Source organism: Protopterus annectens, chromosome 9.part0 (assembly GCF_019279795.1).
Source record: "Protopterus annectens isolate FY-2018-M chromosome 9.part0, PAN1.0, whole genome shotgun sequence".
NCBI lineage: Eukaryota > Metazoa > Chordata > Ceratodontiformes > Protopteridae > Protopterus > Protopterus annectens.
The window spans coordinates 988,339,117-988,411,205 of record NC_056743.1 but is presented as its reverse complement, the minus strand read 5'-3'; positions in this window follow the sequence as shown (position 1 = coordinate 988,411,205).

Below are 72,089 nucleotides of genomic sequence, written 5' to 3'. Positions count from 1 at the left end.
TAGTCTCTGTGTTTCTACATAAGGGAATCCAAGTATAACCACCTATTATAATCTTTGCCATTTTGTTTTGAAATTACTGAAGACAAAAGGTGGTACCGTATCACTGAACATATGAGTTATAACTTACTCTAAAACCAATGAAAAAAAGAAGAAATGGCACACCAAACTAACCAAGAATACACTGTAAAGTGCCAAAACTGTAGAAGAAACAGTCCGAAGCGTTGTCAAAGTCCTTATTCAATTCTCCACAGAAAACTCAATTTTAAACACATCACATGGATGCCATTAACCAAACTGCGTTTTCATGTGATGTGTTTAAAATTGAGTTTTCTGTGGAGAATTGAATAAAGCCTTTGACAATGCTTCAGACTGTTTCTTATACAGTTTTGGCGCTTTACAGTATAACTTACTCTAGTTATGAAGGTGGGATAGAAAAGGTTGTATTCGGTTTTAAAGGAAGAAGGTAATTAATTCATACAGTGCAGCATTTGTTACATGTTCAACGTGGAGAGTCTAAAAAAACATGGCTGCCTACTGAAAATGCAGATGTTTAGCTAACGAAAGAAAGCATACAACATAGGTGAATTTGCTTTGTATTCCAATATATTTCCCTACTGAGTTCCCTTAATTTACAGTCCCCTGTAATTGTCGTCCATATTTAATATGCCTTTAACCTGAATTATCATTGGCAGCACACCATTTCCTTTCCCTACTATGCATGTATAACATACAATGCAAGTAGTGATTCAAGAAAGTCTACAGCTCATTTATTATGCATATGGTGAAGGGATACACAGACAAACCAACTAGTAAAAGCTACAAGAAAAACCTAGCCAAGCTAGAATTGTCTCTGTGTGTACCTTAAACCTTCTGTAATAGAGACCTATGGGATATATGCAAATGATCCCTTAAGGACACCAAGTGTTTCAGCGATATATCTTCTGAATGTCCATGACTTTTTACTTTTTCCTTTTAAGTCTTTGTGGAGTCATTAAGGCCTATAAAACCAAACCCCACCTTTCTGATGAAATTAACGGTGCATTTTGGGCCAATTGGAACATCTTTAGGACAAACCAGGATATCTTGAATAAAGTGGGTATAACCCCAAGGTCTGTAAATAGTACAGGGGCTAATTTTAAAAAATTGCTCGAAAGTAAGATAGATCCAACACAGTCATCACTTTCAGGCACAAAACCCTGTGAAATGTGTAGTCAGTGTCCATATATTAAGAAGGAAAGAGACGTTGCCCTGAATAACAAATTGCATAGTCAAGTTATATTCCAGAAAGGTAATTGACAAATAGAGTGGTATATTTGGCTATATGTTCATCATGTTTACACTTTTATGTGGGTAAAATGGAACACCCCTTGAAGAATAGGATTTATGAACATCTTAATGATATCAAAAATAAAAAAACTTAACAATGCATTATATAAACATGCACAAGTTTGTCATAATTTTGATAAATTTATATTTGGTATAGTGGAGGTCATTAGATTACATCATAGAGAGGATAATTGGAAAAACAGGATAAAGAAAAAACAAATGGAATGGCAGTTTAGATTGGCTGCCATGTTCCCTCCAGGTTTAAATGACTCTATATCCATTGGACCTTTGTTATATAATAGAGCAAATGATATATAATGCATTTTATGCCATTATTTTAGTAGTATACACACTTAATGCTGTTGTAATGTTTTATGGATGGTGCATAAACTGTATTTTGAATGTTTTCATTTTTAATGTTGTTACTTTGGTTTTGTTGCTTTAAAAATTGGGTATTTCTTTATTCACATATTTCAGTCATGTGATTGCTACATTACTAATTGTTTGCAGTATTTAAATGTTTTAATTTAATAGTGAATGTATTCTGATGAAGTCTTATTTTGTTACGAGATGAAAGTGCTCAATATTTCGTTTGCTTTAATAAATATCAGCCCTGAAGTTGGTGGTGTGAGTTTCTGGAACCATTTTTACTTTGTTTGTTTGTTTGTTGGTGAACTATTTTTCCATTTTGTTGACTGCTTCAGTTGTTCTCGTTTTATCTAGTCGTTGGTCTTTTTTGGCAGGATGGATTCACTAGACGAATTGCCGTCTCTGTTCTCACCCAGGAGGGATGAGATTCACAAACTGCAATCGGAGATGGCTATAGTCAAAGGGGAATTATCAAGGTTGATTGACCTTCTAACTCAAGGGGAACCTACCTATGCTGCTGGTTGTGCGCAGACGTCATCACGCACCCTAAGGAAGGACGAGAAGGGCGCGAGTTTTGTCGAAATGGGACTGGGCAATAAAGATAGAAACGGACTTGTACGAGCCTCTCATGGATCCGGGGACAAAGTAGTTGAAGTGGATACGACTCGGGGTAGTCGAACGACGAATGGATCGGAGGTCGTATTTCAGGATTTAGGCGCCAAACCTAAGAGGGGAGTTCCAAAGAAAACTTACGCTATGGTGTCTAATGGAACCACCACAGGTACTGTTTTTAAGCGTGATGCTGTTAAGCACAATACAAAGAAAGACATTCATGAATATTTAATGAATGAAGTTGATTTTAATGCCAAATATTACAACAACAAATCTAAAATGAGTACCGGGTTACAAGGAATATTAAAAGACGAAATTATTGCTTTTGGTAACAAACTAAAGGCATTGAAATGTACTCAATTGGACAATACCTATTTAAAACAATGTTTAGATGTCAATATAGTCCCTATGGGGCTTAGGTTTTACAAAACTCCAATTGGAGTGGATATGAATGACGAAAATATAGAGGAATGTAACCAGATGTTTAATAATTTTGGTTTAAGTTTTATGAAGTTCATTATCTCATGTAATGATAAAAAAATATGTCAGCTATTAACTGAAGTAGAGGTTTTAAATGACAAAATTACCATGGACCTACTGTTTGAAGAATATGAATCTTTGTATAATAGCCAGTTTAACTGGGTTGAAAAAATTTTAGCTAAACAGTATGATAGGAAATGTAAGAAAATGTGTAGGGACAAGGAGCAATATGCTAGGAACGAGGCATATAAGTGGAATGATAGTAATAGGAAATACCCAAGTACTAATAGGAGAGGGGACAACTATAGGAAGAAATCCTTTTCTGAACACAATTACAGGGGAGGTCATGAACAAAACAACACACACTTTAATAGAAGTGTTGGATACCATCAAAAACGCAATACAGATTTTTTAGGAGAGACAGACAGAAAGAGGGAAACAGAGGAATGGAAGGACAAAAGATCTTACAAGTGGAGAGACGACAGGGGGGTGGACTTTTACACCAACAGGAAACAAGTGGGAAGAAACTTAGACAGAACATTTTAAAGCACAATGAAATACACTACAGTTTGGGTGAATATAACATTTTCAATTACACCCACTTGGTAATTAATGAAGGATGTTTTGAATTGTTTGCTAAAGGGATGAAGTTTATTCCAAGCAAACGTTTTAATTTAGTAGGAAACATTATAGATTTCAAAAAGTATGTAAGGAAATTAAATTTACAACTGCTGTTAGGTAACAAACCCCACAATCCAAGGGGTGAATTTAGTATTAGAAGTACGTACACTCCCCCCCTGAACAACTTATTAGCAACATACGAAAAATTAGTCATTGATGAGATGTACAGTTATTTCAATAAAAGTAGACAAAATAGGATAAAGTACAATCTCACTTATGAACAGTATAGGCTATTAGAAGAGTTAAAATCTGATAATAAGTTGAGGGTGATGAAACCAGATAAGGGTGGGGGTACTGTACTGTACGATTCAGTTGAATATATTAATAAAATGAACGTAATACTACTAAACTCAGGCAATTATGTCACTTCATCTATTAATGAAGTTAACGTAGGGTATCACAAAATTGATTTAATCTTAGAAGACCTACTAATAGAAGAAAGGATTGATGGGGATTTATACAAATATTTAAAAATGGAAAATCCCATCATAAGTACTATAGTAGGAATCCCTAAAGTCCATAAAAATTTAATGGACCCACCATTCCGACCAATTATTTCAGGAAATAGGTCAAAAACTTTTTTGTTTGGCAAGGTGGTGGACAAGTGGTTGAAACCATGTTACAATAGGGTTAACCACTTGTTAAAGGATTCATGGGATTTCCTAAGACGTCTAACCCCTGACTTGTGCAAGTCTGGTATACTGTTGGTTACCATCGACGTGGTGGACCTATTTTCAAGCATTCCTATTGAAGAAGGGATAAGTAGATTCAACAACAGTATGGATCTATACAGTTCCATTGACAATAATAAAAAAAACTTAGTATTAGAATTTATAGATATAGTACCGAAATATAACTTCTTATATTTCGAAGGGGAATATTACAAGCAGTGCAAAGGGGTAGCGATGGGGGCAGCATGTGCCCCCATCTTTGCCAATTTATTTCTTATTGACTGGGAGAATGAATATATATTAAACAGCGAATGGAGGAAATATATTGATTTATATACTAGGTTTCTGGACGATCTCTTTTTAATTTGGAATGGAGGTAAAACTAAATTAGGAGAATTCATTGAGTACCTTAACACCAGAAGTCAGTATTTAAAATTTACGGTGAATAAGGATGGGAATTCTATAGCTTATTTAGATGTTAACATTACTATTGAGAATAATAAACTGAGCTCCAAGATCTTTAGGAAAGAGACGTTCAGTAACTGCTATTTGCACTATAATAGCTGCCATTCATACAAACAGAAAAGAAGTATTATAAAAGGTCAATATATTAGAGCAGCTAGAATGACCTCTAATACCTCTGATTTAAGAAAAGAATTGGAATTTATAGGGAATATGTTTCTAACCAGGGGTTACCCAGAGAAAATGGTAGTAGAGTTAAGGGAATACATCCTTGAAAATAGGAATGAGAAATACCCTGCCATACTAGGTAAGAAAGAAGAAGGTGGTAAGAATGCGAATAATACCTTATTGGAAGTGAACACAACTAAATATACAAGAGCATGTATATTAGAATACAGTCCCAATGTAGGTGACATTAGGGCTATAATTGAAAGACATTGGAATATTTTTAGGGTGGATAAGAACATCTCAGACCTTATGGGCAATGGGCCAGTATTTGTATACAGTAATTCTAAAAATCTTAAGAGTGAATTTGAGAGCAAACATGCTAAGGTAAGAACTAATGACAACACTAGTGGTACATCAAAATGTGGAACATGCAATCAGTGCAAGTATGTAACTAATAGTAAAAGTATAGTCTTGCAGGATATTAATACTACACTCATAACATTTAAAAAGGGGAACTGTAGAACTTCACATATAGTATATTTGGCAATCTGCACACACTGTACATGTTTCTACGTAGGGAAGACAGATAGGTGTCTCCGTAAAAGGATTTATGACCATTATTATTGCATTAAAAAAGGAGATGATAAAAATGCATTAAGTAAACATCTTAAGAATATTAAGGATTGTGACAAATTTTTATTTGGCATATTAGAAATAGTGCATCCCAATGTCAGGGGTGGAAGTGTCAAGAAATTCTTAGGGGAGAGAGAAGTATGGTGGCAGATTAAGTTAAATGCGACTGTACTACCTGGAATAAATGAATATATCTCTATCAAGCCCATATTAGTAAACAATGATATATGAGATATGGGCATACCCAAAATAAACCAGTACACACTGGCGTTTTGTATGAACTTCCATACTATGTATGTTAATTGACTTTACAACTGTTGTACATATTCACATTCTTAACATATATCCTTTTACTTGCTGACAGTTTGTTCTTGACAAAAATACATATTATTTATTTGTAAATTTTAGAAAGTAGTACGCCCATGTATGTGTTAACAGTAAGCACAGTGCACTTTACTTTGTTTTACACAGATTGTTGCTTTAGCACATAGTAATATTGATGCATAGAGGTAGCGTTTTAAAGAGTTAACTCTCTCAAAGGGTTAAATTTTAACAATTAAGAATTAATTATACTGAAATGTTAATTGATACATCCTGTATAAATAGGCTGGGTTTTATTATGGAGAAATGTTCTGATGAAGTCTACTGGATGTAGATGAAAGCGCTCAACATCTTATTTGTTTTATTAGAGAATTAAAGTGTCTTTTATTCAGCTACCTCTTCGTTATTTTCATTTTGACTAGTGGACGTGTGGTGCAAACTTGGCGAGTATTTTTAATGAACATTGGCTGTGACATCCTGCCATCTTGAAGCAGTGTTGGTGAACTATTTTTCCATATTTGGCTATATGTTCATCATGTTTACACTTTTATGTGGGTAAAATGGAACACCCCTTGAAGAATAGGATTTATGAACATCTTAATGATATCAAAAATAAAAAAAACTTAACAATGCATTATATAAACATGCACAAGTTTGTCATAATTTTGATAAATTTATATTTGGTATAGTGGAGGTCATTAGATTACATCATAGAGAGGATAATTGGAAAAACAGGATAAAGAAAAAACAAACGGAATGGCAGTTTAGATTGGCTGCCATGTTCCCTCCAGGTTTAAATGACTCTATATCCATTGGACCTTTGTTATATAATAGAGCAAATGATATATAATGCATTTTATGCCATTATTTTAGTAGTATACACACTTAATGCTGTTGTAATGTTTTATGGATGGTGCATAAACTGTATTTTGAATGTTTTCATTTTTAATGTTGTTACTTTGGTTTTGTTGCTTTAAACATTGGGTATTTCTTTATTCACATATTTCAGTCATGTGATTGCTACATCACTAATTGTTTGCAGTATTTAAATGTTTTAATTTAATAGTGAATGTATTCTGATGAAGTCTATTTTGTTACGAGATGAAAGTGCTCAATATTTCGTTCGCTTTAATAAATATCAGCCCTGAAGTTGGTGGTGTGAGTTTCTGGAACCATTTTTACTTTGTTTCTTAGTTTTTTTTCTTGTAGTTTTTACTATATGGTAAAGGGTTTATATAACTATTTTGCCACCACACAGAATTGGTTTCTTTTAAGGTTTCATTACATTCTTTACTGGTGTTAATGTTGAAAAACATATCAGCATAGGAGGAAGCTTCCTTTTTTTGTTATGGCTCTAACAACTGGTGTTACATGGTTGTGGTCCTTTAATTTATGTGTTGAAACCAGCTCATTCATAACTATCTGCATATTTGCCTACCTGGATAATCTTTGGGGTGAATTGGATTGGTACTCTGAGCACAGAGTCCAATACCTCTGCTGTAGAATATTTTCAGATATATGGACTACCCTGTCATGTAGCAGTGCCTACTAATTACTCCAATCTTTGGTATGCATTTTTAATCTATAGCATATGATATTATATTTATAAATTATATTCACCATTTATAACTACGGTTATACAAAATGATATGAGAAGATATATAATGAATAAACTTTTTTAAAATGAATGTGTTTGCATGCAAACATATATGCAAATACATGTTCATAGGTTCATAGGTTCATAGGTTGGTGCTAGGCTATTGGCCCTAGGGCCTATACAAGCCTAGCCATAACAATTCCCTGGCTATTTCTTCCCACACTATTTACTTCCCTGGACCCCTGTCTAGCAGGGCAACTGACATGATCCCCGGGGTGAATTTCCTTTCTCCCATCCAATCATCAAGTTTCCTTTTGAAGAGAGCCAAAGAGGTACTCTGCTTGACATGTATGGGCAGTCTATTCCAGAGTCTGGGGAGTCTCTGGGTCAGGAACCTTTCCTCCAGCATGTTTTGTTTATTGTGATGACAAGGTTTAGATCCCTGGAGTGTGTGGTTCTGAGGGATTGGATTTCTTTAAGTGTAGCATGTCCAACAGCTCTGGGTTTGACATGGCATTGTATGTTAAGCAGAGATCGCCTCGGAGTAGACGATATGCGACAGAGTATAGCTGGAGTTTTTTAAGGCGGTCAGCATAGGGCATCTGCTTTAGGCTTGTGATTCTTTTAGTGAGGTATTTCTGCAGCCTTTCCAGTTGTTGCAGATGTCTTGAGAGGTACATACCAAATGGGGCGTTGTATTCTATAATGGGTCTAATGAGGGATGAGTACAGTGGAACAATGACCTCCTTTTTTCTGGATGAAAAGCCTTTAGTGATGAGGTGTGCCACATAGAATGATTTCCTGACTGTTGTGGCGATGTGGTTATTGAAGGTGAGACCACTGTCCACCTGTGCCCCTAAGTCTCTTATCTCACTTTCAGTGTTTAGTGTACTGCCACCTATATGATAATTCATGGGTACATGCTTTTTTTTTCCCAAAGGGGATAACTATACTTTTCTTGTCATTGAGCTTGAGCACATTGCTCTGCCACCAAGCATCTGTTTTTGTAAGGCACTGTTATAGAGTATCCACATCATTTGGGGATTCAATAATGGCTCACAGTTTGCAGTCATCTGCAAACTTTGTTAGCCAGAGTCCCTTAGTGTTGGCCTGTACTTCAGAGAAGTAGATGCCAAACAAGAGAGGTCCCAGGACTGAACCCTGGGGTACTCCAATTGTCACTTGTCTGGAGCTGGATTTGGAGCCAGCTACTTTTACAGTGTGGGTTCTGTCAGTAAACCAGTTAGCGACCTATCGAGTGATGTAGGGATTAATACCCAGCTTAGTAAGTTTATCTATGATTCCAGAGTGGGGGGTGGTGTCAAATGCCTTGGTGAGGTCCAGATAGGCTGTGTGGACTGCCTTACACTCATCCACAGCTCTGGAGACTGATTCAAAGAAGTTAGTAAGGTTCAGGAGAAAAGATCGGCCCTTCACAAACCAAACTGGGTGTGGTCCAGTGTTTTAAGGTTGTCAATGTCTTTGTTTATAAGTTCCATGATAATACATTACATGGCCTTGCAGATCAGGCTCGTCAGACTGATGGGGTGGTAGTTCCTAGGATCTAAGGTGGATCCCTCCTTGTGGAGTGGGATAACTGTAGCTGTGCACCACTCAGTGGGAATGAAGCCTGAGGTGAGGGTATGATTAAACATGACACTTAGTTGAGGTGCCATTTAATTTTGTAGTTCATGTAGTACACAGACCGGAATGTCATCGTTCCCATGGATGCCGTATTCTTAGCTTTGTAGAGTGCGTTTTTTACCTGTGTAGCCACTATTACCAGAATTTGGCAATCTTCCAGTATTGAGATGGGCCATTTAGGGGGTGAGAGGGTGGTGAAGTTGGCACTGAATAGATCTGCCAGGATATTGGCAATATCCTTGGGATCAGTATATTTAATGCCATTCTGTTGTAGCTCAGAGCAGATCTGAGCATTGCCATTTAGATTCTTGACATAGTTATTGAATGCCTTGTGGTTGTCTTTGGAATCTTTGGCAATTTTATTTTCATAACTAGCTTTCGAGGATTTTATGAGGGATCTCAGCTTCTTAATGAGGCTGGTAAGGGATTTTTTTACATCCTGCGATTTTCCTCTTTTCTGCAACAGTTTTTCCTTTTGTTGTAAAGTTTGTTTATGGCAGGGGACCACCAGATTGGCTTCCTTTTTTTGGAGGAGAGCATCTTGGTTCTGTTTGGGATGGCATGATTCATGCATGAGTTGATGTGCTCATACAGTGCCTTAGTGTAGGACTCAGCAGTCAAACTTTCAGTTCCCATCTGCATGGGTGTCATGAAGTTTGTAACTTCTGACTTGAGTAGCTTGAAGATGGCCTTGGAGAAGTTTTTTTTTATGGAGGTTTCCTTACTGGGAGGTAGGATGTGGATGTTAAGGGTGATTAGCTTAAGGTCTGACCTGACCAATGAGGGAGTGACCATAGGTGTGGAGCATCGATTTCCCATGTTGGTAATGACCAGGTCTAGGATATTGGAGCCCCTGGTGGGACTATGGATTAGTTGATCCAGGGCATTGGAATTTATGAATTCCAAGAACCATTGGGAAAAGGTGTTGGTGCATGAGTAGTTTTCCCAGTTAATGGCAGGGTAGTTGAAATCACCCAGTATTAGGGTGTTTGGTTGTATATTAATATTTTCCAGTATGTTTAGAAAGGTATAGCGACAATCTTGGGACATGGTGGGGGATCTGTAGCAAGCTATGATTTGGATTGCAGTCTTACCTAGTGTTAGTTGCACCAGGAGAATTTTAGAAGCATTGTGTTGGTCAACTTACCTGGTGGTGTGAGTATCCTTGGTGAATATGGACACTTCTCCACCTTTAGTGTTTTGAACCTGGTTTGATAGCCGAAAAGTGTGATAAGAGTTGTAGCCTGGTATTGCAGGTGTGCTCTCTGGAGCCTTGAACCAGGTCTCAGTTACTGCACAGATATCAATGTTCTCCATTTTTAGGAGTGCCTCAAGAGAGTGCATTTTGAGGTTTAGACTTCTAGCATTGAGTAGCATTACCTTCAGATTTTGCATGCTTGTACCTGTTACGGTGGTGGTTTTGTCCTTTGAACTTTGCCTAAAAAAGGCACTATAGGGGTGACAAGAGCCTTAGCCAGTAACCTGAATCCCAGGGGCGACAGGTGCAGATCATCTCTGGCAAAGCATTGTGGTCTGTCGATCATGTCGTCCCAGGCTGACAGATACTGGATCCCCTTTGAATGACACCAGAAGCTTAGCCAATTGTTGAAGTCAATCATTTTGTCCTTATACTGTGGTATCATTCTGGGTGAAGGCAGGATACTACTCAGGGCTAGTGTCATACCTGCCTGGGCCACATGACCCGAGATCTCTTCCATGTCTCTTTTCATGTAGTCCAGGAAGGTATGTCTCAAGTCATTCACTCCAACATGGACAATGACAGAGTCATATTTGTACTTGTTGTAGAGTGACTTGAGTAAATGAGTTATGTGGCGGATCCTGGCACCCTACAGGCAGCTCACTGTAATTTTCTCCTTGTTCAGCCTGGTGAGTGGGACATCAGTGTGCCTGACTATAGAGTCACCTATGACTAAAGTGTTAGGTATGTTTTCTTGCCTTAGGGGCTGTTGCTGGGTGGCACACTGGTGTTGTGAGCTATGTGACACATTAGTTGTGATTGGTGTTTGTTTGCATTTCAGCTTCGGAGGTCCTTGTTGCTTGGGCAGGTTACAGTTAAGGGCATCTGCATATGTGGATTTAGTATTGTTATGTGCATCCCACACATGCAGGTTTGGACATACACATGCACACATGCACACACGCGTGCACACACACACCACACAGGTGTATTAGAATCAGTATTTTATTGCTATAGAAGGATATCATTGATCTTCCTTGCAGATTAAATATATACAATGTGTTAGTGGAAATGCACTCTGCGTATATTGGTTGAATAAAGATGCAAGAGGGAATATGCAGCACAGGAGAGATGTATTTTTTTATTAGCAAATTAAATAATTATGCGTAGGATGTAATTGCAGAAATAAAATTTATGTCAGTATCCATCCCATGCAAAAGTGCTATTTTACTGGCAGCAGATTACGAATGAACAGTACCAAAGGTTCCCAAATTAGAAAATATCTTAACAGTGGAAGCTACATGAAAAGTTGATAATGACACTTACACAATAAATGCTTGTTTGTATTCAAAATCATGCATTGTAATTGGACAGCCCAGTCAGCATGCCCATTGTAAATTGAGCACAGCCCCAATTAGAAACAAGCCTGGACACTAACGTGTTTTAAAGCAAAAGGAACAGTCATACTTTTACTAAATTACCTCTCTAGAAATTTGCAGGATGTCCCTTTTTTCCTCATATTGTTTTGTTCCTCATAAAACTTCTAATTTTCTGGCAAATCAGTGACCATTATAGTGTGCTTTGCTGTGCTTTGCCGTGAATTTGTGTTTACAATAAAAATTGGAAGATTCTTCGTTTCACTTCCAGTTCCAGTTTTTTGTTTGGTCTTGGTGTTGGCATTATTTTCTTGGACCATTATAGTCAGTCAAGAATGCCAAACAAACTTTGTACTTTCTACTGTTCAGAAAATAAATGCAGGTGTAAAACTTATTTTTCTATTAACTTTTAAAGTAAATTAAAATAAAATTAAAAACCTCTCCTTGATTCAGGCCCTTTCCTCTCATATTTCTTTGGAAGTAATTTAATATTCAAAAATGTGCAGCTGATTGGCTAGGCCAGTCAGTGTGCTCATTGTACACTAACAATTCCCCACAATTGCAGATGTTGAGAAAAGCACTCTTGTCTAACATCAAAGACTAAAACAATACTAATTTCATGAACTCTAATCATAGCCTGACTTAGGAATGGTGTCCATTCAAGTCAGCAAAGCATGCAACTCTTGTTTTCATATACAGTAATATGATGAACTGCTACAGTAAGTAGCCTGATGTAAAGTCAGTGGTACCAGATTCTTATGTTTATGGGTATTAGAAACCCAAAAGACTTGGAGAAATGAAATTGGAAGAAATTCAGTTAAGTGACTTTCTCTATGCCATTAAGCAGATAAATTTTAACTCTTGAAGTCTGTAAGATGAAAGTGTTATCCAGATAAACTTTCTTTGAAGATAACTGATTGAAGGAAAACTTTTCTGAAATTTCTGAACGCTTCTACTGATTTAATAATTTTTTTAAGGGGATGAACATCTCTTATAGAGCTTCTAGCAAGATGCAAGGGTTTATTTTCAACAGAAACCTAACATCGTTCTACAGCTAATATCACTGTTTTTTGTTAATGTACACACACACACACACACACACACATATAAATGTATACATACAAACACGCACACTTGTGTGTATGTATGTGTGTGTGTTTGCGTGTGTGTGTGTGTGTGTGTGTATGCGCATATATTAATATATCTATCTCTCTCGTGCTATCTCTATACAAACACACACACACACACACACACACACACACACACACACGTGTGTGTGTATGTGTGTGTGTGTGTGTGTGTATATATATATATATATATATATATATATATATATATATATATATATATATATATATATATATATATATATATATATATAGAGAGAGAGAGAGAGAGAGTTTGTATCGGTGAGCTAAATAACTATGCTTGCAAAATTAGTTCTGATAGGAATAAAAATAACCCAGGTAAGCAAGTAAGGCTGTTTATCCCACAAGCATAAGAATCTGGTACTACAGACTTTCCCCCAGACTACTTAATGTAGGAGTTCACCATGCCACTATATATGAATACAAGAGTGGCCTGAAGAAGAAAAGAGAAGAAACAATGGAAACATTAGATGCAATGATATGGAGTTTGGGTGATAACTATATGAAGCATGTTAGTATCTACAGGAACAAGTCTGTGGTCTGTGTGGGAGTGTGGGCATGTATGTGAGCATGTGTATGTTTTGAGTGTGCATGTACACGAGTGTGTGTGTTTGTGTGGTGTGTGTGCATTTGTGTGTGTACATGCAGTGTATGTCTGTGCATTGGCTTGTAACAGAGACACAGAGAATGACACTGAGTTTACCCTATCAAAGTATCAAAGTATCACATGGAGAATGTAGATAGAGCCTACATATGGTATAAAAGGTATAAGAGCTTATACATGGTACAAAATCCTAGAAAGAATTGTGCATACTCAACTAATGTACTACCTCTCACACACAAACTACTATCAAATACCCAACATGGTATTCATCCCTTTCACAGCACCACCACCACAGCACTAATATCCTTTACTAGCACAGTGAACCAATATAGAAACAGTGGGCAATCTGTATCTACCATATTTCTGGACCTATCCAAAGCCTTTTATATGGTAAACCACAATAAATTCATTAATATTCTCTCCACCCTAAACTTTAGTAGTTCCACTATTACATGGTCCGAAAGCTACCTATCAGGACGACTGCAAGCTGCCTACTGGCAACATTACCTTTCTCCACTTCCTCCAGTTGCCATAGGGTTTCCTCAAGGCTCCATCCTTAGGCCATTACTATTCTCTCTCTATTCAGTAACTAGCTCAGCCCCTCCATACCACATGCCACTATAATGCAATACACAGATGACTCCGCTCTAATATGTGCAGCCCCCACACTACAAGACCTCCACACCATAACCCAGGATTCCTTCCTGTCAATGGAAACATCCATCACTAAACTCACAATTTATGCTGAATCCCAACAAAACAAGCCTGGCTCTCTTCAGCTTAACAAGATCCCCCTCATCCTATCAGATGTTTAATATCTTGTCCAAAAATAACACTAAAATCACCCCTATAACTCACACTAATCTACTTGGTGTCAAAATTGACAATAACTTAAACTTTGATATTCACATAGCCCAAACTATCAAGAAAGTTCACAAGAAATTACTCCTCCTGTATAGAAACAAGCAATTTCTTACAAGATACACAAAAAACACTCTAGTTCATTCACACCTCTTATTAACCCTCTGCTACACCTCACCAGTTCTAACCTACCGTCGCAAAACTGACTTAAACAAACTGGAATCTTGCCACAATAAAATTACTATTTTTTTCCACTGAGGCTTCATATAGGACACATCACTGTACATCTCTTAAACAGCTAAATTGTATCAAACTTCCTCAACTGCTACAATTTAATCAACTAATATTTGCCCACAAAATACTACATCCCCCTGATAAAGCCCCTTCTCTCCATACTCTTATCCAACCATATACCACTTCTCATCCTTTCCATTCCACTAACCAAAACCTTCTAAATAGCACCAAAGTCAGTAATGTACCAGGGAAATCTCTCTTCTCTAACTCTATTCCTAAAATATGGAATAAACTGCCAACCCCAATAACCTTCAACTGCTCTATTACCCAATTTAAAAAGCTCCTTAAGTCACACTTGACACTTGGCTATGTTTCTGCAACTCTCCAGAACAGGCATTTCTTTAACTCACTTCAAATTTATTGTCCTTGAATTGAATCTCACTGCAATAGCTCTCATCAGCTGTATGTAAATAAACTTTTGTATTATTTAAGTTGTATTTACTCACTCATGAGGCATTATCTGAATGCTTCCTTTTATAGAATTGTACTGTTATTTACTAACAATTCTGTAATTCCCTAAATGTTTGTTAACATGTAATGTATGTAACTAGTGCTTTATGTTCTCACTTGTATGTTTGAAAACTCTGATATGTTTGTAACTGGAACTTTTCTCCCCGGACCTCTGCTAAAAAAGGATCTGTGTCCAGCTGGACTTTCCTGGTAAACAAATGTAAAATAAATAAATAAAAGAATTTTAACAGAGGTGAAAACTATGAGTTTATAAAAACAGATACTGCTAACCATTCTAAAATTTATTTTTCTAAATAAAATATGCCGATACTGTTTAATGATTAGTAGGGCAGACAAGGTGGTGCAGTGGTTAGCATTGCTGCCTCACAGCAAGAGGCTCTCTGGTTCAATCCAAGGCTGGGGTGCCTTCTGTGTGGAGTCTGTATGTCCTCCCTGTGCTTGCATGGGTTTCCTCTGGGTGCTCTGGTTTCCTCCCAAGGACATGCTGTAGGTGGATTGGACATTCTAAATTGGGTGTGTGTGTGTGTGTGTGTGTGTGTGTGTGTGTGTGTGTGTGTGTGTGTGTGTGTGTGTGTGTGTGTGTGTGTGTGTGTGTGTGTGTGTGTGTGCGTGTGGGTGTGTGCCTTCTGTGGAAGTTTGGGCACTGGGCTGGTAACTTGACACTGTAAAACTCCACTGCCAGTCATGAGCAGACAGGTGATCCACTGTGGCTAGCCCTAACCAGGAAAAGCTGAAAGATGAAGACTGTTCATTGATTAGAAAGCCTTCAGTATTTTTTTATTTCCACCTATTTATACTTCCACTTATTGTGAAAGTCCCAGGATTTCTTCCCTATGCAATTATGCTGTTTCATATAGGAATTTGTCTCAGCCTGAATGACATAGGCTAGACATTAGAAATTCTGCAGTATTTAGAGATGGTTGTCAGCCAAAATTTTACATAATGAAACTATCTTGCTGAGGTCAGCAAATAGCTTTAAACAGATACAGTGAAACTTTTTTAAATAGTTAAATGATGGAGAAATCTTTGTATGAAGAACAGGGATGAGTTGCACTCCATTATTACATAAATAGACTGGTAAGTGCTCTTATTTTTCACCAGAGAAATTTTGCCTTTATTTATTTAAGTATAAACTTAAGCATAGTAGCAAACCTACAGACAGCTGTCATTTCCCTTTAGCAGCTCTTAAAGATAATCTTTTAGTCAGTTATGTCAGAGCAAAATTATCTGCATGCCCAAAATGTGTTTGTAGAGGTGTGTGTGTGTGTGTGTGTGTGTGTGTGTGTGTGTGTGTGTGTGTGTGTGTGTGTGTGTGTGTGTCTAGAACATTTATTCTGACAGATGCAAATGATTAGATAAAATAAAAGTACAGCTGCTGTTTCCAGACTTTTGAAATGAAGGGAAGGAATATAGGGAAATTCATACATATTCCATTAAGCATTACAGTATTTTTCAGAAAAAAATGTTTTGAGTGACACCATTGCAGATGTGAAGAAAATGTTATGTGACAAAGGGTGCACTGAAAGGTAACTTTGGATGAGAAAATATCTCAAAAAGGAAGTCACTAAAGTTAGTAAGGAAAATAGTTATTAGAGGTTTAAAAAATGTTGAGGAATTATTTTATGTAACAACATATAATGCTTTTTCTCGAACTATAGAAAAAATAGTAATAACCAATCTCCATATTTTAAGCAATAATCCAAAGGTAAAAGAGCTTTTTTCACAAAGAGTAACATTTTTCATATACTCACTATAAACATCTTTAAGGAATATTTAAGTCACCTTTTTAAATAGAAGCATTAAATGTACATTTTGGAAGAACATGCAAAAGTGGGAAATTTAAGGCTTCCAGCAGATTTAAAAATGTACATAACTGTAGAATAAATGGTGTTTTTAATTTTTCTAATAATTATTTTGATTGTAATTCATGTAGAGTGGTGTATTCAGTAGGATGTAGTTGTAATAATAATAATAATAATAATAATAATAATAATAATGATGATGATGATGTAAAACAGCATATTGTTCAGACCAATAACAAAAATTAAAAGTTAGGAATTTAGAACATTTTTCAAATATCTAGAATGGAAATATGAATAATCCTGAAGCTGCTCTTTGCCCATAGTTTCATGGGGAAAGCTACGAGGTCAGATTCCAAATGATTGTTGGAAGTCAGCAGAATGCGCTGAGTTAAGTGCAAGATTTGCTGGGAACCAGGTAATAAGCTAATGCATATTGTTGTATCTTTTGGCTTTTCCTGGTTAGGGGTCACCACAGCGGAACTCCGGTCTGCTTATGATTGGCAGTAGATCTTTACATGCCTAGTTGCCAGCTCTGACACACAACCTTCAACGAAGGTACGCCCATTCACACATGTCTCCACACAGAAGGCACTCTAGCTAAGAATCGAACAGGACAATGTCATACTGTGAGGCGACAATGCTATCGCAGCACCACCACCACGGTCGAAGTTGTTGTTGTTGTGTATTTCGGCTTATCCCAGTTAGGGGTCGCCACAGTGGAACTCTGGTCTGCTAATGTTTGGTAGTGGATTTTTACGTGGCGTGTTACCAGCCCTGATGCACAACCTTCAACGAAGGCATGACCATTCACGTATGCCTCCACGCAGAAGACGCTCTAGCTGAGAATCGAGTGGGACAACGTCTTGCTGTGAGGTGACAACACTACCACAACACGACTACCAGCGTGAGAATAATTTCAACATAATGCAACTAGAACAGGCAGTCAATAATGCTGATGCAATATCTTACATAACATGAAACCGCATGACTAGCCAGAAATGTCTATAAGTATATTTATGGCTCCATTCACAAGACATATGTACACAAAACCAACCACATTTGTCCTTGAGATGGAACAATGGAATGACAGAGCATAAAGGAGCATCAGCAATATTCATGGTGAACTATGAACATCCACAATACAGTGTAGATTCAGTCATAAAATGCAGTGGAAAAAATGAAATATTCCTACATTATTTATGGAATCTGTTGTAATCCACAAAAAAATTACACAAAATATTAATTTTGGTGAAGTGGCATACACAGTCATATTGCTAGCAGTAAAAGAAGTTAACAAAATATGAGTGTGGGATTTGTGATGAACATAAGTAACTCGCGCACCCTAGGAGTTAGGGTGATAGAAAAGCAGATGGAGAGTGCAGGTTAAGAAGAGGGGCACACAACAGAGATGAGTCAATAGGAAGGATAGACAGAGTGTCAGAGGGTCACGGGTAATATTTATTTGGTGGTATAGGCCCCTTTTTTTAATTTCTGGATAAAAGCAGGAATGGAAATGTCTTGGCAAATTGTATAGCAGAAAAGGGTTGATAGAAACATATAACAAATAGAATACTCCTGGATACACAAAGGTAGATGATTTGCAAAAAAGGCTGGTATGGTACACAGACAAAACACACATATGAATTGCACAACATGGGTCAAGACAAGTGAATGAACAGAGTAAGGATGCAAATCAGTGATGGTTCTTCATAATAATAGATTATGCAACAATGCACAAAGCAGTGTCATGATGTCACAAACTGTGCAAGTCATACATGAAGGAGTAGGACTGATGCTAGTTCTGTGACTGGGAGCACTAACTGGGAAAAGACAACATTGCAGTATGCAGTAAACAGCACACATCATCACTCAGTATGCTGTAAGCAGTGCTTCTGTAGTCCAGCTTATGGATTTGTTTTTACCGTTTCATCTGGAGGGGTTATACACAATCATTATTGCTATCTTTATAAACTAGATCAATTTTGAGATAAAACATTCTGGTACCCAGAGGTTGAACCATGAAATTAATGTAGCTGCTGTATAAAAAACTTTTATGATAATAAGTAAAACACATATTGAGAATAAATGCATTGCAAAGTGTAATAAAATGTAATAATTTCATGTTAATTAATGGTTTTATTACTTAATGTTTTTTCTTAATTCGTGTTATTTAAGGGAAGTAATTTAGTTCTGTTTAATATGAACTGACAAGGTAGCAAAATGTTTGAAATAATAAACTGTTGACACATTTGACAGCATTGTTTTTGAATATTCATACATCGCATTCAGTCTGCAGCAGCCAAATATAAAGCTGCAGGCCATCAGTTCACAAATGGCTGTAACAGTACAGCAGTTTCACTATAAATGGACTGACATATTTTTTCAGTCTTACTGATGTATGTGTGCAAGCTGCAGTTCAAAAAGATGGTTCTGTGTTTAAACTAACATGATGTTTGTATTACTAGCAAGTGCTAATGTGACACTCTAAAGGACAGGAAAAAATACTAATTTCTCATACTTAATTGATTTCAGTTTAGTTGAAGAATTAGCATTTTATGATGTAATTAACAAATAAAAATGTCAGCAATATAAGAATATTGTAATTTACTATGAGATCTGTGGTTGATTAAAAAAGGAAAATCTCAGAACATGACACCGTTTAGGAAGGTGTTAAATTGTGAGGGTTGAAATGACTTGAGTCATACAAGAAATATAATTTTGAACAAGTGCAGTACATTTTATGTCTACAAAGTACAGGATTAGACACATACGTGCACTGATTACCACTGAAAACACCAGGGGATACAAATACTTGTGCATGCCTTAATTGTTATAACAGTTGTATTGTCCATTTTCTCCCAACCTCTAGCTGCCCTTACTGAGTTAGGCACTGGAGAGTGAAGTGAAATGGGCTGCCCATAAGGCATCTCCTCACTTCTTCACAAGGTTTTTCCTTCAAAGTCCTTGTCCTTTCCGTTAGAGTTTGAATGTTGGTCTCTCTGGCCTCCACTAAGGAGCATGCACTACCCAGTGAGCCCCAGAATGTATGCAAATAGCTGACATCCCCCAGGAAAGGTTAGTTGGCCATGTTTCTTCAATCCACACCCTCCTTGCCTGACTTGTCCTGTACTGGGGTTGCTAAGCAAACTGTAATCTCCTAGGTTCCAGTAAGGGCTACATCCCTCTGTGCCATGGAACTAGACTGGGTCTCTCTGTTTAATAGATATCTTTTAGTGGGTCTATACCAAAGGGGACATTACATTCAATAATGGGACAGATACATGATAATGGAAGGAAGACTTCCACCGTACTGGATGAGATGCTTTTAGTTATTAGTTGGCCTGATACAAGCATTTTCCAACTATAGTAGAGACATGATGATCAAAGAATAGGATGGTTATCCACAAGGGTTGTTAGATCTCAAATTGCACCAGTCTTAAGAGTGTGTGTCATCTATGAGGTATGTTGAGGAATTATCTATTTTACCAGAATTGACCGTACTGAATTTTTGGCATTATGTTTAAGGCCATTGTCCTTTTTCCAATTTTTTCATACCATGAAGTACTTTTGTATCAATGGTTGCTTAAATAAGAAACCTTATTTTGCAGATATCAGTGAATTTTGTTAACTAGAATCATAGTATATTATGTTATAGATCAGGTAAATGCTGAATAAAAGAGAAAACAGTGTCAAACCTTCAGAAAAGTTGCTTATGATATTTTTACTTTCAGACATGGCGCTTGTAGTTTTCATGATACTTGTTCTGTCCAGTAAGCAATTTGCCATTTGTCTCACTAAATATGGTTTGATGTTTAGGTTCTCTCATATGTCAATGATGCCTGGTTGGTGGAGAGTATCAAAGACTTGGCAAGGTTCAGGTATGCTATGACCTAATACACAGTTACCTTTTTGAAGAAGCTGGTTAAAAAGGAATGGCCTACTATTCACAAATCGTAACTGATGAGAGGTAGGGCTAACATTATCGATATCTGACTTTTAAAACAAGGTCAGTAAGACTGATAGATTTATAATAGATAGGGCTATGCATGGGCATAGTGATGATTGCAGCTCAGGTTTCAGGGACATACCTCAATGCAAGACTCATATTAAAGCAGTTTAATTGAGGTTTTAATAGGGCATACCTGGACCTAATTGCTAATTTTTCTGGCAAGGTACTATGGACCGTGGAGGTTATGTTCTTTGTTTTAACCTTTTCTTAAGTGATCTTTAAAGGATTCATGCCTTGAAGAGATAGGGAGGCAGTTATAATGGTAGGTGAGGTGATGTTCACCCTAAATGTGTCAGCTAAGACAGAAACTAACATTGAGGATCAATTCAGAGCATTGATAGGTGCTGTTTTATTTTTTAACTTTACAGCACAGGAAAATAATGACCTAACCTATATGATGTCAGTATGAGACAGATAAGACTGAATGCATTAGAGTACCCCACAGCTGGATCAGCATAGTGTATTGAGTGGAAACAGAGAAGGAATCTCTCTTGTCAGATGCAGAAGCATGCAAAACAGAAGCTATTCAGAGCAAAATGAAGCTATCAGAACAAGACTTGACCAGTTTTCCTGGGCTTTCCTTAATATGTTGGGTATCAATGATGAGGGAGTCCAAGAAAGCATGCGTTACCCAAGTTTGTCTGAAAGCGAACTTTAACAAATATTCTAGACATTGCATTAGTGAGTGATGGGTGAGATATTTAGTAGGGCATCCCTCATTCCTGTGTCATATATAAATATATATGTATATATATATATATATATATATATATATATATATATATATATATATATAGTAGGGCATCCCTTCATTGCTGTGTTTTTTATATATATATATATATATATATATATATATATATATATATATATATATATATATATATATTTAGTATGGCTTCCCTCGTTGAATTTATATATATATATATATATATATATATATATATATATATATATATATATGAACACTTTAGAATCTCGAACTTTTGAAAACTCGAACCTCATATGGTTGAGCCCATGTGATCGAGTTTTCAAAAACTCGAAATTCTAAAGTGTTTAAAAAATATATTAATTTACCTAAATATAATGTTTCTGCAGGGTTCAAGCCCCCTCCATCCTATCTACATAAATATACCATCTCAGTGATTGCACTATAGCAAGGAAATGGGAAATCTCCCATTCTGCACTTCTGCATACAGCTCGGATTTTCAAAAGTTCGAGATTCTAAAGTGAATCATATATATATATATATATATATATATATATATATATATATATATATAGTAGGTTAGTAGGGCATCCTTCATTCCTGTGTCATATATATATATATATATATATATATATATATATATATATATATATATATATATATATATTTAGTCGGGCATCCCGCATTGCTGTGTCATGTATATGTTTAGTAGGGCATCCCTCATTGCTGTGTCACATATTTAAAGATAGCCCAGTTGTACATTCATGTGGCTGGCAGTGGCTCTGTTATACTGCTCTACAAGGATAATATACTTTGAGGGGAAGTACACTGCCTAGAAAAAGAAGTTCTGTTGCAGAGCTGCTTCTCATACCATCATGGACATTCTGCGTAACTGACTGAAATGGGTGTCTCCCTGTCTGTTGCTGTGTCATATGACTAGAGTGTTGTCTGCCACTGCCATGAGCATGTCAACATCTAAACATATCTGAAGATTTGGTGTGTCACAGACATAATGGGATATTGACATATAGGTTCTTGGATTTCTAATGCAATTTTTATTTAACCTTGTATTAAACAATGCATGCTCCCCTGCTCAGGCCATCTATTAATGAGGTCTCGGTGCTTTGGGTGGGGTAGGGGATATTTTTATATTTATACTCGCAGACATAATCCATCTGTGAAGCTTCACATACTAGGTAGTGTCCTGTCTAAGTGGTGCAAGTGCTGCAGTCATAAATTACTCTGGTACATCTGGGTGTTTATCATGTGAAATGGAAAATAGTCAGAATAGGCACTGCCTGTGTGCTAAAGCTCTAAGGTACTCTCTTGCTACCAAGTGATGCCTTTTGGAAAAACTGTCAAAGATTAAGTAAAGAAAGAAGACCTTGTCCTGATGGAAGAACATCTGGCCTTATGAAGCATCCATAACTACTCATAGGCAGATTCTGTTCTGAGGCGGAGATGGAACTATTTTTTGATATCCATAAGCTAGTTAAACAAGAGATGTTTGATCATATGGATGTATTGAGCTCTTCCCAGTGCTGGACCTAGAGCAAGCCTTCATTTGCTCAAGGGCAGGTTCTTAAGTCATGAAGTCTAAGAGATGGGCAAACACTGAAAACCCAAATGATGAGGATGATAACTCTATGTTCTAGTGTCCTGCTATAAAACTGAGGAAATTTAACTGTGAAAAATGGGGATTGGAGATAGGCACTGTTTCTGTCCAAGGTTATCACTATAATATAGGTCATTAGAAAAAGAATCAGAGCCTGAATTACTAATGTTTTGAATTTTGGACATGTAAACATTTGTTTATGATCATGTGGTCTACAACAGGTTTCTAAGATCCATTCTTTCTTGGTACTAAAAAGAGCCTGGAGTAAATGTTTGTAAATCATTCTGCTGGAGGAACCCTGTGGCTTTGTGTTTATGATGATGATTTAGAAGTAGAAGATGAAGATGGTAGAAAGGCCACAAGGGCTGAGGCATTCTAAGATGTGACCCAAAGTTTCAAACCCAGTTTTGTACCTCACAGATATCAACTACTTCACTGGGGCATTCAAAGGTAATAGAAAATAATCTGTCTTTGAAAAAAAAACTAAACCCCCCAAGTCCACCTCTTCAATGGCAACCTTTGATATCAGGTCCAGTAACAAAACAACAATCACTCCCACAGAGTACAGCAAACTACTGGGCAAAGAGATAGACAACAAACTAAGATTTGATACTCACATATCCCAGACCATCAAGAACGCATGCAAAAAACTAGGTACCATCTATAGAAAGAGACAATTCCTTACACAACAAACAAAAGCTACCATAGCCTACACTCACCTTATTGTTTCCCTCCTCTATGAATCACCTGTTCTTACCAACCTTAGAAAAACAGACCTAGCTAAGCTTGACTCCTGCTACAACAAAATCATTATATTTGCCTTTGATTCCCCATTTAGATCTCACCAATGCTCATCCTTGAAGCAGCTCAACTGGTTAGAAATTCCTCAACTTTTGCATTTCAACCAACTCACTCTGGCCCATAAAATACTATATCTACCATAAAAAAAAAAAAAAAAAAAACAACATTACAAAACCTACTTTACCTTCACAACAATAGCAGACGTCTTCACTCCAGTAACAAACTTATTCTCACAGTAACTAAGTCTAATAATACAGCAGATAACTCCATCTTCTCTAATTATGTATCCAAAGTCTAGAATTCTCTACCCTGTAATATAACTACTGTCACTTCCATCTCTCAATTAAAAAAAAATCATTAAAACTGCATCTTAGCAATAACAAGCTATGCTCTTGCACTATACCAAGCTAGTCCCTCCCTATGCTAGACCCTTCTTCACCTTCCTATTCTCACACTGCTACTTTCACTGCTAAAATGAATAGTTAGGTCAAGGTTCTATGTCTATATAAATACATACAATAGTTTACTGTGATGGATTAGAACCTACAATCTTTTTATTCAATAGTTGTTTCAAATATATCTCTACAGCAATGATCCTGATTTTCTCATATCTCTGTCTGACAATATGTGTCTGTTATGTTTAAACATACTATTTTTAATTATGAATCAGTTTGCATGTGAATTCTATTGTCAAGCTTTGTGCTATTTTATTTCATGTTATTGTTGCATGTGGAGCTTTTCTCTGCAGGACTCCACTGAAAATGTACCTGTGTCCATCGGACTATCCCAGTTAACAAATGTAAAATAAATAAGTAAAATAAATAATAACTAAATTAGGTGGAAAGATTGCAAGAATCATCTGTCTTAGTCAGGGTACAGACCACTAAGCAGTGCTTATGCATCCTGTAAGCTGCACCTAAAACTAAAAGCACTTTAATCAAAACCAAGGACTCCAGAAGTTTTTTTTTTTCTGTCATTTTCTACATTCTGCCATGATTCATTTATCTGATCTTTCGTATTTTTCAGTTTGTTTTATATCTTTGGACTGTAGTTTAATTTCAAAACTTTTAGACTTTTGAGCTAATCAACTTAACAAGTAACCTGAAGCACAGTAGGTGGAACTTCAAACTGTGATTAATCCAGTTTAAAAACCTTGCTCATAAGGGACTTAAGGTACAAGGTACCAGGGATCATCCTCATAATTCTTGGCTTCTATCTATCAAGTTGGAGATGACAGGGGAAGGTTTGTGGGTAGGTTGCAATATTGTCAAAATGAAGTACTTGTTTTTCAGCAGGAGAAGGTCTGTTTCATCTCCATTCTCCCTGCTGCCTGCCTTGGCCTCTTCCAGTTCCACTTCTTATTTCAGGCCTTGTCTGTGTCTGGTAGAAAGATCATTACTTGATAACAGATATCATTTATTGTTGGCTATAGGTGGTAGAAAAACTGCCTAACATTTTTAATAGCCTTCTCCTAGTCTTAAATATTTTAAATACGTTTTGGGAGGTTGGGCTGAAGAGCATATTTTTTATCTACAGAGTTATTAAGAATTTGGCTCTTAAATCCTCAGCACAGCACCTCTAGCTGAACTTTGCAGTGAGACAGATAGTGGAGAAGAAGTTAGAGATGAGGAAAACATCTAACTTGACACTCATTGATGTGGAGATAACATATGACGAAACAGTACTGTTATGGCTCAAAGTCCAAGAGACATTGGTAGAATTAGTGAAGCTTATGTACAAGGACTCAGTATTATAAGAATGAATACTGTACTCACACAGCTGTTCCCAGTGAAAGTGGTGTGAATCAGGGTTCAGCTCTGAACCCACTCCTGCTCATACTGGTGATGTACTACATCAACAAATAGGGTAGAGGGGGCAGATCAACAGAGTGGCTGTATGCAGATGATGTGAAATTGCAAACAGACTCTGAACAGGAGGAAATTCAGCAAATGATAAGGGACTGGAGTGAAGGTGCATGACAAGAAATTAAATACAGACAAGACAGTGGTCATGGCAGCAAATTGCAGAATTCAGGAGAATCTAAAAATGAGATAGCAAGGACGATAGTGGGTAAGTGTGAATGACAAGATTGAAGCTATAATAAAAGGTGCTGTGCCATATTTGCAAAAGAATTCAGAGGTAGTGTATGATAGAAAAATGCTAAGGATGCCAAAGAGTATGGTGTGTAATGTAGTTGCTTGACCAGTGCTTCTGTATGGCATAGAAACTGGGGCAGTGAAGACAGAACAGATGGCGAATCTTGAGGTGAAGGTGGTGAAGTGCTTCAGATGGGTATAAGGATGCACAGTATGGTACAAACAAAGAAATGACAACATCAAAGCAGAAGCCAAAATAGTCATAATTTCAAAGAAGGACAAATATGAAAGATTGTGGTGGTTTGTTCACATTCCCAGGAAAGCAGAAGACAATTTGATGAAGAAGATTAAGAAGTAGAAGACAAGAAGAGACAGCCAGGGGAGGAGTAGATCGTATATGAGAAGGCCTGTGACAGTCAGGAATACCTGTTGAAGAAGGTAAGAGAGTGGCTGTGAATTGAGAAATGTAGTGACAGTGGATACAATACCCCAACCCCATGTAGTAATGGAAACATGGGGATGACAATAATGTTGATAACAGTGCATGTCCCTGCAGCCCTGGTAGATGCATCTGTGGTACCATACTCCCATTTAATGGTATGTTTGTTTCACTTTCTATGAGGTCCCTATAAACTTATTCATTCAGATACTCAAAGTATTGATGTTCTGACATTTCCACTATGTGTTTCAAAATCTCCCTTATACTGGAAATACAGATTTAATAGCTGATATTGTAGATTCTGAATATCCTAGTCACTTGTGTTCTCTTGTCAGAATTATTTGGGAATCCACTTTTCTTGTTACTAGGTAAGATATTGGTAGAAGGCACCAGCTTAGAGTCTCTCCCTGCATCAAGTAAGATAACTGTGAGGTCAGTCATGTTGGTTCCTGTGTAGATATCTGTTTCTTTTTTCCACTATGTAGAAGCAGTCAGATTTTAGAGGTGCAGGGGGCTATGAGTCTAGCTTCAGGAATACAGTTTCTAAAGCCTATTCCAATGCTTGTTGAACTAGAGGAATCATGGTGAGCTTCTGATCAAATGCTTGTTAAACTGGAAAAATAGAAATAGATTTTGTTTGTCTATACTCAATCATTTGAGATACCTTTTCCAGCAGTCCAACATATCTTTTGATCCTCACTTAAAATGTGTCAACATTAGTTTTAAAACTTACCTGATGGAGGTATTCTCTCATGGTGAGCCAGACATCACTGATCCTTCATCGTTAATGTCATAGTCCAGGAAATGGACATATGTAAAGAACAGACCAGATTTTGGCCCACTTCTTTTCCAGCATTTGAGACAGGTGATGGTTCAGGGGTGGGTGCTTTTCAACTTACTTTGTACCAAGGTACTTGAGATTGTGGGTTTGACTGCTGAATGTGGAGGAGCATTATTCCCTTATTTTGTAGCAACATACTATTTATGAAGTTTCTGCAGTCATAAAAGATTAAAATACAAATAAATGTTGTACTTCTGGTATGGCGTGGGTAGGATAAGATTTGGGACTTTGCTGCTCCATTTCTGTGGCCCTTCAGTTCTAAGAAGTATTATACAGAAGGTGGAACTGAAAAGTTTAATTTATGTTGCAATTTAAAATCAATCTCAAGATAAGAAAAATCTATGAAAAAAATTTGAATAAAGAGGAAACATAAGTTAAAACAGAAACTGATCACTGCAGACATAAATTTACCCTCTCATCATATGGAGTCCCATCCAGAACAGTCAGAAGTTACACTTGTAACAACCTGTAAAGAAACTGAAAATATGAAGTCTATAATTGACAGATGATATTCAAATAAATTAAGTCACCAAGGCAGTAAATGAACATTCAAAGATGATCCAAGAGTTATTTAATGAGAACGAACTCCTGAATGGAAAGGTGATAGCAACTGAAACAAAGACTGAACTGACTGATGCAATGAAGATAGGCTATGAGGATCACCAGAGAAGGAATAACCTGAGTTTCAGTGGACTTGCAGAATGGCTGGAAGGCACAGACTGCTTACAATACATGTCAAACAAAATAATGAACTGAAGTCAGCTTACTGCTAATTATTTTGCACCACACAGGGCTCACTGAACAGCTTGGATCCCCCAAAGCAGTGGACAGACACAGCCAAAGAAGATCACTGTCTCTTTTTCAATTTTCAACAGAAAAAAAAAGTTCTGTCAACATTGTGGTGATGAGAACTTAAAATTATGTTTGGAAGCTGAAGAGTATTTATTAACCAAGACTTCTTTGGAGTGGTGTGCAAGTAATGAGCAGCCAGTGCTCCAGCACAGGTGAGATACTGGGTGAGAGGGTTGAAATACAGGGTGTTCTACCCAGCGCAGATGAAAGTGATTTTTCCCAGATGACTCTAAAATCTTCACTTCACCAGAAGATGTGCTTCCAGTACTAAATGCTGCACAAGGAGCTGGAAATGATGCAGTCTCAACGCACCAGATGTTTGGGACAATAATAAGTGCCGAAGGTGAAAAGGAGAAGTCCTGAGGAAATGTTTCCCTTGTTTAAAAAGAAATTGTCATCTTTAAAGTCTAGAAGAGATCTCCTTCTGGAACATCAGCTGAAGAATAAGGAGGCAAATGAACTAAAATGAAAAAGATGTGGGTTTGGTAAGTGGGGTGTCTTTAAATCAGACATATACAAAAAGATCTGTGATTTCACGGGGGATATATTTACATAAGCTAAGGATCTGGATATCATAATGTTATTCTAGGGTTAGAGTAATGAAATCAGTACATTATGTGATTGAACATAAGCAGACCAGCATTCCATTTATAGTACAGCTGACAGCATGACCATTAATAGCGCCCAAGATGGGAGAAGCAGCTATCATAATGGGTCTGTATTACATCATCAAAGGGGCTATTCATCAAATGCCCTTTCATCGAAATATCAAAACCCCAAATGGCCACATAAGCAAATTTTTTCCTAGGAGAAAAAAATCACTTGGCCATCATCAGGGATTTGCCTTTTCCACCACTGAAGTGTGATCTTGGAGTTGGTATATTTAGTTTGGGTGGGTGTGTGGGGCACAGTCCCCCACATTGGGGGATGTGGAGAGTGAACGCCCCTACCTCTTAGGGTCTGCAATTTTTTTTTTTTTTTTTTGTGTTGGGCAAGTGATTTTTCCCCTGGGAAAACATTTGCTTATATGGCCATTTGGGGTTTTGGTATTTCAATTGTTATGTGTTGATGAAAGGGCATTCGATGAACATCCCCTTCAATGATGCAATATAGACCCATCATAATGACGTGTTTAGCTTGCAATGGTGGAGGGGATTAGTACAGACATCAAATGGCATTTCAGGCATAAAAAAACGTGATAAACTCATTAATTAATGCAGAAGGGATTCTTTGTAAACCTGTGAGAACAGTCCTTTATTGCACATGAATTCATACCGTCCCCCCACTAACAGGTAAAATGAGAAAGTCTGGGTTGATGGCAACCTTTAAACAGGTGGCTCTGTGAGGGGGAATTTTTTATCTGAGATGTTATGTCTTGTGAAAGTCCATCAGTGACAAGCTAGACAATTTTGAATGATAGAGATGCTACTACGAGAGAAAGTAGACACACTAAGATATAAGAAAAATAGTACCAGTTAGATTTGTTTTGTGTCGGTGGTTGCACAATATGCAAATAGGTTGAAGGATAGTTTTTCTATCTTTATTTTGAGAGGGTGAAATAAACATTCACAGAGCACATCTTTCAAATACGGAGCCAGGTGAAAGTGGTAATGGAATTGATTAAAATGCTTTGCTAGTGAGTTTTCTTTGGAGATTGTTAAAGTAATTAGTTGGCTTAGTGAGTTTACTTAAAGTAATATAACAAAAATGATAATAAATGATATCAGAGGAAGCCAGAAGCTGAGTTAATACATTCTGAGAACTTGGTAATAAATTGTGGAAATAAGGGAGTTGCTGGGAGGTGCTGGTGGGGTTCATGGATGTAGAGACCATACTCTCAGACACATGAATGTCTCAAAGTTTTGACTGGCTGTCTCATTTGATGGGTGTGAGATATTGCCCATGTGCTGTAAATGAAGTAACACTCCCACCTTGGAAGGAGAGTTAGAAGTGCATATAATTATTTATCTTTTTTTTATTGTTATGTATCGCATAAAGAGGTTTTCCTGTTCGATTCTCGGCTAGAGTGCCTTCTGTGTGGAGTCTGCATGTCCTCCCTGCGGTCGAGTGGCCTCCGAATGACATGTATGAATGGGCATGCCTTCGTTGAAGGTTGGGCGTCAGGCTGGCAACTCGGCACCATAAAAATCGACTGCCAATCATTAGCGGACCGGAGTTCTGCTGTGGCGACCCATAACCGGGAAAAGCCGAAAAGGCAAACAAACATCGCATAATTAACCAAGCAATATATATATATATATTTTTTTTTTTGGCAAATTAAGGAAAAAGATTGAAACATTTGGTGAGAGGAGTATGAAAACCTGATTAACAGTAAGAAAATGCTAGGGACCGTGATCTTGCAAGGCAGTAGGCAGTTATGCTGGAAAAGAGACAGAAAGTACAACTATGAATGACAGAACTTAAATTGACAAGCTTTAAGTTCACTTCACGTGCTCTGTCTAGAACTTTCTTGAGGTTTCCTTCATGCTCTGCTTCACCATTATCTCCAACCAATGGCACAAGGATAAGCTGAAAAATTAGTTCTATTGCACGCTGAAAAACTTTACTTGCAGAATTTATTCCAAATGGCATCTTTAGGAATCTGTATCTGCCAAATAGAGTACCAAAAGTAGTTAGAAATGAGGCTTTGAGATCCAGTATCACTTGCCAAAATGAACTCTGCATCCAGAAAAGTAAATACAGTGACAGTCGATATTAGAGCTGCAACATCTTCAACTGTATGCATTGGATGATACAGTCTTTTTAATGCTTTATTCAAATCTCTTGGATTAATGCATATTCTGATTTCATCTGAGCCTTTCTTGAGAGCAGCTACCATGGATGACACCTATTTGGTTGGTTCTGTGACTGGACAAATCACATCTTGCTGCACAATTTTATCCAACTGGGCTTTTACTTTATCTGGCATGGTTATTGGAACTCTTCTTGCTGGTCTGATTACTGGACTGATCTCTGGGTCTAACCATGGAATATACAACTGGAGGTTTGTCCAATTTGTCATTGAAAACATCAGCATACTCTGAGAAAATGGCTTCAGAGAAATTGGAACTCGGAACTGCACTCACATGATGAACTTCTTTAGCAAAACAAAGCAGATTCATTCTTAAACTATCTTTGAGACCCAATAAAGAGTCCATTGCCATTTGGACTATGTAGAATAATTGTAACAGTTCTCGGTCAAATAACATGAAAGTATTACTAAACATTTGATATGAATTTTTTCACCTCCATAAGCAACAAGTCTCCCCCAACTGGTTACAATGAATTGTTCATTAGTTTTTACTTTTGCAAATATTTCTGCTGATATAACTACACTTTGACCCAGTGTCTACTTTGAGCTCTGTGGATTTTCCATTAATCTGGACTGTACAAAACATTTCATTTCTTGTTAATAAGTTTACTGAATTAACTCTTTCACCAAGCACTGATACACCATCTACATAGAAAGTTGACTCTTTCGGCTTTACTTGATCATTTTGCTTTTTTGTGTAATTTTGCTTTGCAACTGCGTGAGGCTTACTTGATTTATGAAACTTTTGGCAATGGTTCCACTTTTTACACTTGTGACATTGCTGACCTAATGCTAAGCACTTTTCTCTTTTAGATTCATGATTCTCACCACAGTTGTGACAGTTAACAATAAAGCTAGATTTGGGTTTTGCTGATTCACAATTGTGTTGTACTCAGCTGGTACTGAAGCTTCCACTTTTCCTGGAACTTTCTAGAAAACAAAAAAAGTGGATGAGTGGTGCAGCAAAAACCAATAAACGAAAAATCACCACAAACCAAGAAGGATAGCCTCACTCCGTAGATGCACTCCATTTAATGCACTCCGTTAAAAGCCCAAGAACCACATTAACGCTGACAAACTGTGATAAAACGTTTTCGTCGTGAACTTCATCAGAAAAAACAAACAAGTGTATCACACACATCCCCCTTATATATATACACACATAAATTAGTTGATAATTCAATAGAAAGACTTAATTAATTAAAAACACATTGACATCTCCATTATTAAAAAAAAATTGTATACAACATATTTCTTTAAATGTAATAATATTGAATTGAAACTGTTTAGTTATAAACTGGTTGAAACAAACTGATATTGTCAGACAGATATATCTGTTGGGTATTAAAATACATTCATAAAAAATCCGAGACCATTTAAAAACTTTTATAAAATAAATGTTAAACTAGATAGCAAGTGTTGTACTTTAGCACCACCTTGTGGCCAAAATACATAAATATGAATTAACAGCCAAGTTGAACCTTTCTATATCTAAAGTGCAAATATGAACATTTACTACTAGCTTCCACTGAGTGGTTGTGATGTAAAACAGAGTAGTTATTGCAGTGAAATAGTGTAGTAATAAATAAGGCTATGTATCAAGAAAAAATCAATCAATCAAAACATTGGAAAAGTATAAATATAGGGGAGAATTGTTGTAAAAATTTTTTGATAAAAAATGTTAAGTACAAAAAGTTACATGAAACATTTAATATTTACAACTTTGCAGATCTCAGTTTCAGTACTGGCGCTAGAGAGATCATGTCGTTGAGGCCTGGTGCTCTGTTAGCTTCTAATGTTAGTTGCCAGTACAATTCTCTATATTCGACCAACGTCTCCCACATGCCACCCCTGGGGTCTGATGGAACAACCTCAAGTACAAAAAACTGAAATCCACCAGTTTTACAAGTCGTACTGTGTTTATATAGTGCATTTTTTTCATTTTTATTTTTGATCTCATATAAGTGTTCGTATATCCTTTGTTTTAATTGTCTCTCAATTTTGCCCACATAGAAGGATAAACATTCCTTACAAGTAGCCAAATAGATTATCCCTTTAGTGTTGCAGTTTACATATGTATTTAACAGTACGTTCCTGTTTCTAGCTTCTATATAATAAGAGTTCCCGATATTAAGGTAGGTGCAGTATTTGCATCTTCCACACTTGTACAAACCTTTCTTTTCCCTAGTAGACCTCCCCTGGTGAGATTTGTTAGAGCCTCTTTCTAAGACATTTTTAATAGTTTTCCCCTTATGATAAATGTGTGTCAAGGGCTCATCAAAAGTGTATTTCAAGTCAGAAATATTGGAGAATTTTGTCCATTCCCTATTCATAACTCTCCTAACTACACCAGATTGACCATCATAAGTGGTCACAAACCCTGAGTTGAAATTCTTTGTCATACCAGTGTTCGAACTGGTATCTTTTCCTGTTTCAAGAGGTGTTTTCCCCAAAATTGGGGAAAATCTTCCCAACCTTTCATCTGATACCTCCTTCAAAATTGTATCAAATAAGTCACTTGGGTAGCCTCTGTTCAAGATAAACCCTTTCAGTGTATTGACTTCACTGACAAAAATTTGATCATCAGAAGTCATTCTACATGTTCTAACGAGTTGTCCTTTCAAAACGCCTTTCTTCTGGTGTAGTGGGTGAGAACTGGAAAAATGAAGGTAGGAATTAGAGAAGGTTTCTTTCCTATGAATTCTGGATACAAAGTGTCCGTTATCTTTTTGTATATTGACATCCAAGTAAATGAGCTCTTTTTTGTCAAATTTGTGAGTGAAGTCAAAGAATTCTGTTGTACCCTTGAGAAAATCAACAAATTCTTCAAATTGAATTTGGTTACCTATCCATAGAAAACAAAGATCGTCCAAAAATCTCCCGTACATTGACCAAAGCCCTTGGTAAGGGGAATTTAACAAATATTTGTTTTCCCAGTAGGCCATAACGATGTTAGCATACGTGGAGGCGCAATGTGCTCCCATAGCCACTCCCTTTTCCTGTTTAAAATATTCCCCTTGGAAGAAAATGAAATTGTTTTTGAGTACCATTTCCACCAAAACCAAGGTAGTTCTAAACTCGTTGTGAGTAATGTCTTTGTATCCACTCAGCATCTCCTCGAACCACTCCATGCTCACATCATGTGGAATACTGGTGAATAAATCTACGACATCCAGAGTTCCAAAAGACATCTCATCATCGAATAAATCAGGTTGAAGTTTCCTCAAAAAATCCCATGAGTCTTTCAAGATGTTCATGTCAGCCCTTTCACTTTAACATCCACAAACCTTGCTAAAGGTGCTGTGATCGATCCTTCAGCTGAAACAATGGCTCGAAGCGAAGGATCATTGATGTCCTTGTGCACCTTGGGAATCCCAAAAATGGAAGGAACCTTGGGTTTTTCCACATGCAAATATTTGTAAGTTTTGATGTCGATTAGTCCTTCTATAAGTAAGTCATTTAAAGCCACCTGGATGTTTTATAGGCTATATTAATTTCATTTTTGGAGATTCTGGAATATTTATTTGTATCATTCAATATATCCATCATTTTCCCTTCGTACAAGATGTATTCCATAAGTACCACACCACCTCCTTTATCCGGTTTCATAACTCTTAAATTCTCGTTTTTACTTAGGTCTCTGAGAATTTGGTTTTCCTGTGTGCTCAAATTAGGGTGCACAAAATCTTGTTTCAGTTCTGCCCTTAATTCTTTTTCCACTATTAACTCAAAATTCCTTAATTGGGGGTGTAAAGGTGGATTGAATGTACTGGGCCGTACAAGGCTATTGTGATTCAAATTACTTGTCTTTCCGTTAAAAATTATTTCCAAGTTTTTCTTTCTTAGAAACATTTTCAAGTCTATTAATAGTCTAAAAATGTTTTTCCTCAGCTTTGGTATAAACCCAAAACCTTTGGAAAACAAATTATTTGACTTCACTCACAAATTTGACAAAAAAGAGCTCATTTACTTGGATGTCAATATACATAAAGATAACGGACACTTTGTATCCAGAATTCATAGGAAAGAAACCTTCTCTAATTCCTACCTTCATTTTTCCAGTTCTCACCCACTACACCAGAAGAAAGGCGTTTTGAAAGGACAACTCGTTAGAATGTGTAGAATGACTTCTGACGATCAAATTTTTGTCAGTGAAGTTAATACACTGAAAGGGTTTTTCTTGAACAGAGGCTACCAAAGTGACTTATTTGATACAATTTTGAAGGAGGTATCAGATGAAAGGTTGGGAAGATTTTCCCCAATTTTGGGGAAAACACCTCTTGAAACAGGAAAAGATACCAGTTCGAACACTGGTATGACAAAGAATTTCAACTCAGGGTTTGTGACCACTTATGATGGTCAATCTGGTGTAGTTAGGAGAGTTATGAATAGGGAATGGACAAAATTCTCCAATATTTCTGACTTGAAACACACTTTTGATGAGCCCTTGACACACATTTATCATAAGGGGAAAACTATTAAAAATTTCTTAGAAAGAGGCTCTAACAAATCTCACCAGGGGAGGTCTACTAGGGAAAAGAAAGGTTTGTACAAGTGTGGAAGATGCAAATACTGCACCTACCTTAATATCGGGAACTCTTATTATATAGAAGCTAGAAGCAGGAACGTACTGTTAAATACATATGTAAACTGCAACACTAAAGGGATAATCTATTTGGCTACTTGTAAGGAATGTTTATCCTTCTATGTGGGCAAAAGTGAGAGACAATTAAAACAAAGGATATACGAACACTTATATGAGATCAAAAATAAAAATGAAAAAAAATGCACTATATAAACACAGTACGACTTGCAAAACTGGCAGATTTCAGTTTTTTGTACTTGAGGTTGTTCCATCAGACCCCAGGGGTGGCATGTGGGAGACGTTGGTCGAATATAGAGAATTGTACTGGCAACTAACATTAGAAGCTAACAGAGCAACAGGCCTCAACGACATGATCTCTCTAGCGCCAGTACTGAAACTGAGATCTGCAAAGTTGTAAATATTAAATGTTTCATGTAACTTTTTGTACTTAACATTTTTTATCAAAAAATTTTTACAACAATTCTCCCCTATATTTATACTTTTCCAATGTTTTGATTGATTGATTTTTTCTTGATACATAGCCTTATTTATTACTGCACTATTTCACTGCAATAACTACTCTGTTTTACATCACAACCACTCAGTGGAAGCTAGTAGTAAATGTTCATATTTGCACTTTAGATATAGAAAGGTTCAACTTGGCTGTTAATTCATATTTATGTATTTTGGCCACAAGGTGGTGCTAAAGTACAACACTTGCTATCTAGTTTAACATTTATTTTATAAAAGTTTTTAAATGGTCTCGGATTTTTTATGAATGTATTTTAATACCAACAGATATATCTGTCTGACAATATCAGTTTGTTTCAACCAGTTTATAACTAAACAGTTTCAATTCAACATTATTACATTTAAAGAAATACGTTGTATACAATTATTTTTTAATAATGGAGATGTCAATGTGTTTTTAATTAATTAAGTCTTTCTATTGAATTATCAACTAATTTATGTGTGTATATATATAAGGGGGATGTGTGTGATACACTTGTTTGTTTTTTTGATGAAGTTCACGACTAAAACGTTTTATCACAGTTTGTCAGCATTAATGTGGTTCTTGGGCTTTTAACGGAGTGCATTAAATGGAGTGCATCTATGGAGTGAGGCTATCCTTCTTGGTTTGCGGTGATTTTTCGTTTATTAACTTTCTAGAAAACCTTGTGGCTTCTTTGGAAATCCTGTGGCTTTCATGTGCTTAGGCCTGTTCTTGTTTATCACATGTTGCATACTGCCTACATGTGCCCTGGAGCCAACTAAACCCATGCTTTTGTCACTTGCAAGCATATTTGCATGTTTTTCTGTCACCTCATGGATTTGACAAATCTCTATGGCTTTAGTTAACATTCAATCACTGTCACAAATTAAAATCTTTCTCACAGCATCACTATTAATACCACATACACACCTATCTTTATCAGCTCATCTTTTAGATTACCAAAACCAAACTGACATGTCTTAGCTCTGTTTCTCAAGTCAATTACATAAGCTGTAAATATTTCTCTTGGTTTTTGATCTCTTGTGTAAAACAAATGCCTCTCTAATGTAGCATTCATCTGGGGGTTGCACATTTCTCTAAACTTGTGCTTCAAACACTCAGGGTCTTTCCTTGATTCAGCTTGTACAACAATATGATGGTCTGCACATTCTCCTTCATACACTGCTGGTGCATACACAAATGAACGCTCTCTTTCTATAGCCTCTGTCCCTGCTAGATTTAGTAAAATGAATGCCCTGGTGCATGCATCTCTATGTGTATAAGCTGCTTGTATGAAAATATTGTACTGTTGCTCAAATATTCTCCAGTTTTCTGCAACATTCTGATCAAACACAAGTGGTAGGAGTTTTCAAAATCTGTCTTCCATACTAACACATACCAGTGAAGGGTTTTTTTGCAAATAAGCATGAATATACACACATACACATATGCAGAAGTTTCTGACATAAACAGAACTTGTCCAATGCTTTCATGCTCTGAACTTATATTCTCATTGGACTTATTGGAATTATGTGGATACATTAAATTGTAGTACTTTCTAACTGGACTTTGTGAAATAAACTTCTCGGGCTATTCGATACTTTACTGCAAAATACCTTTTCGATGCTTTACTGAACTTTGCAAAATAACTTTTCAGGCTTTTTTTATGTGTTTTGGAATATTATCAGTAAAGGCAGACATGCCAAAGAAATTTATCACCACTTGTTAAAGTCAGTTTAAGAAATATTAAAATTCAAGAACTTTACAATGTGACTGAATAACTCTCAAGCACTGTAATGCTCTCGTAATGGCATCTTTTGCAAGAAAATACCACTTAGTGTAAGAAACATGTCAAGCAACTGCACAATGAAAATAAATAGAACAGCTATTGTTCAAAACTCAATAACTTGCCAAGTAAATGCATGCAGCACACTGAAATGCCCCCAAATTGTGGTAACTTGCTAGGCAACTCTTTACAGTACAAGAAGCACTCTGTAATGGCAACACTTTGTGAAAAGACTCACCCAGCACAAGAACATTTTTGAATAGGTATACTTTGACTGGATTGTACGAAATAGCTGCAGTTTGCACACAATGAACTCTTTGAAATATATACATAGTAATAAGCACACACTGTAAGCACTTTTGCACACTCTGAGATACCTTGAATAACTTTAGTTATGCCTTTGATACAGTATGAAGTCATAGTTATGCCCAAATATAGAACTTTGCTAAAACACATAGTCACCTTGCTTTATTTTGCTTAACGTGCCCTTTTCTTTACTTATTGTAATTATTTTGCTTGTTTAAGCCCTTTTCATGCCCAATGTACTTTTCCTGTGCTCGTTTTATTCTAAACATGACCAACTTTGCATTAGACATGCTTGTTTTGTTTTAAACATACTCATTTTGCTTTACAGTTAATCATTTCATCAAATACTTTTATCTTAAAAATGTTATTTAGTAAACAAACTTTTTGTACTTTCCACTTGACAGATAATGCAGTTTGTGCCCTTGCAATTCCCCTTTATTGCCTTTCACATTGAGTAAATAGTTTGTTTTTATTTCTCATTACCTTTGATTTTTTCTGGCTATGTTTGTGCTCATTTATGTTTTACCGCCACTATAGTCATTACATCTCATGTCTCGGAATATTTTTCTCTCTCCTATCACGAGTCTGGCACCATGTTGCTTTCCTGTTAAGACAGGAATAAATCAATCTTCATGGGTTCTGTTCAAGCAGCTTTATTATATACAAATTCATTGCTATTGTTGACTACAGACTGTAACTTAAGTAACTTATATACAATTAATGACTATGATCATGCATTTTCACTCCCTAGTTGCTCTTTCAAAATAGCACTAAGGTTGCGCACATGTGAGGGTTATATACATGCATGTACAGCCTTGCATGCTTCTTAAAGATACAAACACACCCACTTTACACTCTGATCTACAAATACCTTATAAGAAGGAAAATTTACCACCACATTCAATTAGAGTTATGTTCATGTCTAGCTTAGGAAAAAGATCAAATATTAAAAACAGCATGGCCCAGCTCACTTACTAAAATAGGTGAACATGTCAGATTTGACAATGTAAAAAAAGATCTTGTTTACCACTGATCAAGGACCTTAAAAAGAACAATAATAAAGCCACTTTGGTGTTTTCTGCAAAGATCAAATTATTTCATTCTGAAGAAACCAAAATATTTAATACACTGGAGGAGGTATCCACTTTTTAACAGCAATAAAATCCTTAATAATACTGAAGAAGTGGAGTGGAACAGTATATACCTGAAGAGACAGGGTGAGCTGATTTCCTGGAAAACTGCTTCTAAAACTAAAAAGTCTACATACAAGTGACTTTTATTCTCTGACTGCAGGACTTTTGTTTTCTGAAACAATAGATTTAGTTTAAAAAAATGTACTGGACTTATCTTCAAAACATATATAAATATGTATATTTTAAGCTAACACATTTTCATGATGAGGAATATAAATGGTTAGTTTTACTGTCTTACTATATTTATAATGAAAGACTTAATATATTTCATTTAACTAAACTTATAAGTGTGTTTCTAAAATTTAAACAAATACTTTCTGTAAGATAATGTCATTAAATTATAAGCAATAGAACTGGTAACGTTAAGGCTGTACAAGTTAAGAATTTTATTTGTTCAACTTTGCTTAGTAAGCATTGTTGTATTAACTAAATGTCAGATCTAAGTGACATGCTAATTAAAAGTGTTAAAGTACTAGTGATTTTGTTTCTTTGTTCCTGTGTAACACATTCCCTTCATAGGTCATTTATGAAGAAACTGATACAGAAAGCGTGAGAACAAAAGAATGTTCCATTTCTATAGAATGGTGGATTCTTCCCACCTTGAGCTGTCCTGAAGAAAATCTGGGTCAAAATTCATCACTGATGTCTGTGAAAAATGGAAAGAACTTTCTATTCCGTTCTTTTTTTTTTTTTTTTCAAGTATCTATGTGAGAATTCTGCTCAAAATAACACCTTTTTCTTTTCCTAGATGTGAAAAATTGGTAAGCCAAAAGCAATAGTAATGTTTCATACCGAGATGCTGTAATATATAATTTGCTTAAATGTTGCATGTTATTAGCGTATGCTGTATTGTTATTAACTCTAACTATACATATTAACTGTATATATTAATTGAAGGAAGTAAAGTTAGATGTGTGTTACTGATTAGAGCAGCTTAAAAGAATGAAGAGGACTGAGAATCTTACAGTGGAAATTAACAGCTACTATGTGCTGTGAGTTACCATTTTCACATACTGTAATCAAACTCTGATGTCAGTATGTGAAGCTTAGATCAGATTAGCAATTCACAATAGCTAAAAACACACATTCAAATTAAACAAGCAGGAATTATTTTATATATATAGTCAAGACTGTAATGTAAAATTTATAAGAGTTAAATCTTATGAATAATATGCATATGTACAAGGAATGCATTACATGCTATATAAGATTAATAAAAGAGCAGTACCAGTAAGTTAATTAATAAGTATACATGCTATAATATTTAATAGAGAGCTGACAATTAGATATATCTTTGATAGGAGATTTTACAAATACAAGATTTATAGAATATGGTAGGAAACTAGTGGGAAAATGAAACAGAAACATGTATTTAAATAACAAACTGCTTTTAATAAAGCTATCTATTACATATATCTGCATATGACAGAAATGTGAATTTACAAGATTTCATATAATTTACATAGAAAATCAAATTATTTATTTGAAAATAATCTGAAAGCTAAAATTTGAAGTTTGGTTATGTGAACTTTGGAGCTTTTTACATGTTGTATGTTATTAGATTCACTCAGACTAAGTGAAATAACACATTTCATAAGTTAAAGCTGAAACTTGAGTATTTTATTGCTGAATTAGTACATCCATTCTGATGGAAAGTAAAGTAGATTTTTCAATGTGTTTGAATCCAGGAATGGAGAATGGGATTTGAATTGAACATGTAATTGTTGAATACAATTTAGATTGCAAATATTTTTGACTCCATAGAAATAGCAAGACATTCTCTTTGGCCTCAGTAATGTACAGATTTTTATGAAGTGGTTTAGTAAGCTAAATGATTTTGTAAATAATTTTATATTACACAAATTTGAGAACTAAACACTTGTTCTTTAAAATTAATTCAGCGTTTTTATTAGATCTATAAAATATGTGTGTCTTTTAGCATGATAAATATAGAGCTGTTGGGCATGCTCCACTTAAAGAAATCCCAGTCTCTCTGAGCTACACTCTCTATGGACCTAAACATTGTCACCACAATAAACAGAACACGTTGGGGGGATAGATTCTTGTCCCAGAGACTTCCCATACTCTGGAACAAACTACCTATCTATATCAAACCAAGCTTCTCATTAGCACTCTTCAAGAAAAATCTTGATGATTGGATGGGAAATAAGAAATTCACCAAGGGGATCACTTCTGTGGCTCTGCTCAACAGGGGCACAGGAAAATAATATTCTTGGGTGGTGAAAGCCAGCGTACCTTTTTGGCTAGACTTATATAGGCCCTAGGGCCAATAGCCTAGTGCCTACCTATGAACCTATATGTGCATTGATTTCCCTTTTGTACTATAGTTTAGTATAAGATTACCAGTCACCTATAAGTTTACAGATGTATTTATCTCTTCAAGTCCCACTCTGTTATACTTATTTATTTAGGGTTCTAGTTGTAATAATGTTGAATGAGTAAATAAGTTAGGAATATGTAATTGGAATTTCTACTATCATTATATAAATAGGTATACATTGTAGTATTTGTTGGGTTATTTAATTTTTTGCGATTAACAGAAGAGGATTATTAAACTTTTATGTAGTAATGAGGGGAATAGTTTTAAATGGCAAAATATACAACTAAATTAATAGTCTGTTATTATTTTGACCTATAGGTACATATAATATTATATTATATTATTTGTAAGTTGTGGTAGCTTTGGGTTAATTGTTGATGATTTTTTAGGTGTTGGTAGGTAGAACAAGAGTATGATAGTTTGTCTATTCATTAGACAAACTAGAAACACTGGCCCCCATGGTAGCTTGCATTTGTTTAGCAATATATACAGTTATTGTTGGGAACTTGTCTTTCTTTTTATTATTTATGAGTTTAAGTAGTTTAGTTTGTAGAAAGGAAGAATTAAAAAAAAATATGTGGAATGTTAAGATAGTGTTGGAGGACTGCATTAGTGTCTTATATATAATTAAAGTAATATGGCATATAAATGTGTGATATTATCTTTAAAATGTTTTTAAATACACAGTTAGATAGTTTATTAATATAAATAGATTGAATAATGGAAACAAAAGGAAATCATTAATTAGATGTCTAAAATTAGAGGAGACATAACATTCTTGCAAGACACTCACTTCATAGGTGAAGATATACAACATTTAAATAACATAGGTTACAAAATGTTTTCATCTGCTTCTTTTAACACAAATAGGAGAGGAACTGCTATACTATGGAGAAAATCTACTGTAATGCCAAATGTCACAGAATTCATTAATTATCCCAAAGGAATGAATATATTTGTGATCATTAAATTTAATGTCAAACTGTATACACTAGCTAATTTCTACTGGATCCCTGAAATAGGTGCAAGAGCAGCTAACAATCACTTAAACTTACTACAAAGTCATAGGTTCATAGGTTCATAGGTTGGTACTAGGCTATCAGTCCTAGGGCCTATACAAGCCTAGCCATTGAAGAGTAGTTTAATTTTAGAAGGGGATTTTAACTGAATATCTAATATGGAAGATACAAGTGAACAGAAGAAAGCTAAATCACTACATGGATGGATTAGTAATAATAATTTAGTTGATTTACTAGTAAAATCAGAGGATAATTCATTTTTCTTCATTCATTATTCTTATGCACATGAGATACAAACTAGAATTGATAGGATTTATGCCTCTATAGATTTACTTAATAAAGTGAATTATTCTAAATGTATTCTTTGTCCTTTATCTGAACATAATGCACTATGTATTCTATAGTAATGGATATAAGGACATTTCAGTTTATTACAGAATCCCAATATGTGACGAAATTAAAAGAGTTTAAGGATTACCTTAAGGAACAAATTGAGATTTGTTTTATCTTTGAATAATAATCAGGTTGATAAAGTCATACTATGGGACTCCTTAAAATGCATATTAAAGATAGAATAGGAACATGGGCTAGCAATAAAATGAAACAGTTCGATAAAGGATTGTTAGAAATGCAAGATGAAATACGCAAAGTGAGGTTTGATCAACAAACAAAGAAATTAGATAATATTGAAGTCATTAAAGGAATTAATGACAAAATAGCAAACTGTTTTAATGCATAAATCGGAGATAGCTTTAGAAAAATAAAGTGCGCAATTGTGCAATGACTGCTAAAAATCTACATAGATTCATTAATAGAAGTAAGATATTAAAGAAAAATGCACAAATCAATAATATCTGAAATCTTTACACTAATAAGCTTACTTCAGACATAGAAAAATCCTTAATGTGTTTTTAAAAAATTCCATGAGGATCTTAATAAAGATAAAAATAATAATTCTGATGATTACAAAACTAACAATTATTTAAAGAAAATTGTTACCAATGAACTTAATGACCAACACATATCTCTGTTGAATAAGACTGTTACCCTGATAGAAGTTAAAGAAGCTTAAAAAATTGGAAAAATGCTAAAACTTCATGGTTATATGGTTTAAGTATGGAATTATATAATCTGTTTCCATTAAATATTTTAGAATTGCTGAGTCACACTTTCAGGATAATTCAGAGTGAAAAATAATTCCTCCCACATGAAAATTTTATATAATCTTACCTATACTTAAACAAGGAAAGGGTAATAAGTTAGTTTCCTCATATACCTGTTTTGTTATTAAATGTAGACTATAAAATATTTATTCCATTTTTGCTACAAGGTTAAGAGAAATATAAGAGAAATTAATTAATAAAGATCAGTCATTATTTCCAGTAAAAGATTAATGTATGATAATATAAAAAGGTTAGTAAATATGTTAAATATAGCAAAAGGAATGAACAAGAAATTGACACCATTCCGCTTAGATATTGAGAGAGCTTTTGATTCTGTAGATTGGAATTACTTGTTTAAAACTTTAGAAATATTTGCATTTCCAGAAACATTTATTGGAATATTAAAAACCTGTTTAGAAACTTAAAGGCATCTATTAAAATTGAATCTTACATTTCTCAAGGATTCACTTTAAACAAAGGCACAAAGCAAGGATGTCCCTTGTCCCCTCTACTATTTGCATTAGTTACCGAACCCTTAGCTAATAGCATAAGAAGTGATGAAAAACTTGATGGATTCACAATTAACAGAGATTGCCAATCTAAAATACAGCTTTTTGAAGATATTTTACTAACTATGGGAGATTTAAATTATTAAATCAAAGAAATAGATGAGGAAATTAAAAAATTTCAAGGAGTATTGCTGCTTAAATTTTATAATAGTAAAATGGAAAGTTTAGTGTTAAATCAATTACTAGATAGCAAGTTTAAAGGTAAATATAAATACAATTGGGAGGCAAAGGAACTAAATTATTTAGGGATAAAAATCTATCAAACTGTGAGTAAGATTATTCATAGGTTCATAGGTAGGCATTAGGCTATCTGCCACAAGACATTTATAAGCCTAGCCAGAATTTGTTGGCTTTCACTGCCCCCTTAGATTAGTTCCCTGTGCCTCTGTCCAGCAGAGACACTGAAGTGATCCCCGGGGTAAACTTTCTGTTTCCCATCCATTCATCAATGTTTCTCTTGAAGAGTGTTAGCAAGGAGCTCTGCCTAATGTAGATTGGAATCTTGTTCCAAAGTGTGGGAAGTCTCTGGGACAGGAATCTTTCCCTCCAGCACGTCCTATTTATTGTTGTGGTGATGTTTAGATCCCTAGAGCGTGTGACTCTAGGGGATATGGTTTTCTTTAGGAGGAGCATGTCCATCAATTCTGGGTTAGACATGGCCTTGTATTTCAGGCAGAGATTACCTCTGAGTAGGTGGTATGCAACCGAATACAGCTGGAGTTTCTTCAGTCGAGCTGCATAGGGCATCTGCTTGAGGCCAGTGATCCTCTTGGTGAGTTACTTCTGTGGGCTTTCTAGCTGTTGCAGGTGTTTTGTAAGGTACATCTCAAATGGGGCATTGTACTCTGTGATGGGTCTAATGAGTGATTAGTAGAGGGGCAAAATGACCTCTTTTATCTGGATGCAAACCCTTTTGTGGTGGGCTACATAGAAGGATTTTCTAACCACTTTGGCAATGTGATTATCAAAGGAGAGATTACTATCTACTTGGGTCTCCAGATCCCTTAATACATCTTCCATATTTAGGGGACTACCACCTATGTGGTAGTTTGTGGGTACTTTGTTTTTTCCAAAGGGGATGACTATGCACTTTTTTGGCATTTAACTTGAAGCCATGATTTTGACACCAGGTATCTGTCTCAATGAGACCCTTTTGGAGGGTGTCTGTGTCAGCTGGAGAGCCAATTATAGCCCCTAGTTTGCAGTTGTCTGTGAACTTGGTCAGCCATAGTCCTCCTGTGCTTGCCTGTACCTCTGAGAAATATATACCGAACAGGAGGGGTCCTTGGACTGAGCCCTAGGGAATGCCACTTGTAACCTATTTAGAGTTGGACTTAGCTCCCACAACTCTCACCATGTGGGTTCTGTCCATGAGCCAGTTGGCAACCCATCTTGTGATGTAGGGGGTTTATGTTCAGGCTGGTGAGCTTGTCTATAATACCAGAATGGGGAATGGTGTTTAAGGCCTTTGTGAGGTCTACGTAGGCTGTGTGTACCACCTTTCCCTCATCTATAGCCTTGGTAACTGTCTCAAAAACATCCACCAGGATTAGGAGGCATGATCTACCATTAACAAAGTTGAACTGGGTAGGGTCCAGTGTTTGGAGGTTCCCAATGTCTCTGTTAATGAGTTCCATGATGATGTGCTCCATAGCCTCACAGAACAAGCTAGTCAGGCTTATAGGGTGATAGTTCCCCAGGTCTGTTGTGGCTCCATGTCTGTGGAGTAGAATAACCATTGCTGTGTGCCACTCTATTGGGTCCATAGTCTGTGGAGAAGCTGAGTTTGAACAGTGTGTTTAGGTGAGGGGTTAGTTCATCTTTGAGCTCATGTGGGAAGCAGCCTGGGACACCATCCAGTCCCATTGATGCTGTGTTTTTGGCTTTGGAGAGGGCTGTTTTAACCTGAGTGTCTGTGATTTCAGGGGCTCTACATTCTTCTGGTATGGTTATGGGCCTTTTTGAGGGTGAGAGGGGGTGAAGTTTGCACTGAACTTGTCTGCCAGGATGTTGGTGATATCAGTCAGGTCAGTGTATTTTGTGCCATTCTGCAATAACTCCAAGCAGATCTGAGCATTGCCGCTTAGATTCTTGACATAGCTAAAGAATGCCTTGTGGTTATCTTTGGAGTCCTTGGCAATTTTTCTTTCGAAGCTCACCTTGGATGATTTCATGAGGGATCATAGTTTCTTGCTGATACTGATCAGGGATGTCTTCCCTTCTTGGGAGTTTACTCTTTTCTGTACTAGTTTCCTCCTTCTGTTGTATAGCTTGTTTATGGCAGGGGTCCACCAGACTGGTTTCCTTTTCTTGGAGGAGGGAGTCTTGGTTTTGCTTGGGATAGCATGATCCATGCATTCGTGTAGGTGTCAATAGAATGCATTAGTAAAGGATTTTGCAGCTTGGACAGCGTTATCCTTTAGCATGGGGGCTTTGAAACTTTCCACCTCAGTCTTAAGTAATGTGAAGTTTGCTTTTGAAATGTTTTTCATGGTGTTTCTTTGCCCGGGGGTGGGGGCTTAATGTGGATATCCAGAGTGATTTGTTTATAGTCAGATCTAACCAGCAAGGGGTTGACCTCCGGTGTGGAACACCGGTCACTCATGTTGGTGATGACCAGGTCCAATATGTTGTCACTTCTGGTAGGAGTGTTGACCATTTGATCCAGGGCATTTAAGTTTATAAATTCTAGGAAATGTTGGGCAAGGGATTTAGTACTTGAGTAGTTCTCCCAGTTAATGTTTGTGTAATTGAAATCACCCAATATTAGGGTGTTTGGTAGGACTTTTATGTTTCCCAGTGTTTCCAGAAACATGGAATGTGGGTCCTGGGGCATGGTGGGTGATCTGTAGCAAGCTACAATTTGAATTGCAGTTTTGCCCGTTGTTAGTTGCATATGGATTATCTCTGAAGCATCGTGCTGTGCCACTAACCTGGAGTTGTGGGCATCCTTGATGAATATGGATACGCCCCCGCCTTTTGTATTTCGGTCCGGGTTCAGTGGCCGAAATGTATGGCATGAGTTGTAGCCTGGTAGTGCTGGGGTGCTATCTGGATCCTTAAACCAGGTTTCTGTTACTGCCCATATATGCATTTTCTCCATACTGAGGAGTGCCTTAAGAGTGTGCATTTTGAGGTTTAGACTTCTGGCATTGAGTAGCATTACCCTCAGTTTTTTGTTACTTGTGCTATTTACGGTGGTGGGTTTGTCCTTTGAGCCTTGCCTAAAAAAGGCATTATGGGGGTGGCAAGAGCCTTGGCCAGTATTCAAAAGCCTAAGGGTGACAGGTGCAAGCCATCTCTAGCCAAGCAGCGTGGCTTGTCAAGAATGTCAACCCAGGTGAACAGACACTGGATCCCCTTTGAATGACACCAGAAACGTAGCCATTTGTTGAAATTGATAATTATTTCTTTATACAGTGGTATCATTCTTGGTGAGGGCAGGATGCTACTCAGGGTCAGGGTCATACCAGCTTGGGCTATGTGATTAGAGAGCTCTTCCATGTCTCTTTTCATGTAGTCCAGGGAGGTATGGCTCAGGTCATTCACACCAACATGGACAATGACAGAGTCGTATTTGTACTTGTTCTGGAGTGACCTGAGTGCTTGTGTTATATGGTGGATGCTGGTACCTGACAGGCAGCTAAATGTAACCTTCTCCTTATTCAGCCTAGTGAGTGGGATGTCAGTTTGTCTGACTATAGATTCACCTATTGCTAGTGTGTTGGGTATGTTATTTTGCCTTAAAGGCTGTGATTGCATGGCACACTGGTTTTGTGATGTATGTGTTTCATGGTTTGTGTTGGGGGGGTGGGGGTGGAGATTGCTTGGATGTCTGCTTTGGAGGTCTCTGTTGCTTTTGCAGATTTTTATTTAGAGCCTCCGAGTATGTTTTTGTGTATTTATGTGTGTTTTTTGCCGATGCTGGTTTATTGGGTCTATGTGAGACTGGCGGTGCAATGCAAGTATTTCCCTTCTTCTCTTGACTGTCTGATCCACTCTTGGGTTGAGAGAGCTTATCTTCCAATTTGGCTATATAATTGCAAATCTCGCATGTATTAGTGTTTGGTGGTAGGAGAAGAGGGTTGTCTGTGTACATGAGGCAGTTGTAACATTGCCTCAAAATGCCCAGATTCACCATTTGGACTGGAGATTACACCTGAAACTGCCCTTTGGACATGCCTGGATAGGTACAGTGAACTGTTTTTGTGATTGGCTGGTAAGGTTGAATAGAGAGCCTTGCCCTTCTGTACAATATGGGGGGGGGGTCTAGTGACGTCTATATCATGTTATCGAAATCTTACATCGAATCACTAAAAGTCGACTTCTAGTGATTGATGTAGTAAAACATTGAATAACGTTTAAAAAAAAAAAAAACAAACAAAAATAAAAGCTAACTAGTATAGGCAGGGGGGGCAAGCCCACTCCCCCCTACTTAAATATTCCAACTCTGAGACTGCACTACATTGAGGTAAATGGAAATCTCCCCTATGGAGATTTCCATTTAACTGCACGATGTTCTGCGCTTTCGATGTTGTGGTGCCGACAATATCAGCTTTGATATTATCAGCTTTCGACATTGTGAAGTAGACCCGTCTAGTGCTAGAGTTTATAAGTGCTTGCTTATAATAATTTTGCAAAAAATTTTAAAGAAAATGGAAAAAAGTTACCTTCATTCTTATGGTACCCTAAAAAGCTGAGAATTGAAATCATGTAAAAGTATGGAATTATAGTGGTATTAGCTTCCCAAATGAAGAATCTTATTCTATTGCTGTAAGTTTTATAGGTTCATAGGTTCATAGGTTCATAGGTTCATACTAGGCTATCTGCCCAACTATGCCTATCATTTTGCTGTGCCTCTGTTTAGACTCAACTTACACCCGTCAATGGAAAGCCATCCAGGAGCAGATTATACTAAACTTGTATAACTTTATTAAATATGATAAATTAGAAATAAGTAATACTCCTTTCATTTGGTTAAAAAATTACCTTAGATGGGAATTCATTCCAATTTTTAGACTCTGCATATAGAAAATAATTTCTTAAAACAGTTCAGAAATATGTTTTTAAAACTCCATTAATATCAGCATTGAAATTGTGCTTTCCCATTGCACACACCTCTAGATTAAAGGAAACTCAGAACAATGTTAAAATTAACTTACTAACGAGGAATGGATTAGTATTATGGTCTGATTTCTTTGAAAAAAGGAAAAGCTAAGTCCCCAGAATATTTAATAAAAGAATATAAGTTGGATGAATCTGCTAACCAGTTAATATTATCCATCAGTAAGAAATTAAATGAATGTGTGAGTAATATGAGTGAAGAACAATAGAACACTACTCCCCCATTTTATGAACATATGAATACTATTACTGAAGAAAGATTGACCTACAAAGGAAATGTGTCCAAATTATATATGTTCATTACAAATAATAATAATAATTATAATAATTTTGATGCAGCATTCCAGAACTTCTTAGATAGTAGTGCATTGAGTGACTCAAATGTTAAGAATAAAATGCTGATTCTTAAGTCAGTCAATCAAACTTCTTTAAGTTTATAGTGGAAAGTTTATATGTGGAAATATACATAGTTTATTACTTCCTACAAAACCTCAGTGTTTAGTAAAATCACTTATTTAGATTGTTGGAGATATAGTAAATATGTAAGAACTGATTGGATACACATGTTTATGAATTGTGAAAAATTAAATGCATATTGGGAAGAGATAAGTATATTTTAAGGGGTTATGGAGATGAGTGCTATTTAACTAGATCAATAATACTAGTGAATGTTTCACTTCCTCTATCTGTAAAAGCCAAATAGCAAAAAATGTTTTTGGCTCTGTTGGCAGTTGCTAGAAAAGTTAATGCAAAAAAAACTGGAAATCAAACTCAGCTCCTACACTTAAAGAATTTTTAAATTTAACAATACTATGTAAAACTGAAAAAGAAGTGATCAGAATAAGGTCTATAAATCATACTAAGAATTTAAGTGTTTGAGATAACCTTGAAATGTTGCTATTGAGATACCGAGGCTCTTAATGTGTTTATTGTATAAGATTACCTTGATGATTCAATGTATTCCTATCACTGTATAACAATATGTGATAATGAATTTCTTCCTTTCTGTGTATATATTGTAAATATGTTAAATTAATAAATATTCTTCTTAAAAAATAAACAGTGAGATCCGTGAAGACAGCTGGTAGAGAATTAGTTTACCCCCAGGGAAAACTTTAGGATCTAGGAAGTTTAGATTGTTTGGATGGAGATATTTGCATAATTTTTCTACCACAGTTAAGTTAAACTAAATTTATTCGACCTCTACAGACAGATGTCAGTGATGTGAGTTTGAGGAGAGAGGAGACTGGTTTCATGTGTTTTGGAAGTGTTTACAGCTAGAAGAAATTAAAACAGGACCAGACAACAGGGTTACAATACTTACAGATGACCAGTATTTAAAGTGGAATGAGCTAAGGTTTTTCCTTGGGTTATGGACCAACATAGATTTTAATCAAAGGAATCTGGATTTATTATGAGTAATAAGTCTTGCAATGAAAAAGAACTATCACCTGGAAGTAGAAACAAGGAATTACTCACATGTTAGACAAAGTGATTCAGTTGACTGACTTACTTAGAGAACTGGAAGAAAAAATAACCTGGGAGAGCAGCAGCGAATTCATTAGAAGATGTTTGCCCTGGTTACAGCATTTGGAAAAGACTGCTTTGCAACATCTGTGAGTAGATCTGTTGGACAAAGTATAAACAGAATTAAACTTATTGACTTCTACAAATATAATGACTTTGGACTAGTAAATGCAGGAAGTTGAAAGGAACATTAACAACTGGGAAATTCTTAGTGCCTTTGAACATGGGGCTAATGCAGAAGTATTGTCATTGGTTGAACTCTCTGGACTGTTAAACCTTTTTCTTTTTATTATGTCTTGTTTTCTTCTTTTTATACCCTTTCTATTCCATGTATTTTCTTCTCTCTCTTTTGTTTTACTTGTTGATACTTAAAGTTACATTTATAAATGTAATTACATTTTATAACGAATTGTGTTTGGTGCAAACTGTTTGTAAAAGAAACTAGTGAAGTATAGCAGATATGCATCGCCAAGGTTTGGTTTATGTTATAAAGCAGGTTGACTTTGTCTATTTGCAGTATCCAGGAATAGATATATGTTTGGAAATAATATAATTAAATGCTGACAGGCTAGACATTTGCTCAACAAATATGATAGAGGATAATCAATAAGTCCTTCATTTTTAGCTTGTACTGCTGTGTGGCCCTCCTCAGATGTCTAGCAAGTGATTTCTGGCTGTCATACAGTAATTCTGACGAGCTTGGTCTGAAGTGAAAGATAAGGCACTGCTTTACTGTTGTCCTCCAATATGGCTTCCAGATGACTTAGTAATTTGCAACAGGGCTTAGGACTTACAATTTGGTGTCTCTATGGAATGAGAGCCCTCAGACCTCTGCAGGACTGATGAAGTTTGTAAGGCCAAATTCCCTGGTTAGAGTTTCATTGAGAAATTCCTTTTTTCTTGTTATTATCTTTAAAATTCTTAGGCCAAACAGGGGAGGGTGGAGTTCCTGTAGATAGCATCATGAGTACAGGCATCCATTGGGCCTAGGGATAATAATGTTTGACACTTTAAAAATAATTAAAACATATATCTCTAGTTTTGGTAACTTTTTATAAGACACTTCTTACAAAAATGTATGGATTGGTTCTTGCCTAGACAGAAAAGGTGGCAATGAAGGTCAGCTATGGGATTTCTATACAGATATTTGTCAATTTCTTCCACTCTGTAAATGTGGTCAGGTTGTGTGAGTGTATAGGGCTGAGTCTGGCTCAAGTGATACATTCCAAAAGCATACTCATCCTTCAGTGGGAGCGGTCTGCAATAAGTACTCTTGTAGGTAAATATTCCTAGGGATGTCATTAGCCTTGGAAAATCTGCTGTCTAACAAGTACAAAAATAAGCAATACAAATACAACAGAAAATAAAATTACCAAAAGGAGTACTAATTGCTGTGGAATAAATTTTACTGGGACCAGGCATTCTGACAAGTAAACCTGAATACTGCTTCAAGTAATCTAGATGCAGGGTTTGATTCTTTCCACCTTTGTTTGTCTACTGTAATATTCTGAACAAGTCACTTAATCAGGTGGTGCTCCTAAGTTGACCTGGAGATGGACACATGTGCAATGGACTTACCTCATTATCAACTGTTTTATCAAAATAAATAAATAAATTAAAGAAATACCTTCATTGCAGAAAAACTACAGAAGGTGATATGCCCACTTTCCTTATTTTCTCCTATATCAACCTGGTGTCTCTGCCATGCTGTGGTGGTGGTGGGGGGGGGTGCAGTCCACACAGAGGAATTTTAAAATTCTGGAGGTGGGCTGTCAATCATTTCCCAGATGAGTAGACATCTGCTTGTTGCTAAATTCTCATTCATAATAAATGTTACTGCAGCAATAATCCCTAAGATTGACATCTTATTTGTGCTGTGGACTTTTGTGTTTCTCAGTTTATTTATATACTTATTCATTTACTTATTTTTTTCTTCATTGTGTTGGCTTTGTTGATGGTTAACTGTAGGATGACAAAAAGGATGGCTTTAAGTTTCTGTCTCACTGTAGTGTATATGACCTGTAATTTATATATTTTATTTTTTTACTTGTTTCTCTTTTAGAAAGGTTCTTGCAGATAAAACACTGTTACTCTTGAGTGCACTTTTACTCATTCAAACTAAGTGCTTTCTTAGGTAGATGCCATACTTGAACATACCCCAGAGCCTTAATGCTTTATCTTTATTTTTAACATTTTTCACTGTATTCCACCAAGGCAGTTATAGCTGTGGTTTTCTGCCTACTTAAGTGTTCACTTGTAGATTTATACACATGTTCATTCATATTACGATATTTTTTTTACACACAAACCCGATTAAGTATTTATTTGGAAGAAAAGCAATATTTGTTAAAAGTGTTTTAGTTTATATGTATTAATATTAATTCTGATAGATGTCTATTGGTAGATCTTTTTGTTAGTTAATTAGTCAGTTTGTTTAGTGAGTTAGTTCCTTAATTAATAAAGTTTGGATTAGTAGGTTAGCCTATATAAAGTGTTACTAAGCTGTTCTTATATTATATATTTTAATCTGTCTCTAGCTTTTTAGTTTCATTTATAAGGCACCACACTCTCAGTTTACACTATGGTGATAAGGGGGAAGGTGGACTTAGAGGAATGATTTTAATGCTGTTATTGCTCTTAACAGAATGACCCTCTGTAACCACTCCCTTGCTCCAGATAACCTGGTTATATGTAAATAATGCACGTTTTTGATGATTTTCATTATACTCAACTAGGATCACTTGTCTGCGTGTTTCAATAAAGGATATCTCATTTTTAATTCAACCGTGGACTACCTACTATTTTCTATTTTATTATTTTGTAGTATTTGTAGTATTTTATAGTTTGATTTCTATTAGTGAACTAGGTGCATAACATAATTCAATGAGTGAAGTTCACATCTTGCACACTGTGAAGTTTCTTCTTGGTTTATAACTATGTATTAATTTACTTCTGTAAATCCTCAGCTAGATTTGTTATTAATAATCCTATCTATTTACTTTTTAATTTCTATGTGCTGTAATAGATGTCTGCCTTTTAAATTTGTCTTAAATACCCTGTAAATATCTATGTGCTGTAATAGTACATTTACTAAAACCTATGCTTTCTGTAATTCAGATCTATACCACTGCATACCCTGTCAGTGTCTTTTTAACTTTCTGTCTAACATGAAATAATTATTAGGTGATGTCACTGTATTCTGTAAATAAATTAATAAAGTAAGCCTGGCATACCTAGAGTATATTAAATAACTATTACTACTTATTCTTTACATAACTTATCTTAACAAGCTTGTCACAAATAATTCTGTCACTTTACCATTAAAACTAATGACTGAGCAATGTGAGGTGTGATATAGTTGCATATTGTAAACTGTCTAGTACTGTTGTTAGAAACGTATAACGGAGTATAAATGCTATAGTCTGAAATCTGACTGAAATGTGGTATACTGAACTCATAAGTGAGTATGAATATCATATTATGAAACTTGGAAATTTATACTAAAGTGATACATATTTAAACTGCACATCAAAAATAGCAGTGTATAAATGTTATACTGTGAAAACTAACTAAATTAATACTAAACTAATACTAAAGGAATATTTTTTCTGCTAGTAATATCTGAACATAGCGCATAAACTGAAATCTTTCTGGAAACTAAACTATAAAAACATAAATTGAAATCTGGTAAATGTTATATTCTGGAAACTAAATCATCACTTGTAAAATACCTTTTTTCTGCTGGTATCATTTGAACACAGATAAACTAGTATTGTTATAGGTTCATAGATTTATAGGTAGGTGCTAGGCTATTGGCCCTAGGGCCTATATAAGCATAGCCAAATGTTACACTGGCTTTCACCACCCAAGAAAATTATTTTCCTGTGCCCCTGTCGAGCAGAGCCACAGAAGCGATCCCTGGGGTGAATTTCTTATCTCTTATCCAATCATCAAGATTTTTCTTGAAGAGTGCTCATGAGGAGCTTTATTTGATATAGATAAGTAGTTTGTTCCGGAGTATGGGAAGTCTCTGGGACAATAATCTATCCTTCCAGCATGTTCTGTTTATTTTGGTGACAAGGTTTAGGTCCCTAGATCATTGCAACTCAGAGAGATTGGGATTTCTTTAAGTAGAGCATGTCCAGCAGCTCTGGATTTGACATAGCTTTGTATGTTAGGCAGAGCTCGCCTCTGAGTATGCGATATGCAATGGAGTAAAGCTAGAGTTTTTTGAGATGGTCTGCGTAGGGCATCTGTTTGAGGCTGGTAATCTACTTTGTGAGGTATTACTGTGGCATTTCCAGTTGTTGTAGATGTCTTGTGAGGTACATACCAAAAGGGGCATTGTACTCTATAATGGGTCTAATGAGTGATGAGTAGAGGGGAACAATGACCTCTTTTTTCCTGGATGAGAAACCTTTTGTGATGAGGTGTGCCATGTAGAAGGATCTCCTGACTACTGTCCACCTGTGTCCCAAGGTCTCTTATCAAACTTTCAGTGTTAAGTAGACTACCGCCTATGTGGTAGTTCATGAGTACAGAGTTTTTACCAAAAGGGATGACGATGCAATTTTTGTCATTGAGCTTGAGGCCATGGCTTTGACACCAGGCATCTGTCTCAGTGAGGCCCTTTTGTAGAATGTCCACATCGTTAGGAGTTTTGATTATAGCTCCTAGTTTGCAGTCATCTGTTAAATTCATTAGCCAAAGAACTTCTGTGTTAGCCTGTACTTCAGAGAAGTAGATACCAAACAGGAGAGGACCCAGGACTGAACTCTGTAGTATTCCACTTGTCACTGGTCTGAAGTTGGATTTGGAGTCTGCTACTTTCACAGTGTGGGTTCTGTCAGTGAGCCAGTTGGCAACCCATCTTGTGACATAGGGATTTATACCTAGTTTAGTGAGTTCATCTATAATTCCAGAGTGGGGTATGGTGTTGAAATCCTTGGCGCGATCTAGATAGGCTGTCTGAACCACCTTACCCACATCTACAGCTTTGGTGACCACTTGAAAGAAGCCTATCAGGTTTAGGAGACATGATCTGCCTTTTACAAACCTGAACTGGTTAGGGTCCAGAGTTTGAAGATTATCAATGTCATTGTTTCTAAGTTCCATGATGATACGTTCCATAGCCTTGCAGACCAGGCTCATCAGGCAAATGGGGAGGTAGATCCCAGGGTCCACGGTGGCTCCCCCTTTGTGGAGTGGGATAACCATTGCTGTGCACCATTCAGTGGGCACAAAGCCTAAGCTGAGGCTATGATTGAACATGGTACTTAGTTGGGGTGCCAGTTCGTTCTGTAGTTCATGTAGAACGCAGCCTTGGATGTTGTCAGGTTTCATGGATGCTGTGTTCTTGGCTTTGGAGAGTGTGTTTTTTACATGTGCAGCCGTGATTACAGGAACTTTGCATTCTTCCGGTATAGAGATGGACTCTTTAGGGGATGAGAGGGTGGTAAAGTTAGCACTTAACCTATCTGCCAGGATGTTGGCAATATCAGTTGGTTCTGTATATTTAGTGCCATTGTGCAGTAACTCAGAGCAGATCTGAGTGTTGCCATTGAGATTCCTGACATAGCTATAGAATGCTTTGTGATTGTCTTTAGAATCAGTGACAATTTTGTTTTCATAACTAATTTTGGAGGATTTTATGATCTCAGCTTCTTACTGCGCCTGACCCTGGAGTTTCTCCAATCATGGGATTTTACTCTTTTTTGCAACAGTTTCTTTCTTCTGTTGTAGAGTTTGTTTATGGCAGGGGACAACCAGATTGGCTTCCTTTTTTTGGAGGATAGCATCTTGGTTCTGTTAGGGATTGCACGATACATGCACTCATGTAAATGCTTATAAAGTGCATTTGTGTAGGATTCAGCAGTCGTACCTCTACTGTCCGTCAGCATGGGTGTCATGAAGTTTGTCACTTCTGTCTTAAGAAGCATGAAGATGGCTTTGGAGAAATTTTTTACTGTGGTTTCCTTAATGTGGGGTGGGGGTGGGATGTGGATGTCTAGGGTTATTAGCCTGTGGTTGGATCTGACTAACGAGAAATTGACCTCTGGTGTGGAACACCGGTTGCCCATTTTGGTAATGACCAGGTCTAGAACATTGCTGCCCCTGGTGGGGGTGTGGATAAGTTGATCCAAGGCATAGGAATTTATGAATTCCAGAAAACATTTTGCACAAGAGTTAGTACATGAGTAGTTTTCCCAGTTAATGGTGGGGTAGTTGAAATCGCCCATTATTAGGGTGTTAGGTTGTACCCTATTATTTTCCAGTGTATCAAGAAATGAGGAGTGGGAATACTGGAGCATGGTGGGGGGTCTGTAGTAAGTTACAATTTGGATTGTGGTCTTGCTCAGAGTTAATTGCACTTGAATAATTTCAGATGCATTATGATGAGCAACTAGCCTGGAGGTGTGGATATTCTTAATAAATATGGACACGCCTCCACCTTTAGTATTTCGGTCCAGGTTAGGTGGCCGAAAGGTGTGGTATGAATTATAGCCTGGTGATGCAGGGGTGCTCTCTGGAGCCTTGAACCAGGTCTCTGTCACTGCACAGATGTTGATGTTCTCCATTTTAAGGAGTGCCCTGAGTGAGTGCATTTTGATGTTTAGACTTCTAGCATTGAGTAGCATTACCTTCAGATTTTGCTTGCTTGTACCTGTTACAGTGGTGAATTTGTTATTTGAACCTTGCCTAAAAAAGGCACTATAGGGGTGGCAAGAGTCTTAGCCAGTATCCAGAATCCCAAGGGCGGCAGGTGCAGGCCATCTCTGGCAAAGCATTGTGATTTGTCGATCATGTCATCCCAGGCAGACAGATACTGGATCCCCCTTAGAATGTCACCAGAAGCTTAGCCAATTGTTGAAGTCAATCATTTTGTCCTTGTACTGTGGTATCATTCTGGGCGATGGCAGGATGCTGCTCAGGGCTAGTGTCATACCTGCCTGGGCTACAAGATTGGAGAGCTCCTCCATGTCTCTTTTCATATAGTCCAGGGAGGTACATCTCAGGTGATTTACACCAACATGGATAATGACAGAGTCATATTTGTACTTGTTGTGTTGTGACCTGAGTGCATACATTATGTGACAGATCCTGGCACCCGACAGGCAGCTGACAGTAACTTTCTCCTTGTTTAGCCTGGTGAGTGGAACATCAGTGTGCCTGACTATAGAGTCACCTAAGACTAGAGTGCTGGGTACATTGTTATGCCTTATGGGCTGCGGTTGAGTGACACACTGAGTTTGTGGGCTATGTGCCATTTGGGATGTGTTGGGGGGGTGGATGTTGCTTGCGTTTCTGCTTTGGAGGTCCCTGTTGCTTGGATAAATTTTTATTGAGAGCCGCCGTGAATGTAGGTGTGTGTTTTGTGTTTCTATGTGATTGTTTTGGTGGTGTAGGTTTTGAGGGACTATGTGATGAGTGTGGTGTGGTGCAAGTGTTTACCTTCTCCTCTTGACTGTCTAGTCCAGTCTTGGGTGAAGAGAGCTTTGCTTCCAGTTTGGCTATATAAGTGCATCTATCATAGGTTGTAGTGTTGGATTGTAGGAGGAGAGGGTTGTCTGTGTACATGAGGCAATTGCTGCATTTCCCCAAGATGCTCAGATTCATCAGGTAGACAGGAAAAAACATCGCAAGCTGATCCTTAGACATGCCCGGATAGGTGCTTATTTATTAAGTACTAAAAATTGTTTTCCTCTAGACAAATGAGGAAAGTTGAGTGCTGTAGTAATTTGTAGCTTGTTTAGTGCTTACAATGAGTTCTGAACAAGTGCTGAGCTCAAAGAAACAGATTTGAGTGCTGGAACTAAAAAAAACTGGCTACTTCTAAGAAACAAAATTAAGCTAGAAGGGTTCCTCCAACACAGAAAGGCTTCGGGGCTCAGAAATTTACAAACAGTCCTGGATACAGCAAATCTGTATCTGGACTAGACAACTTACAGGAAATGCAGGAAACAAGCTTAGACATTTTTTTGTTTGTTTGTAAAGTGGAAAGAGGAAAGGAAGAGTATAAAGTAAGTGGGTTGGCCTTCTCAAATGTTCTCCCTGGATTAGGTATAACAAGGTAATGACACTAGGCTGGGAGGAGTGTCCCAGATCAAATTTACAGTAGGGGTGGGCAACTGCAAAGCCACCAAGTATAAGAACACGATACCAATAGGGAGGGAGGGAGGGTGGGAAACAAAAAACCCAAAAGGATGCTTAATAAATGTAGACAATATCCAGTTAATACCTTACATACAGTGAAACTAGCTAGAAACGTATGCAGCCAGCAATAAAAGTGCTATAAATAACTTGTAAAAATAAGCAAAAAACTGGATACTTAAATGTTATATATATTACAGATCAAAGTTTGCTCAATGCCCCTCCTCCAATTATCTCAGTGTGAAATGGCAGAAACACTCACAAGTTAACTTCTTAGGTAACAAAAAGTTGAAACCTGGAAGAATTTAAAAAAAAGCTTGAAAGAACCAATGAGATGCTTGCTCCAACCTGTAGTCCAGGTAACCCCAATCAGCCAATGACCATAAACAATCCCCTCTGACTGAAATGCAGTATGGCTTTGGCTAAACTAAGATGGCCTTGAACATGTGCTCAGACACACAGCCTCCACAACAAAAACACAAGCCTGAATATCGACAATGCTACAAATACCCACACTACTTAGGTAGGAAAAAAAACTGCAGAAATGTCTATAACTGTAAATATAAAAATGTTTGCATGCTTGATTAACTCTAATCTGCAGAAATGCACACCTGTTTTATACACATTTTTAACTCTAAAGAATGTTTTCTTTTGATAACTGAAACACATTTACTCTACAGAATTTAAGAAAAAATAACAATCTTCACTTCTAGCTTTAGTGGCCTTGCCTTTCTATAGATACTTGAGTTGCACACCACAGCTCATGCTAAGTTTAGGCCTTACTCTGCATTGTCCCAGTCACTGTTGACACTTGGAAGAGCTAGCTTAATGTCCAAGGGTACTTTGATGTGTACAATTAGGGTTTCCAATCCTCCAACCCCATTTCTTGTGCAAGTCAGGATGGTGTGGCAGAAATAATATTTTTTTCCTGACCATATTTAAAACATGCATTCTGGAAAACCAAAGTGGAAATTACTCAAATATCCAAAACTAACAGCATATTTTTTGTTTCAATATCTGCAAAGCACAAGAAAAGCAGTATCAGGTCTTAAAATAAAACATGTAGCTTTAACAATTATAAACCAATAGCATTGCTTGTTACCCTGACTTTATTTACATTTTTCTGCATGAAATAAACATATGCTAATAAACTCTTGTAAGTCTGTAAGCAAACTAATAATGTACTGTAGTTAAGTAGGCCTATGTTACTAGTAAATTCTTACAAGTCTAGTGAACTAATAATGCACTAAAGTGAAATGGACTATAACTTCCTTGTTAAATGAAATGGAAATGTCAGTGGCATTTTTTTTCCTGTCATAACATCAAATTAAACTAAAGTTGCAATCTGACACTGTGTTAATATTTCAACATTTTTAGCATTTCTGCACCTTTCTAAAATTAATCTTAACTGTTGAATTTTCTATGTTTACCTTGTGACTCTCAGGCCATAATTTACAAAATAATTTATTCAGTTTGCAGTTCTTTGCCAACTACCTTACATATAGCTGTTCTTTCAGCTGATATCATTTAACTTTTTCAGTTCTGCTGAATGCTGAAAGGATTTATTATTACTTTATACAATCTTCTTGGATAAATAGTAAGAACTGTTACTGCATAAAACTGTCACTAATAATATTAAACTGATCTTTACCATACTGCTTTATGGCATACAGTACTGTCTTTAATTCCACTTCCTGAGCTGGCCTGTAATCTGATAACTCAGTTAAATAAGTCTGTGCCTCTTGTTTGCTTGGTAAACTGTAATTTCTGCATAAAATATATAAAATCTTGAACTGTTTACATATACACATTTACTACTAGAATTGAACTGTTCTGATTCTGGAACTTTATTTGACTGTCCTTTATACAAGGATGTGAAGTTTCTTCCTATGGTAACATTACATTGCATTCTTTTTCCAACATGAGATTTGAACCTGTGACTTTAATGACACATAATATTTATGCTGTACAATTTTTTGCATGGAATCTGAACTTTTGACTGTACTGTCACTTTTAAATTGTAACATTACCTTTAAATTCTACTTCCTGTAAACTGGCAGAACATAATGTAATATCTATAAATGCTTTTCTGGCTCTGTCTGTATCAAGATATTAATTTATGCATTGTTGCACTTTACTACCATAATTCAAAGGTCTTAACAAAGTCTGCTAAACAAAACAATAACACAAATATTAATTTGCAGATTTGTAACTGTAGACCATTTATTCTGCAAATTAACTTGACTGTCAGTTCTGGTATACTACATACATGTGCTTCCAAAATGGTAAATACACATACCAATTTTAAATCTAGTATGAGCCTGACAGTGTCACCTTTTTTCTTACTGGCCATAAAAGTGAATTGTAATTTGCTTCTCAGTCTGTCTTTGCTTTTTTGAGAATGGTTCTGAAAATGTGGTAACTTGACTGCCTGCACTCAGCTGTGGCAGCTGAAGCAGAATTTATTTTATCTTCAACCCATGAATATTTGTGCTCCTGTTATAACCATTTTTTCACATTCTGTACATTAGTTACACAATTTATTGCACACAAGTTCTTACAAGTGCCATCTGTATGCAATACTGTACATTCTGTAGTATTTTATTTTTTTTACATAAAATCTTGTTACTGAAATCTAAAACAAATTGTAGCTCTGAAGATATGCCCATACCTAGTGCAGTACTGTTCCACTCAGAACTGCTCACTGCAGTAACATTTAACCATTCAAATCCTGATATAACTGCACTCATGTCCCCTAGTAGAGGCCTCTTTGTAATTGAAATTGATGTGCCTGTATTAATCAGTACATTATTCAATAAGTTATTTTCTGTAAGCTTTGAAATATTGCTATTTTTCTCAACTTTAAACAATGACAGCTAAATAATCTGGGTTGGTGCTGGACTGCCACACCCTTTATAGCTGAAAATCCTTTTTATAGAAACTAGCAACAACATTGGCTTGAGTTATGGTATGCCTTCCTTCTTTTTTATCCCAAAACACTTGAGCTATAGTATGCATTTCTTCTTTATTTTGCCCTGAAGCCTGTGTATCATTTATACTGGTGTTTACTTTGTCAAACTGATCAACATCTGTACTCTGATCCCTCTTATCCTCCCTCAATTTATTACATTCTTAACATTTGTATTTGAAATAACATGAACTTGATACATTGCAAATGTCTGATTTGTGTTTTCTCTGGAAATTTGCATGTTACATACACTGACTGTGTTTTTGTCTGTGTGATGCCTGTGCACTGGCCCAGTAATCAAGGAGCCTCAATCCTCACCACTACACCAGTGAGGGACATGCACACTTGGAGGATGATAGGTAAAGTACAATTTCCCTTAAGACCACACAGAGATCACAGTCAGTCTGGGGCTGGTTTCTCCCTCTCTTTACAGATCCCCAATAACACTCTTGGCACAGCTATGGGGTTAGGATCTCAGCCAATTGGTCAAGCAAAAACCTCCAGCACCCTTTTTGTCCAACCAGTGCTTCAAGTGCTTCACATTTGAGATTTGATTCATTTGCAAACACAAAGACACTCCTGGGGAAGGCTGGCACAGGTTCACTAGCTATGCCTCCTTCTACCCAGACTGCATGGTAGTACCACCTGCCAATAACCACCCTTATCAGCTACTAAAAACCCTTACCAAAGGGTGCCCAATCTTACTGTGTAATGTTACTATTATCCAAATGGTAGGTGTGACTAAGTCTTGAAGGCTATTCAAGAGTGGCTTGTACAAAATCACAGGAAATACTTTAAAACAACATTGCAGAACAGTCTCACATAAATACAGAAAACATCTGGACTAATATTACTGTATTTCTATCTATCTCAGAGATAAATCACTGTACCTAAATAACTTACTTACAGAGCCATGCAAATACAGATGAGTGGATGTTTGCAGGTCCAGAGACAAGATACAAAATGCCCTGACTTTCTCTCTGAGATAGTTCCTAAATTAATCACAAACATTTCTGCTGGGTCATCTCAGATTATATCATTCCTGTCACTTCTGCTTTTAGTTTCCAGGTCAACAGGAACTTAAAATATAAACCTCAGTGTCAAGAATGCTTATCTCTTAGAAATTTGCCTGGAACTGGAAATCGTAAAACTTTTAAACACCTTTACATTTGAAACCTGCAATTACCCCTGTTTCCAGACAATAGGAAAGCTACAACTCTAGACATTGTGTTTGCTTTGAGGTGAAACAGAGATAACAGGGTCATAAACAATTTCCATTTATTTTCTCAGAGTTTGCAAGTTAACTCTGTATACTCCAGCCTTTGCCATCAACATATACATTTGCATAGGCATGTAGTTTATACACATTTCTGCTCTTTTCCAGCAGGGTGCACTGTGGTTACATTTTTGAGGCTCGGTACATAACATACAGTTTACTTACATTTGTAGACAAGCCTATAGATCATAATAATATTTACAATGACATAGAATTATTTACAAAATTCTAGCTGGCTTGGCTGGCAACCTTCACAGTACTCTGCGTTTTGAATTACATGTACTGTAGCATTTACACTGATTGCTGATGCCTGTAAACTAGAATTTGTATTTAAGCCTGAAACCATGCTGATATTAGAAACTGAATCATACTGAGAATTATGAGACATTACAGTGTGCTTCTATGTTTTAACCCTTTTGCATTTAGAAAGCTTTAATATTCCTGAACTAACAGCATTGAAATTTAAATAAACATTTCTGGAACACAGTTTTTTAGACTTCTTTACCCAGTTTTTGACTTTAAACCATACCTTTAGTGGTGCCTTTACTGTGGAAGTACTGTCGGATATATCTATACAATTTACATTTACTGATGTATTTAAACTTTTCTGAGATCTACTGTCTGATTTAGCTAGACAATGCATTGCAATAAGAATGAATGCTTCCATAAGGAAAACTGAAGTTGCTTTAAGAAGGTTGCTAGATGTCTTGCAGCTTTTTCAAACTTCCTTTTATAAGGATTTTCCTGACTCTATAATGTCACAGTGGAAGTCTGTCATCTGTTTGGGGGATGATGAAGTTTTCTGGACAATGTCATTTACACGGGTATCTTGGAGAGTCTGAAGTTCATTGAAACTTTACTGTATTTATTCTGAAGTAGGAGCATTGCTACATTATAAAATACATGTAGTCTGACTGCTGATAGATAGATTTGCAAAGTTGCTGTGGGGTTATGGGACTTGCAGATAATGTTCCTCCATCAATGGTGACTCACCATTATAAGAATTGACAGTACTGTAGAATACTGAAATGAACTGAAAATAACTGGAAGAAACTGGAATGAGACTGAAATTAATGTCCTTATCTGTTAATCACACAGAACTGTGCTGAACAGGTGCTATTTTCTCCTTTATGAGCCAAATCTTCTTGTACCTTTCAGGACAAAGGTCTACATAGACTGTAGTTCAGTTAAGAGTGTTTTATTATATACAGTGGATGTAGATGGCAGCAATATCTGATTCAAATATTAATGTCCGCAGCTTCTGCACTCATTATACTGTCTGTAAAGTCTGTACTCAGAATGTCAAATCTTACTGTCTCCCATAACAGTGCTGATAAATTGAAATACACTGGATAATTATGTCCATAGCTTCTGCACTCATATTTTTTTTTCTCCTGAAAAATGTAATTAATATTCTGGAATGCTGGATGTTTGACTTGAGTTCTGCATTCACTCTTGAGTGTCTGTGCCAAACTTCTGAGGACTGCACTGCACTGACTTTTTCCATATCAGACCAAACAAACTGTGTATGAAGTTACTCCTAATAATACCAAACCCTGTAAATTTCTACATGCCTTTTTAACCTTGGTACACAATCCTTGTACAATGTAAACAAGATCTGTTTGTACTCAATGTACTGCACATTCTCTTAGCACATTTTATTCTTATCAGTATTCTTGACTGAAGGTTATTTTCACTATTTGAAAGTGCACTCACTAAAACTACATGCAAAATGTAAAAGCCTGCTTTAATGTGGCTGCATTTCTAGACTTATTCAAAGAGAATACTGTATTTTTGTCTAACAAACTACATTTTAAATGAAACCTGATCTTACAGGTAGATTCCATAAAGTTTGCAGACCTCAGTGTAAAAGATTTGCAGATAACCAAATAATATGCAAATATGCCACATTCTATGGAGAATACCTCAGCGCAAGGCAGACATAACTAGTGATGTTAACACAACCACACTCCATCATGTGAAATATGTATTCCAGAAAAAGTTGTTTGTGAAGTAATAGATGTATGTGCACTACCAATGCAGATTTATGGAAGATATGCAAGCCCAAATACACTTACATAAATGCATAGAAAGTACTAAATGAAGACAATATACATCAGCCATTATGCCAAAAAAATGACCAATATCTGCAAAAACTTATGGATATCATCGTAATACATAGATGGGCATATATAAATACACCCATCATAATTTGCAGAATCTGTTGTGATCCATACAATTTCTAATAAAATAATCAATTAAGTTAGATGAACAGCAATCATGATCATTTTGCCATGCTTTTCAGTAGTTAACAATAGGTTCAAGCCACCATCACATCACATTAATGGATATGCCTACTGCAGACATATATGATAATGTAGGTGTTAAGGTGGGGAGTATGTAACTTACTAAGGCTTCTGGTTGCTACTGTCAGACCTTTGCTACTCACCTTCCTCTACTGTTTTCCAAATACCTGCTGAGAGACTACAAACAATAAGTGCTTATTTTCAACTTTCTGCACTTTCTTATCAACTAAAACAATATTTGCTGCATATCTGTTTGTTTAAACTGTGCAACTATATTTTACCACATTTTTTTAGATTGTCTGCTAATTGAATTCCTCTTACAAAGGTAATTACTGTTCATCTGCTTATTTTGTTCATTTTACGTGCTTGCTGCACTTGAATACACTAGCATAGACTAGTTTCAGGTGTTTGCTGCATCTTGCATTGTTTTTGACATTTGCAGCTTGTAAACCAGTTAATCCTTTGTCTGCAGAGCCCCCATCCCCTACCCTCATTGCAGGAAGGTACAGTTTGGACTGGTCTAGCTAGAGTTACTGTTGCAGGGCTCTGTTTAGGGCATTTTGACTGGGTAATTTGAACTTTGGTTATTTCCTGTTTTTCTGCTTTAAAATGCCTGTGTTTACTGCACAGATTACACTGACCATATCAACAAAGATATAGGTAATCTCCAAACACTCAACCTTACTCAGTTTGGATTTGTCAAAGGGATCATGCCTGTTAAACCTGGTGGACTTCTTCAAGACAATCACCAGAGCCCTGGACGAGAGGAAAACTGTGTATACAGCCTACTTGGACTTGGCCAAGGCTTTTGACACTAAGGCCCACTCAGGCATTATTGACATACTCAGCCAGCTAGGTATCAACCCTTATATCATTAGCTGGGTCGCTAACTGGCTTACCAATAGAACACATACAGTCAAAATAGAAGAATCCACCTCCAACAGCAGACCCATAACCAGTGGTGTTCCACATGGATCAGTCCTCAGACCTCTACTGTTCAGAATCTATTTCTATGAAGTACAAGCAAAACTTAAAGGTCTGTGGCTGACAAAGTTTGCTGACGACTGCAAACTGGAAGTGGTCATAGAATCCCCAAACGATGTCAACATCTTACAAGAGGGTCTTACACAAACAGATGATTGGCACCAAAGTCATGGCCTTAAACTCAATGCAAAAAATGTATTATCATCCCTTTCGGCAAAAGCGATGTTCCAGCTAACTACCATATCAACAGAAACACCCTAAGCATGCACTCAGTGGTGAGAGACCTTGGCACAAAGGATGACAGCAACCTTACATTTGATCGCCATGTTTCCACAGTGGTAAGAAAGGCATTCTATATTGCTCATCTCATAAGTAAGGCATTGCCTCTAGGAAAAAAAAAAGTTATAACCACCCTGTACTCTTTCTTCATCAGGCCAATAATTGAGTATAATGACCCTTTTGGTATGTACCTTTCCAAGCATCTGGAACAATTGGAGAGACCACAAAAGTTCCTCACAAGGAGAATTCAAGGTCTTCAACATCTGTCCTATATGGATCAGCTAAAATCACTGTCACTTTACTCTGTTTCATATAGACTACTCAGAGGCAATCTCTGCCTTGCATATAAGGTGATTGCTAACTCTGCTATACTGGAAATGTTGCATATCAGTAAGTCCAATGGCTCATGGTTTACTCGCTCTAAAGACTTTAACCTGGTATGTGATATTAATAGAAAATGCTAGAGGGACAGATTTGTCTCAAAGAGGTTACTGCATCTGTGGAGCAGACTCCTAATTCATGTCAAACAAAGCACCTCTTTGACCCTCTTCAAACACAATTTAGATGACTGGATGGATAACCAATAATTCACCCCTGGGGTTCCACCTGTGTCTTTCTTGGACAGAGGCAATAAGTGTTGATTGTAGAAACAAGGGTAGAACTTGGCTAGATTTGTAAGGGTCCTAGGGCCATTAGCCTAGTAACTTCCTATGTTCCTATGATCCTTTGTGTTCCCCCAATGTAGGTCATCATAGCAGTAGTGGATATGCATACCAATCCAGTAAATCCCAGTGCTTCCACAAAGCTTCCTCACATTCTGGTTCCATATGTTGATCTTTGCAAAGTTCCTGGGGCATGCTCTCATCCTCTGCTCATATCCAGCACAGACAGTGTGCATCTGCATTGTCTCCTCAACTGTCCAGTTCAGCAATTGGACTTGGCAAAGCATCCTCTCAGTCGGCATCCTCACTAAAGAAATATTACGTTACAGAAAAACGCCTTCCAAAAATGTTAACTGAGCTCCCACTCAGTTCAAAGGTAGCAATGGTATGAAAAGAAATTGTATCAATATTACATTTTAAATTTGTCAGATATAGGATGGTGACAGATTACTGGAGGGCATCAGGAGTGTGTCACAGACATTCAATGTTATTGCTACCGACTGGGTAGTTCTACTGAGCACTTATACTGAGATATTGTTTAATGCACTGAGATTTGAGAACTTACATGGATGTTTGCTAGTGGGATTCCAGAATGTTGAATACTAATGAACCTCATTAATTATGTATGTAACAATGATACTTAAAAGCTCTGTGTGCTTAGTTAACTTCACTCTGGGATATAGCTGAATCAGAGCTAGCTTCCTTCAGCTTGTATTACTGAGGTGGAATACAGTGCTATTATCACATACTTACAGTCACATTGTGCTGAAACATGTTTTCATGCATATGTTGTTTGAAATTGTCTGCATTGAAATCTGTCAATTACGTAAAGCATGGGACTAGACTGCCACAATATGCATGCATGTAGTCTCAGTAACTCAACAGGTAGCCTATTGACCTTTGATGCCGGAAGATCAGAAAGTTGTGGGTTCAATTCCTATCCCAGGTAATTGGATTAATTTTCCAGTACTAACACTGCAGACCAGCATAAGGTGGGTGGTTGCACTCTTCCGTGGCCATCATTCATATGAGTTAGTAAACTGAGGCCCCATCTCTCTCAATTGGATATAACATATCCCATGGCACTTACTGAAAAGAGTAGGGGTTGGGTGGGTGGCCTAAATGGTTAAGATGTTTGCCTTACAGACGCAAGGTGCAGGGTTTGAGTCTCACAAGGGATAATTGGCTAGGCTTAAAATGGCTCGCAAGGGCAGTTAGCTTAGTACTAATCTATGAACCTATGAACCTATGCATATTGGACACATTTCCATCAGCAACAAGGAGGTTTTCTCCATATGCATTTGTATGTTTACAAATAAACCAGCCCTGGTGAAGTTCAGATATGGACAGAAAAAGATAGATCTATAGTTAATGCAGAATAAGCTATAACAGTCAAAGTATGTTTGCAGAGCATGATTCTTAAAGTGTTGTCTGCAAGCTGTGTGCTCAGTAACTGATTTATGGATACTCCCTGATGCTGTAACATATAGTAGTTGTTATGATAAGATTCAATGGGATATAAGCAACATTAGGGTGGTTTTACATTTACATTATTTGTTGTGGTGATATGCACTCAAGACTGCATAACAAGTCATTTTCATATGCTGTTGTTTAACTGCCTTGTTTCTTTATAAATGTCAGTAGTTGTGTTGTGTGCCCCTATCATGACTGTCACAGTTGTGATCCTGTCTGCCACTGACTATGATACTATCTGAGATGCATCCTCTATTCTTGAGGTAGAATTGTTAGTTGTCTTTGGATGTACATATAACTATGGCAACAACATTGTTATAGTATTGGAGTTGTGGTACAGTTGTTATGTGCCCCTTACTTATTGTTATATCCAGTGACATAGATTCAAATCCAAGCTCTGCATAAATGACCTATGCAAATTTGTTGAATGAACTGATATTTTTGCACATGTATGCTTAGGCTATATTGATCTGATCTTAACATGTATTAATTCTGATTATTTATTTTATATTTGTTAACTGGGTAGAGTCTCTCTGGGGAAGTAGTCTGTTTTCAGCAGAGCTCCATAACAATAGCACAAAAATATTACAAAAATGTTTAAAAGATTTACAAACAATATACAAAATGTTTGACAGTTATTATCTGTACGTAACAGTGATATACATGATATGGATAGTTTTGCATGGGAACGCACAGTAAATGAAAGGAGAGCCATTCATTTGACATATGCTTTTAACATTGTCATGTAAATATCAGTTCCTGTAGAAATTCTAAGATGTGCATATCACTCTGTATTTCAAATATCAAACTGCAATAGGAGAGACAATTTCTCAGCTATAGAAAATGAGTTTATAAAAGAAGCTCTGTGCCAGCATGGACACAACTTGCTTGAATGGACAGCCACTACTGTGTGAAAAAATCAAGTGTGGACAGATCTGATGCACATGATAAATGCCATGAGTGGTCACAATACATCTAGGGAGACCTACCAGCGATGTTGCTCTGATGTGATCCTCTGTGCAGCCAACAGACTGCACTGCTTTGAAAGGGTGAGGAATGCCACTCGAGGTGGGCCACCATTACCTCCCCTGGATAAGGTACTAAGTAAAGCAGATGTACTAAGATGTACAGGTATGTCCAACATTTGTGAACAGTGCCGTGTACACCAGGTCTCATTGAAGGACATTACTGCACAATTCTTAACGTTGTTATATTTGTGTTTCAGCAGCAGAACTACAGCATGGATGTGGCAACGCACCAAATGTGGATGCACAACATAAGTGCTATGGCATGTTATTTTGCTAACATAGTACATGCAACATGTATGATGTTATATTTTTAAATTGCATGGCCCAATCAACATCGGAGAAGCAGCAACATGTCATGTAAGTGCCATCATATCCTGTTTGGTTGATCCACATTTGTTGTGTGCCTCTACATCCTGTTATGGAGGGTTGTTGATTGTGTGCCATTTTAACCTACAGATATATCATATGAAAACATGGATTAGGAAGCATATCTTACAGGCATATCTGGTTAGGTTGTTTATAGTGTTTTTATTGGGCAGCACTATTTAGCACACCTGTTATCTGTGATATTAATGTTGGTCTCTTCCCTGCACTTTTACAGTTAAACAACGTTTGCACTGTTTTTCATGCAAGTGTCTCCATGCCCTGTTAGCGTAACCCATAGTTGTTGTGTTCCTCTGCCTCCTGTTTTGACTGTGGAGTATGCACACATGGTTGTCTGTTTACCATTTTATACCACAGGATCCACTTTATGTCAGATGATGCACACCCCATCCATAGATGATGTTCCTGGTAAGGCAGTCTATATAGTTGTTACTGTTCACTATTGATAATTACATGTGTCTTTGAAGACTAATGTAGTCTTGTTCACCTGCACAGGATGCCTGCAATCAGAACATTACCTTCACCCCAGGCGGTGGTGATGCTGCGGTAGAGTTGTTGCCTCACAGTAAGACGTTGTCCTGTTCGATTCTCAGCTAGAGCGCCTTCTGTGTAGAGACATGCGTGAATGGGCGTACCTTCGTTGAAGGTTGTGCGTCAGGGCCGGCAACTCGGCATGTAAAAATCTACTGCCAATCATTAGCGGACCGGAGTTCCACTGTGGTGACCCCTAACCAGGAAAAGCCGAAAGACACAACATATATATATATATATATATATATATATATATATATATATATATATATATATATATATCATTTGCTGTGTGTTATACTCAGGTTTAATGCTAAATGATGCCTCGTATATGCTTACTACCGAGGATGTAAGTTTATTTTTTACATGACAGTGTTATTTCAAACCTCACCACTGGTGGTGGATTTAGAGGAGGATATGTCAATCAGGTTTTAGTACTTCTAATGACAGTATCTGTCATATGTGATTGACTTGTAACTGACATGATATATCTCTGTTATATATGGTCCCTGAATAATGCATAGGCATTATGACCTAGTAAGCTCAGATAATTATTAGCATCGTTGTTATATAGTCCTCCAAATGTCAGTACTATGCTGCATCACTTGACTTCTGTAAATGTATATGACATGTCATCTGTCTCTTTTTGCAGCACGTCCACTACTTCCTTCCTACAGTAGCCCATCTACAGATCCTGAGGTGGGATATGATGTGCTTCACTCTAATAGTACTGCCAATGACACACAAGCCATTGCATTGGGTTCATTGTCCAGTTGGGAAGGGGACAAGCATGTGGCTCATGGTATAGCCTCTGACAGGGAAGATAAGGTGTTTGGCTATTCTGATGACATGGAGACATTTAATGACAGACATAATGATAACCATGATCCTCTGTCCCATGTAGAGTCTGATAGTGATGGTTAATTTTCTCCATGACAGACCGATACTGTCCTTTGGACTATAAATGAGAGTGTAGCTGATGTACATGGATAAATGTCAGAGGTGTCTGCTTACTATTACAGCCAAATGAATGTTCTCAGTGATGTCATGAC